Source organism: Callithrix jacchus, chromosome 14 (assembly GCF_049354715.1).
Source record: "Callithrix jacchus isolate 240 chromosome 14, calJac240_pri, whole genome shotgun sequence".
Lineage (NCBI taxonomy): Eukaryota > Metazoa > Chordata > Mammalia > Primates > Cebidae > Callithrix > Callithrix jacchus.
The window spans coordinates 10,355,843-10,427,371 of record NC_133515.1 but is presented as its reverse complement, the minus strand read 5'-3'; the positions used below and the strand labels follow the sequence as shown (position 1 = coordinate 10,427,371).

The window sequence follows — 71,529 nt, the reverse complement described above, 5'->3', positions numbered from 1 at the left end:
TGAAAAAAAAAGACAAATTTAAAAAACATGGTTTTATATGTATACACACACAAGCAAAGCCAGAGGAGAATAAATAGCAAACAAACAAAAATTAGAATACACAAATAAATAGAAAACCAACCCTAAATTTTTCCTACTCAATCTACCCTGAATGCTATTGTGTTAGCCAGGGCCATAGAAAACCCACATAATGAGCATTTTATTCCTAATACAAAATTTGATGTCCTTAAGTCCTCCAATATCACCATACATTCTGTGCAATCAATAAATTTACTTGGCTGGGGTTGGGGTGGGTTCACTTGTGTAATCCCAGCACTTTGGGAGGCCAATGTGGGTGGATCACCAGAGGTCAGGAGTCTGAGACTAGCCTGGTCAACATGGTGAAACCACATTTCTACCAAAAATACAAAACTTAGCCTGGTGTGGTGGTACATTCCTGTAATCCCAGCTACTCAGGAGGCTGAGGCCAGAGAATTGCTTGAACCTGGGAGAGATAGGTTGAAGTGAGCCGAGATTGTGCCATTGCACTCCAGCCTGGGAGACAGAGTGAGACTCCCTCACAAAAAAAAAAAAAAAAAAAAGAAAAAGGAGGGGGTGCCGGGTGTGGTGACTCACACCTATAATCCTAGTAATTTGGGAGGCCTAAGTGGGTGGATCACCTGAGGTTAGGAGTTCAAGACCAGCCTGGCCAACTTGGGGAATCCTAGTTTCTACTAGAAATGCAAAAATGTAGGCTGGGCACGGTGGCTCACACCAACCTGGCCAATATGGTGAAACCCCGACTCTACTAAAAATACAAAAATTAGCTGGGCATGGTGGCACCTGCCTGTAGTCCTAACTACTTGGGAGGCTGAGGCAGAAGAATCACTTGAACTCAGGAAGCAGAGGTTGCAGTGAGCTGAGATTGTGCCACCACACTCCAGACTGGGTGACAGAGGAAGACACCGTCTCCAAAAAAAAAAAAAAAATACAAAAATTAGCTGGGCATCATGGTGTGCACTGAGGCAGGAGAATCACTTGAACCCAGGAGGTTGCAGTGAGCTGAGATCACCCCATTGCACTTCAGCTTGGGCAACAAGAGTAGAACTCCATCTCAATTTAAAAAAAAATTCTGACAGCACAGATATCCACCCCTTGAAGTTCCCATTAAATCTTTTAATCAAATTCATTTCCTCTCACCTAGAGACTATCAAGCTTCAGATGATCATGTGACAAGAAATCCAGCCAGTTCCAGGTGAAGACACCACCTCTGGCCATCAAGATCAAGCAGCCACCCTGCCTCCACTAGACAGAGCAAGGTCCATGATCCCCAGTAGGTAGCATGAAGCAGATACAGAAGAAAAATCATTGGTCCCTACACCTCCCATAAAGATTTATGACAGGCTGGTGAGGTGGCTCACACCTGTAATTCCAGCACTTTGGGAGGCTGAGGTGGGTGGATCACTTGAGGACAGGAATTTGAGACCAGCCTGGCCCACATGATGAATCCCCATCTCTACTAAAAATATAAAATGTAGTCGGGCATGGTGGCAGGTGCCTGTAGTCCCAGCTACAGGTTGGGCAGGAAAATCACTTGAACCCAGAAGGCGGAGGTTGCAGTGAGCCAAGATTGTGCCACTGAACTCCAGCCTGGGCAACAGAGGGAGACTTTATCTCAAAAAAAAAAAAAAAAAAAAAAGATTGATGGGGGATCATGTCTTTCAGGGGGGAAATGAGGCAGGAGAATAGGATTGGGAGGCAGGGAGGCTAAAGACTTTCTAGAACTAATTCAAATGGAAACACTTCAGCTGTACCAGAAAATATCCTCTCCATTTATTGTGGGTAACCCCCGACATGGGCACCAAGGAAGGAGAGCTGTGCAAACTCCAGGCACAATTAGTGCCTGAAGAATATCTTAGCTTATAGTGTTATTACTCAGCTATTTCCTTTATATAATCTTTTATATATAATCATATATTAGTTTATAGAATTAGTGCCTGAAGTATAACTTACTGCTTACATATATCTAGCTTATATAATCATATTTATACTTATGTCTAGCACACTTAGTTCCATATAATCTTGCTATATAATCATATAGGTATTATAGTTGGAACTGTACTGACACATTTAGTGCTGATTTATATAATCCTTCCATATAACCATATAGTAGTTTGTAGTAGGAGGAATGACTAGAGCAGTCACAGAACAGAAGCAGTACATGGGAAAACAGCCTGACCAGGACAAGAACCAAAGACCTAGGCGGTGGTGTCCCTGCCTGAAAAGCCATATGCTGTATGGCAGGCTTGGAGCCAGTGTCTCTCCTCCTGATAAAGGAGTTGTAGTACCTTGTATCCAGTTCCTGTGGAAAGGAGGCCTCAGGCCTGAGATGCTGCAAATAACCCTCTGGTGTGACCAGTCACAGCGGCTGTACACCCTGTTAGTCTTCTCTTGCTTCTGTGCCAGCTCAAATTATCCTCCCACAAATATCATAAGAGAAGAGCATAAGGCTGTTAGCTCCCACTACATTGGCTTATAGTATCCTTCTATTAGAAACCCTCTGAAGTCTCCAGTCCCCAGATAGGAAGTGTTGAGCACAACACCTGTTGCACACAGCCCACCTCCTTGCCTCGGTGACCTAATGGGGGTGGACCCCTTTCCTGTACACGACCCTCTACTATTGCACACGGCATGGCCCCCTACTGCACATGGCCCACCTCTCTACCCAGGTGACATAATTGGGTGGCCCCCTTGCTTGTGACTCACGTGATTATGTATGCCCTATTACTAAGCCTATGGATGATGACCTCACTTATGACCCTTCCCCCTGCTTGTACCTAAATGCAGATGCTTCTGAGCATTCAGGGCCTCTCCTATCTCCACTCACAGGTGGTGTGGCACCTCGAGTCCAGCTGCTCTTCACCAGTTTTTCAGTGTTTTGTCTCTACTTCTCAGATCCTGCACCTCAACACAGCATAAGGGACACCCTATGACCCTGTGGGGCCAACAGCCCTACAATTTATACAGATGTACATCAAGTAACCAATGGAAACCTCTAGAGGACATTTGAACCCCAGAAGATTCTGTAACTGGGCCCTGGAGCCACTTCCTGGGGCCCGCTCCCTCCCTGTGGAGTGTGCTTTCATTTTTAATAAATCTCTGCTGCATCCTTTCCATGCTTTGTTCGTGTGTTTAGTCAATTCTTTGTTCAAAACGCCAAGAACCTGGACACCCTCAAATGGTAACAACTTTTGGGCACATCTGGGGAAACAAGAGTGGCTGAAGGGGTTTTCAGAAGGTGTTTTTTTTTTTTTTTTTTTTTTTGAGACGGAGTTTCGCTCTCGTTACCCAGACTGGAGTGCCATGGCGCGATCTCGGCTCACAGCAACCTCTGCCCCCTGGGTTCAGGCAATTCTCCTGCCTCAGCCTCCCGAGTAGCTGGGATTACAGGCACGCGCCACCATGCCCAGCTAATTTTTTATATTTTTAGTAGAGACGGGGTTTCACCATGTTGACCAGGATGGTCTCGATCTCTTGACCTCGTGATCCACCCGCCTCGGCCTCCCAAAGTGCTGGGATTACAGGCATGAGCCACCGCGCCCGGCCAGGTGTTTTGTTTTTTTAGAAAATGATTTATTTAGAGAGAGAGAGAAAAACAGGAAAAAGAGAGAGAAAGAAACAGAATCCAGTAGAGAAAAGCAGCTTCCACAATGAGTGGAAGGAAATAGAGAGAGATGGAGTTTAGGAGGGGAAGACAGGCTTCCACAAAGGGAGTGTTCGTGGAAGCAGACTCCAGAGGGAGAATCCAGGAGAGAGAAAAACAGCTTCCACAAGCATGAGAGTGTTCGTGGAAGGGGATCCAAACATGGAGTCCCCAGGAGGTTTTGTATTTGCATATTTTCTTTTTTTATCTTGGCTGTGCCACTGCTCCCCAATTCATCACCAGTTTTTGTTGATGTCTCCTCCTGTTTTTTTTTTTCCTTTGGAGATGGGGTCTCACTCTGTGGAGACTCCCAAGCTAGAGTGCGGTGGCACAATCTTGGCTCAGCGCAACCTCTGCCTCCTGGTTTAAGCAATTCTTCTGCCTCAACCTTCCGAGTAGCTGGGACTACAGGCAAGCACCACCATGCCTGGGTAATTTTTGTATTTTTGGTAGAGACAGGGTTTCACCATGTTGGCCAGGCTGGTCTTGAACTCCTGATCTCTGGTGATCCACCCACCTTAGCCTCCCAAAGTGCTGAGATTACAGGTGTGAGCCACCACACCGGGCTTTTTTTTTTTTTTTTTTTTGAGATGGGGTCTCCGTATGTTGCCTGGGTTGGCCCTCAAGCAATCCTCCCACCTCAGCCTCCTGAGTTGCTGAGATTACAGGTATGTGTCACCTTGCCCAGCACCAGAAGCATGATTTTGGCACCACCCCAGACCATACTCATTCCCATTCATTGGAAAGTCACTAAGCACCAGAGAAGCTTGAGCCAAGAACTAGGGAAAAGAATATTTGAACTCAGTTCTTTTGGGTGCCAAACCTCTCTCTTCCCCCATCTATGAAAATTGAAAGTGGCCAGGTGCAGTGGCTCATGCCTGTAATCCCAGCACTTTAGGAGTCCTAGGCGGATCACCTGAGATCAGGAGTTCGAGACCAGCCTGGCCAACTTGGTGAAACCCCATCTCTATTAAAAATACAAAAAATTAGCTGGGTGTGGTGGCGGGCGCCTGTAATCCCAGCTACATGGGAGGCTGAGGCTGAAGAATTGCTTAAACCCAGGAGACAGAGGTTGTAGTGAGCCTAGATCATGCCATTGCACTCCAGCCTGGGCAACAAGACCAAAACTCTGTCAAAAAAAAAAAAAAAGTCAGAGGCTTTGGTCCCTTTGTCTGCCACACTCTGGAGTAACTCTGTCCCTCCTTGAGTGTGATCTCCTCAAAGCAAAGTCTGGGTCTCCTTACTCTTGTGTGCTGGTCCTAACCTATCTGTCCCACACTAGCCGCTTGATGAAGGCTTGCCCAGGTAGAGTATGGGTTTCAGGCATCCAAGACCTGGAGCTGCAGAAGGTGTGAGTGAGAAACCTTGGAATGCTCTGCCCATCAGGAAATGGGTCCATCCCAGAGTTGGGCCAAGAAGCTGGGCTCCCTCCGATGCCAGTGCTCAGAGCTCCCCTGCCCAGGGTGGAACCTTGCAGATGGCCAAGTACATTGGCTCAATATTTGCCTCGAGTAGCTGGGTACAGTGGCTCCAGCCACCACTAGATCTGTAATCCCAGCACTTTGAGAGGCTAAGGCAGGAGAATAGTTTGAGGCCAGGACTTCAAGACCAGCTGGGGCAACATAGTGAGACCTCATGTCTACAAAAAATATATAAAAATTAGCCAGAAGCTGAGGTGGGAAGACTGCTTGAGTCCAGGGTTTGAGGAGGCATTAGCTGGTATCGTGCCACTGCACTCCAGCCTGGGTGGCTGAGCAAGACCCTTTCTCAAAAAACAAAACAAAACAGAAACATATTTTTCTAGAAACTGAAGCCCAAGGAGAATGGGGTGCCCATTTTGACAAATGAGAAAACTGAGCTCAGGATAGAAACAGACCAAGACATTGACTCATGCGAAAAAGGCAAAGCTATTCAGGCAGTGTTTATTCACTCCTTCATTCATTCATCACTTAGTCCCCAGCATGGACTGACTATGCCCTCAGGCCCAGCCCTGTGCTGGGGGAACAGCAGAGAATCAGGCCCAGCTCCTGCCTCAGGGAGCTCACAGTGGGCTGGAGGGACAGGCATGAAAGCACTGAGGGACATGAGGTTGTGCTCAGGGCAGTGGCACTGGGGTGTGGGCGTCCAGAGTGGGTCCTCATGGCCTGAGCCTGGGTACCCCCTGCAACCCTAAAAAGCAGGACTGGGGTCAGGACTTTTGAGCAGGGGGATTCTTTGGGGAAGTGGATCCAGGAGGCTGACTGAGAGACTGGGAGGGTAAAGGAAGAGAGAGAAAAGCAAGAACAGGGGTGTGCCATAGAGATGGCCACACTGAGGACAACCAAGGCGTAACCCAAAGGGACTGTAACTGCCCAACGGGTTCACCTTGCTTGCTGCCTAGACAGAGCCAATTTATCAGGACACGGGAATTGCAATGGAGGAGTAATTCATGCAGAGCCAGTTATGCAGGAGACTGGAGTTGGTTTGTTTGCTTGTTTGTTTGTTTTGAGTGTAAGTTGTACTTTGTCACCCAGGCTAGAGTGCAGTGGTGGGATCTCCGCTCACTGCAACCTCTACCTTTCTCTGGATTCAAGAGTGAATCTTGCCTCAGCCTCCTGAGTAGCTGAGATTACAGATGTGCACCACCATGCCTAGTTAATTTGTAGTTTTTTTTTTTTTTTTTTGAGACAGAGTTTCACTCTTGTTGCCCAGGCTGGAGTGCAATGGCGCAATCTCTACTCACTGCAACCTCTGCCTCCCGGGTTCAAACGATTATCCTGCCTCAGTCTCCTGAGTACCTGGGATTACAGGCATGTGCCACCATACCTGGCTAATTTTGTACTTTTAGTAGAGACAGGGTTTCTCCATGTTGGTCAGGGTAGTTTCGAACTCCTCATATCAGGTGATCCACCCTCTTCAGCCTCCGTAAGTGCTGGGATTACAGGTGTGAGCCACAGGGCCAGCCTGGAATTTTATGATTACTCAAGTCAGTCTCCTAGAGCAGAACATTCAGGGATCAGAGGTTTTTGTTTTGTTTTTTTATATCCAAGTCATCCCCCTCTCCCAGTCCGTGGAAAAATTGTCTTCCATGAAATCAGTCCCTGGTGCCAAAATGGTTGGGGACCATTGTGTTACAGCATCTTGTTTGATTATCATACAAAGTTTCAGAAGTATTTGAGACAGGCACTATTATAGACATTATATTTACAGAAAAGTATGATGTTGAGAGGTCAATTGCCCAAGGTCACACAGAATAAATTAGTCAATATTGGTACCAGATTTTCTGGCTCAAACTCCATAATCTCTTCACTATTCCTTATTTGTGAGAGTAGGAGTTCTTTTTTTTTTTTTTTTTTTTTTTAGAGGGAAAAAGAGAGAAAGAAGGGAAAAAAAGAAAAAGAGGAAAAAAGGAATATCACTTCATTCCTAAAATGGGTTTCAATAATGGCCGATCAATATTTTGAGTGTTTAAAGTGGTTAATGCATATTTTATGTGTTTAAAATGGAGACCTCTATTGTGTTTATTTGTTCTGGCTCTGAGTTCAAGTCATGGAATATCGTTATCAATTTGTTGTCTCATTGAATCTAAATCTCATTATGTGTCTTATGTATCTGGGTGTTAAGATCTCTTATTGTTACATTAATCCTTTTACCCTTGCATCCTTGTAGCTTGGAAATCTATTTTATTAATTGTGAGAATTGCAACTCCTGCTTTTTATTTATTTATTTTTGCTCTCCATTTGGTTGGTGAGTTTTTTTCCATCCCCTTGTTTTGAGTCTTTGTATATCTTTAGATATATCGTTAGATTTTGTGGATAATGTATATTTTGTGTGTTTAAAATGGAGAGCTCTATTGAGTTTATTTGTTCTGGATCTTAGTTCCAGTCCCGGATATTGTTATCAATTTTCTGTCTCGTTGAATCTAAATCTCATTATGGGTCTTATGTATCTGGGTGTTAAGATCTCTTATTATTACATTAATCCTTTTACCCTTGTATCCTTGTAGCTTTGAAATCTATTTTGTCAAATGTGAAAATTGCAACTCGTTTTATTTTTTATTTATTTTTGCTCTCCATTTGGTTGGTACATTTTTTTTTTCCAACCCTTTATTTTGAGTCTATGTATATCTTTGGATATACCGTTAGATTTTGTCTGTATCTTTTGATTGGGAGATTTGGTCGATTTAAATTTAGGGTTGCTGCCATTTGATATTAACTGGCTATTTTGTCCTTTCATTGATAAAAATTCTTCTTTATGTTAATGCTCTTTACTTTTTGGTGTATTTTTAGAAAGGGTCATACTGGTTGTTCCTTTCTGTGTATAATGCTTCTTTTAGAAGTTCTTGTAAAGCAGGCCTGGTGGTAATAAAATCTCTGAGTACTTGCTTGTTCCTAAAAGATTTTATTTTTCCTTCAAATGTAAAGCTTAAATTGGCAGGATATGCAATTCTGGGCTGCAAGTTCTGTTCTTTAAATATATTGAATATTGGCCCCCACTCTCTTCTAGCTTGTAGGGTTTCTGCTGAGAGATCTGCTGTAAGCCTAATAGGCTTACCTTTATGGGTAACTTGATCTTTCTCTCTGGCTGCCCTTAATATTTTCTCCTTCATTTCGATCTTGGTGAATCTAACGATTATGTGCCTTGGGGTTGGTCTTCTTGAGGAATATCTTTGTGGTGTTCTCTGTATTGCCTGGGGTTGAATAGTGTCCTGCTTTGCTAAATTAGGAAAATTTTCCTGGATAATGTCCTGAAAAGTATTTTCCAGCTTGACTTCATTCTCTCCGTCACATTCAGGTACACCAATCAAGCATATATTAGGTCTTTTCACATAGTCCCATATTTCTTGGAGACTTTGCTCATTCCTTTTTATCCTTTTTTCTCTATTCTTGTCTTGTCGTTTTGTTTCATTAAGTTGGTCTTCGACCTCTGATACCCTTCCTTCTGCTTGATCCATTCGGCTGTTTAAGCTTGTACATATTTCACTAAGTTCTCGTGTTGTATTTTTCAACTCCATAAGTTCATTTGTATTCCTCTCTATATTGTCTATTCTTTTCAACATTTCATCTAACCTTTTTTCCAAGTTCTTAGTTTCTTTACATTGGGTTAGAACAAGTTCCTTTAACTCCCAGAAGTTTCTTATCATCCACCTTTTAAAGCCTACTTCAGATAATGGAACACAGTCCTTTTCCATCAGGGCTTGCTCCGTTACTGATGAGTCCTTTTCCATCAGGGCTTGTTCCGTTGCTGATGGGTTCTGATTTCGAGTATACTCGGCCTTCTTAGGCTGTTTTTTTCCCTTCATTGTAGATGAACCACCTTTCTGATTAGGTTTCTGAGTCGACGTCCGACATATTGATTCCCAGTGCTGGGATTCGAGCAACCCACTGTGGCAGCCTAAATAGCAGCAGTAAGACTGATGGTGCTCTTCTGCCTGGGAATCTCTGGTCTGGCTTCCCTCTTGAGTCCGCAACAAGTGGCTCTGACTTCCCGGAGCTCCAAACTCTGGTCAGTAGGGGAAGCGGTCCCGTTGGCTCTGCATGAAGAGCTGCTGTGCCCAGACGCCGGCAAAACTGCTGCAGCGGCCACAAGAGTCGCGCTGGCGACCCATGGGTCTCCTCCACTGGGAATCGGCTAATCGGTGAGTGACGAAAATTCGTCTAAAGATGTGGCTTCGTCTCGTTCTCTGAGCTTTCACTGGGAGCTACAATCCTGAGCTGTTTGTGGTCGGCCATCTTGGATCGATCTCCGGGATCAGAGTTTTTAAGGATGGTTTGGTGACTGGAGGGGCCAGGGAGTCGGGAGTGCTGATTGTTAAGAGGGAGATGAAGTCTTAGGGAATGGAAGCTGTCCTTCTGCGCTGAGTCAGTTCCTGGGTGGGGCCCACAAAATCAGATGCGTCAGTTTATCAATCTAGGTGGTGCCAGCTGATCCATCCAGTGCAGGGTCTGCAAATAAGCACTGATTTTATGTTTTACAATAGTGATGTTATCTGCAGGAACAATTTGGGGAGGGTCAGAATCTTGTAGCCTCCAGCTGTATGACCCCATTAGAAACCACAATTTCTAATCCTTTGGCTAATTTGTTAGTCCTACAAAGGCAGTCTAGTCCCTAGGCAAGAAGGGAGTTTGTTTTGGGAAAGGGTTGTTACCATCTTTGTTGCAAATTATAAACTATTAACTAAGTTCTTCCCAACGTTAGTTCAGCCTGCGCCCAGGAATGAACAAGGACAGCTTGGAGGTTAGAAGACAGATGCGGTCACTTAGGTCAGATCTCTTTCACGGTCTCAGTTACAGTTTTGCAGTGGTGATTTCAGGATTCGCAGGGATCCATTTAGAAATGTATCATAGGCCAGGTGTGGTGGCTCACACCTGTAATCCCAGAACTTTGATAGGCTGTCAGGAGGATCACTTGAGGCCAGAAGTTGGAGACCAGCCTATGCAACCTAGAGACCCCAGCCCTATATTAAAAAAAAAAAGAAAGAAAGAAACAAACAAACAAAAAAAGAAAAAGAAAGAAAGAAAGAAAGAAATTGTATCATAATTGTCTGCCTGAGCAATGAATGGGAGAATCACTTAGACCCAGTTTCCTGTCTCCTATTCATTGAGGGTTTCTCCTAGAGCAGGGCAGGAAGGGAGGGAAGCATGAATTAGGTCAAAGCCTGCCTGTACTGTTTGCCAGGGCTGTGGCTGGAATCCGAGGCTGAGAACATGTGAGGCGGAAGACAGAAACTGGGCAGCCTCTTCCCCAGCCAGGTCAGTGGTGGCAGTGGGGTGAAGGAAAATGCTCCAGACCAGATGTCTCAGCTGAACCTTCTGAAATGGATGGGTGGGGTGTGGTGGCTCAGGCCTTTAATCCCAGCCCTTTGGGAGGCTGAGTTTGGAGGAGCTGAGGTTGAGGTTGCAACCTCAACTCCCTTGAGGTCAGGAGTTTCAGACCAGCCTGGCCAACATGGCAAAACTCTATCTCTACTAAAAATAGAGAAATTAGCTGGGCGTGGTGGTGCACGCCTGTAATCCCAGCTACTTGGGAAGCTGAGGCAGGAGAATTGCTTGAACTGGGGAGGCAAAGACTGCAGTGAACCCAAGATTGCACCACTGCCCTCCAGCCTGGGGGACAGGGGGAGACTCTGTCTCAAAAATAAATAAATAAATAAAATAAAGTAGCCTGGGCAATGTGGCTCATGCTTGTAATCCCAGCACTTTGGGAGGTGGAGGTGGGTGGATCACAAGGTCAGGAGTTCACGACCAGCCTGGTCAAGATGGTGAAAATACAAAAACATTAGCCAGGTGTGGTGGCGGGCACCTGTAAATCCCAGCTACTCTGGAGGCTGATGGAGAGAATTGCTTGAACCCGGGAGATGGAGGTTGCAGTGAGCTGATATTGCGCCACTGCACTCCAGCCTGGGCAACAGAGTGAGACTCTGTCTCAAAATACAATACGATACGATATGATATGATACCATACAATATAATACAATACAGTAGATGGAGAGGCTGGGTGTGTATGGTGGCTCATACCTGTAATCCCAGCACTTGGGGAGGCTTAGATTCAAGGACTGCTGAATCCCAGGAGTTTGAGACCAGCCTGAGCAACATAGGGAGACACTGTCTTTACCACACACACACACACACACACACACACACACAAATGAGAAAAGTAGCCGGGTGTGGTGATGCGTAGGTACCTGGGAGGCTGAGACGGGAGGATTGCTTGAGCCCAGGAATTTGAGACTCACTCAAATTGACCACATCACTGCACTCCAGCCTGGGTGACAAAGGCAGACACTTTCTCAAAAACAAAACAAACAAATAAATAAAGCAGGAGGATAATGGTGAGGCGTGGAGAGAAGGCAGGTTAGGCAGAGAGACCTCCATAGGCAAAGTCCAAAAGACATGAAGGAGCCGGTGTGCAAGAGGAAATTCCTAGAACACCAGGAGATGTCAGAGAGAGCTGGTACAGGGCTTCACCTGGTGGACAATATTGGGATGAATCTCCTACCAAGAAAATAAATGACATTTTCTTTTTGGGCTGTCAGATGAAAGAAAGCATTTACTTCCTTTCCTCCCTTCCTTTCCTTTCCTTTCTTTCTTTCTTTTTTTTTTTTTTTTGAGAAGCAATTTTGCTCTTGTTGCCTAGTCTGGAGTGCAATGGCCAGATCTCAGCTCACTGCAGCCTCCACCTCCCGGGTTCAAGCAATTTTCCTGCCTCAGCCTCCCCAGTAGCTGGGATTACAGGCATGTACCACCACGCCCAGCTAATTTTGTATTTTTAATAGAGACGGGGTTTCTCCTCGTTGGTCTGGCTGGTCTCCAACTCCTGACCTCAGGTGTCCACCCACCTTAGCTTCCCAAAGTGCTGGGATTACGGCGTGAGCCACCATGGCTGGCTCTTTTCTTCTTCTTCTTCCTCCTCCTTCTCCTCCTCCTCCTTCTTTCTTCTTCTTCTTCGAGATGGAGTTTCACTCTTGTTGTCCAGGCTGTAGTGCAATGGCCAGATCTTGGCTCACTGCAACCTCTGCCTCCTTGGTTCAAGCAATTCTCCTGCCTCAGCCTCCCAATTATGTGGGATTACAGGCATGTGCCACCTCGCCTAGCTAATTTTGTATTTGTATTTTTTTACTAGACATGAGGTTTCATCACGTTGGTCAGGCTGGTCTTGAACTCCTGACCAGCAGTGATCCACCTGCTTCAACTTGAGTCACCGCGCCTGACCAGCATTTTAAGGACTCAGATCTCCTTAAATCCAGCACCACATGTTCTCCCACATGAAACCCTCTCCCTAATCTAAACACTTCCATGGCTCCATAGGCCATCACAGGATAATGAGGCCACATAAACTGCATGCATGTTCACGTGTATACATGTGTGTATGTGCGCATGTTTATGCACACATATACGTGTGTGTACATGAGTAATGCGTGCATGTGTGCTGAGCAAAGCATGGGGGTGTGGGGTTGGCAGTGCCTAATGATTTTCTCCATCTTGAACATCATAGGTTCTTTCCTGGGAGAGCCATGCAACCATGGTGTGTCAGCAGGAGGGTCTCAGGACAAGACCTATGAAGTGAAGATGAACAAAGACACAGAGGCCTGCATTGAGCCCAGCCTCCTCTCCACAGAGATGTGAGCTCTGCTGTCCTCTTCCCAGGCTGGCCTCATGTGAGGATGGCTTTGGGGAGGCAGGGATAGGTCCCTGAGATCTCACCTCTGGCTGATTTGCAGGAAGAGAGGGGATCGCAGAGAAAAATCTGTACAACCTCTAATGAGAGCCTTTCTCTCTCTTACACACACACACATATACACAATGCCCTTTCAGCTCAGCCCTTATTCATCAGAACATTTCTAAACATTGCTTCTTAAATCTTTTAGGTTGTAACCAACATAAATCATCTATTTCCTGGTGAGACTCAGTGCACACACACAGATGTTGACAATTAAACCATGTTTATGACAATTAAACAATGTTAATAGACACGACTTAAAATAAAGCTGCCCAGAAGAGGGCACTGGTGGCAAATCTAGGCCTGAGTTTTTGTCTTTGCTGGAATTTTTGGAGTATTTTAGCCGAGACTTAGATTCCTTAGAAAGTTGTGAAATCCACTTGGTCAGTTATAATGAGCTCTTAAAAGAATAGCATAGCATAGCATAGCATAGCATAGCATAGCATAGCATAGCATAGCATAGCATAGCACAGCATAGCAATCACAATAGAAACTATCGGAGTGCATCATATTTCACAAAGGTAAGTAGTATGTTGTGCAGCACTTGCTTAATTGCCAATATCTGTATATATCTACGGGATCTCTTGTGAAAAATCTTTATAACTTTATAGCAGTTTGAGACACACTGTTTCAGAATTTTTTCTGAAAGCACTTTAGAGTGAGGAAGGACTAGCCTTCTAGGCTTTTGAAGACAGGAGAGGTGTGGCTGGAGGTGATGGGAGGGGGCACCAGGCCTTTAACCCCGAGGAGGACTGGGGAGCAGCAGCCAGGCCAACATAGCATGTGGCTTCCAGGGGTCCCAGTGCTTTCTTCTCAGGAACTGGGTGGGAGGATTAGCAGAGATGCCTCCTTTTCCTCTGGCCTAGAAAGAAGAATCTAGTGAGTAAGGAAAAACTTGGAACTAGTCCCAACCAGTGACGCTTGACAGATTATTCAACTGTCCTGTGCCTCTGTGTCCCTGACAGAAAATGGGGCGATGGGAGTGGCAGACTACTTTTTTGACTCAATGAAACATAGCCATTATGAAACCAAGAGAAATATTTGATGTTCCTTATGAGATGATATTCTCTTACTTTTTTTTTTGAGATGATATTCTCTAAATTGATTTTTAGGGAATACAAATTAATACATGACCATCTACCTTAGAAATAAGAAAGCCTATATTTTAACATATTTTAGTCCCTCTAGAGTTCTTGGTACACTCAGGCACTCTACTATGTCATGAAGAAGCTAGTCTCTATCCTCAAAGACATTCTACAAACTAGGAAGCTAAGAGGGACTCAGAAGAGGAAGATAATACAGACAGTTTCTCACTAATCACCCCAGAGTGGTACAACCCTGAGAGGTACAGGCTTCAGAGAAGGTTGAGAGCAGGGTGACTTTGATGGGAACCATGCACAAGATCAAACAAACAGAAGTGTGCTGCAAAAGAAAAAAATATGATAGGGAGGCTTACCTGGCTGAGAATGAGAATAAGGCTTGCAGGCATAAGCATGTGTGGTTTTTGCTCAACCAGAGTTCTTGCACAGCTAAAAGTACTTCAAGTCTCTGTCCTGTGCTTGGAAAAGGTGTGAGGTCACCCTCATGCTTCTGAGGTGTGGGGTGGCCCTATGGACCAGTGAGTCTGTGGTCTTGTCCGGAAAATGGGGTTGGAATGCAACAGTGCTTCTTGGACTGCAGGCTGACCCAGTAGGGATTGTGAATTGATTTTTAAATAAAATACACAGACTAGAGTAGGACTCACCAGGGTGCAATAAATGGCCCTAAGGTGGGTACAGGACATGAGGTTTCATTCCATGGGGTGTGTCTATGCATGATGGCAATGTGGCAAATCTATGTCTCACTGAGTCTTTTTAACCCCTTCAGCTCACTTTGAAGTGAGCACCCCACTTTGGGTGGTGCTCAGAAGAAAGGTGCTCACTTGGGTCAGAGCAGAGAGAGCTTCCCAAAATGAGCCACTCTTGTCTGTGACTACCAATGCACAGAGCCATGCTTTCTCTTCCTCTGCTTCCAGCTCCCCTGCCTTCTCATATCACTCCTGCTTTTCAGCTGTGTCCCCCACTTTCTGAATTCCCCTCTACCCAGTACCCTTTTTTGGCTACAGCCCTTTTAGCACTCTTCGCATGCCTCCAAGCTTCTGATTTTTTTCATATCCCACTCTCCATTCAAAAACTTTTACTACTCAAACTCTCTTCCAAATTTTTCTAACTTAAAAAAAAATTTTCAATGGTTCTATTTTCTTCAGTTTGATTTTCACTCCAACCTCCTCCCAGTCTAGCCCCTTTAAATGCTGCCAGGTTTCAATATCCCCAATGGATTAAATGTCCAATTTCTTTCCTCCTTTGCCCCTACCGATGATCTGGTTACTTCTTTTTTGCTTCAACATTCCCCCAAACCTTCTCAAACACTGATATTTTTCCCTCTTTCCCCACAAATCTCCCTGTCAGGCTTCTGCCCCAAACATCTTCTCACCCCTTCACACCACATCACCCAGGTCCTTTAGATTCCTACGCAGCCAATTTCTCTGTCCCCTCACACCCGCTTGCTTCCCTTGCTCCCACCATGGCAGTGCCCATCTACTCCTCCCCGCTCACTCAGGTCTGTTGCTCAGGACGTCTTTGGCGACGGCGAGGGAGATTCTTGCTGAAGAGGGGCTCCGGGGGCAGCATGGCAATCCGGGGGACCTTTCTTCTCATTGTTTGCCTTGGCCCCAAGTGTCCCCAGGTGCTGATGGAGGGCTTGGGGTGTGTGAGCCCTGCGGCCAGGGCCTGGCTGGGGTTGCGCAAGGAGCTGTCGGTCTTCCTGAAACGATGCCGGCTGAGGCGCTGGCTGTGACTGGGCGAACGAGCGCTGTCCGTGGTGCTGAAGAGGTTCCTGAGCCCCGGCAGTGGCGGCAGCGGTGCCTAGGAGGCCGGCAGCCGGAAGACCACCAGGAATGCTTCTTGGAGGAAGTAACCCTTGAGGTGGGGAGGGTTTTCCAGGAAGGGAGAGGATAGCATGAGCAAAACCTTAGCGATATTAATAATTGTGGACTGATAATCATGGCCTTGTGCGCGTGCCTTGTCACGCCAATCCGTTAAGATTCCGAGCCCTTTGTGCTCGCCTCTCCCTCCAGTACCTAGTGCACGCGCCGCTCCCTACCCCGCCCCCAATCACACGGCCGCCAGTAGCTGCCTTGTGCCCGTACCTTGCCGCGCCAATCCGTTAAGGTCCCAGGTCCTTAGTGCACGAGCCTCTCCCTACGGTACACCGCGAGCGCGCACGCCGCCCCTTCCGTTGCCATCAGGTGCCTTGTGCACGAACCTTGCCGGCCAAACCATTAACATCTGGTGTCCTTTGTGTGCGCGCCTCTCCTTCCAGTACCTATCGGACGCCCCTTCTAACCCGCGCCCTCCCCCGCCACCATTGCTCGCAGGACGCTTAGAGTCCAGCTCTCCAGAGTTCAACGATCGGAAAATACCCCACTGCTCCCAGCAGCGGTTACCTGGGCACTCTGTGCCCTTTATCCCTGTCCCGGTCCCTTCCCAGGGCCGAGGACCCCACCAGTAGGACTCAGTTTCCTTGAGCCTGATGCCCACATCCCTCACTTGATGTTGCTTGTGGGATCTCTCCATTACTCCTGCCCCTGGATGGAGTGGCAAGCCTTCCTACAAGTACCCAGACACTTAAAATCAGCCTGGTGTCGAAACAACTCCAAGGATTTATCCTTCAAGCCCTGTGTTCTGTCCGGGGATCCTACCTTCAAGGTGAGGCACAGGTACCGCAGCAAGCCAGTGCCCTAAGGACTCTCAGAGAGGCCCTGGAGGAGGTAATCACCTTTTTGTGGCCCAGAACACCCAGCCCTACCCCACACTCCCATCCAGAGATCATGGAGAGTGGGGCAGGGATGCCTGAGCAGGGCAAGGACCCCAGAGTCCAAGAGAAACCTGATGATCAGAAAGGGGGCCCTGAGGGCACCAGTGATGCATGGTCTGCATGTACACCCCTGCAGGACAGTGGAGACCTCTCTCCCTTCGTACCCAGGCCCGGGTCCGGGCCCCTGCAGGGAGACCTCCATACCCAGAGGTCAGAAATCCCATCTGACCAGACATCCCAGCCCTCCGGGATCTCCAAACGCAATGCCATCCACAGCTCCTACAGCTCCACGGGAGGCTTCCCGTGGCTAAAGAGGAAGGGGCCAGCCTCATCCCACTGTCAGCTGCCCCTCACTTCTTCAACGACAGTGAGTGAGGTCAGCCCTCAGGCTGTCTCTCAGGGTCAGGCCCAGTGTGAAAAGGCAACAGATTCAGCACCTGGGGAGAAACCGGCCCCCAGGAGTGGCTCCCCGACATCTCAGGCCTCTAGGCCTCATAGACAAAAGTTCCATCTGCTGCCATGCAGGTGAGGGGAGCCTCTGAGGCTGCCATCTCCCTTACAGCTGGGGTTCCGGGTCACCGCTGAAGACCTGGACCTGGAGAAAAAGGCCGAAATCATGTGCCTTAATAGTGTACTGCAGGGTGAGGAAAAGTCCCTCTGGGAGTGCAGAGCCTCACTGCTGTGCCATGCTTTGTCCTCACCGGCAATAGGGACGTCTTCTCTGCATGCTGTCCCTAAAGCATCCAGCACAGAGGCACAGCAGGAGAGATGCAAGTCCCAAGATGGCCTGGACCCTGTGGCCCTCCAAGCATCTGCTGCAGGGTCCCCCTCTAGACCTCCTGTGTCTGGGAGGAAGTGCAGGTCAGCAGGCCCACTGTTCTCCTCCTCAGACACCCTTCCTGCCACCTCTGCACATTCCTGGGACTCAACCCAGGCCTCATCGTCTGCTCCAACACAGCCAGACCAGGGCACCAGAGCACACTCAGCCACAGGGGCTTCCTTACCCACCACTTCCACCTCGAGCCCCCGCACCAAAAGAAAGTCAACCTGGGCTGCAGACCTGGCTGGGAGCCTTCCTGACCCATCTTCTGCCTCTTCCACCACCACTCTGGCCAGACAGAGGGTCAGTGGTCCCACCTCACTGGCGACCTCATGGGTCACTGTGAAACTTCCCATGACCGCTGCAGCCACCACTCAGCCCAAACCTGTGGTCCTTCATGGACAGCAGCAGGGAACCCGCACCTTGAAGCGGGTTCATCCATATTCCCGTCCAGCTGCTTCAGCTGTAGGTCAGGCCTCATCTTCTGCTCCAAAACAGCCAGCCCAGGGCACCACAGCACACTCAGCTGCAGGGGTTTCCTTACCCACCACTTCTACCTGGAGCCTGGCTGGGAGCTGTTCTAACCCATCTTCTGCCTCTCTCATCACCACCTTGGCCAGACTTACGATCAGTGGTCCCACCTCACTACCGAAACTTGCCGTGACCGCTGCAGCCACCACCCAGCCCCAACATGTGGTCCTTCATGGACAACAGCAGGAAACCCGTGGCTTGAAGCGGGCTCGTATTCAGATTCAGCTGCTTTAGCCTTGAGCCCCCCAACCAAAAGAAAGTCAACCTGGGCGGCAGGCCTGGCTGGGACCCGTTCTAACCCATCTTCTGCCTCTCTCATCACCACCCTGGCCAGATTGACAATCAGTGGTCCCACATCAGTACTGAAACTTGCCATGACCGCTGCAGCCACCACCCAACCCAAACCTGTGGTCCTTCATGGACAGCAGCAGGGAACCTGTGGCTTGAAGTGGGCTCATCCGTATTCAGATCCAGCTGCTTTAGCCTTGAGCCCCCCACCAAAAGAAAGTTGACCTGGGCTGCAGGCCTGGCTGGGACCCTTTCTAACCCATTTTCTGCCTCTCTCATCAATGCCCTGGCCAGACCGAGGGTCAGTGGTCGCACCTCACTACGGAAACTTGCCATTATGGCTGCAGCCATCACTCAGCCCAAACCTGTGGTCCTTCATGGACAGCAGCAGGGAACCCGCACCTTGAGGCGGGTTCGTCCATATTCCTGTCCAGCTGCTTCAACTGCAGCCCAGGCCTCATCTTCTGCTCCAATACAGCCAGCCCAGGGCACAACAGCACACTCAGCCGCAGGGGTTTCCTTACCCACCACTTCCACATCAAGCCAGGCTGGAACCCTTTCTAATCCATCTTCTTCCTCTCACCATGATGCACATGCTGCCTCCTCAGACTGTACACCTGCCAAAGTTAGGCAGCTCCACTAAACAAGATCCAGAAGAGCATTCTCTAGGTTTCCTTTTAATATTTTTCTAGTTTCGTATCTTGCTTTCAAGTATTGGATCTATCTGGAGGTCATGTTTGTATACAGTGAGATAAAAAGTGTCCACTTTCATTCTTCTGCATGTGGTTATCCAGCCCTCCCAGTACCATTCACTGAAGACGGTGTCCTTTCCCCAGTGTGTGTTTCTGTCAGCTGTGTCGAAAATCAATTGGCTGTGAATATGTGGCTGTCTTTCTGGGCTCTGTCATGTGTCCCATTGATCTATGTGTCTATTTTCCTGCTAGCACCATGCTGTTTTAGTTACCATGCACTTGTCAAAAACGTTGTCTTTCTAATTTGTAGTGAAATTGGATGCCTCTAGTTTTTTTTTATTTGCTGAGAAAGGCTTTGACTCTTTGAGCTCTTTTTTGGTTCCATATAAATTGTATGATTTTCCAATTCCGTGAGTGATGACACTGGTATTTTGGCAGGGGTTGTATTCAATCTCTAGGCTGCTTTGGGCAGTACAGTCATTTTAATGCTCCGAGTTTATTCCATCCATTAGCATGGGATGGTTGTCCATTTCTTTCTGTCTTATTAAAATTTTTCATCAGTGTTTTGCAGTTTTTCTTGTAGAAATCTTCAAACTCCTTGTGAAATTTATTCCGTGGCATGTCTTTTTTCATTTTGTTGCTACTGTAAATGGGACTGCCTTCTTAATTTCCTTCCCAACTAGACCATTATTGGTGTATAGAAATGCTGCTGATTTTTGTACATTCATTCTGTATCCTGCAATAACTGTTTTTATTTATTGATCAACTCTAGGGGTTTTCTGGTGGAACCTTTACATGTTTCTAAATCCAAGATCATATCTTCATCAGATAAGGATAGTTTGATGTCCTCTTTTCCAATGTGTCTGGCTTTTATTCTTTCCTCTTGCCTGATTGTGTGATGTTGAAGAGCAGTGGTGAGAATGGGCATCCTTGTGTTGTTCCTGTTTACAGAGGAATTGCTTTCAACATTTCCTCATTATGTAGTAGCTTAGGCATGGCTTTGTCATAAACAGCTTTCATTATTTTCAGGTATATTGGTTGTTTTTTTCTTTTTTAGATGAAGTCTTGCTCTTTTCACCCAGGCTGCAGTGCAATGGTGGGATCTCAGCTCACTGCAACCTCCATCTCCAGGATCCAGCAATTCTCCTGCCTCAGAGTCCCGAGTAGCTGGGATTACAGGTGCCCGCCACCATCCCCGGCTAATTTTTTTTACTTTTAGTAGAGATGGGGTTTCACCATGTTGGCCAGGCTGCCCTTGAATTCCTGACATCAGGTGATCCACTCATCTCAGCCTCTCAAAATTCTGGGATTACAGGCGTGAGCCACATGCCCGGCCATTTTCAGGTATGTTTCTTTTATGCCTAGCGTGTTTGTTCCTTTTTCAGGACATGGCCTCACTCTGTCTTTCATGTTGGAGTGCAGCGGCAACATCAGAGCTATAGCTTTGAACTCCTGAGCTCCAGCCACCTCAGCCTCCTGAGTAGCTGGGACTCTGGGTGCATGTCACCAGAGCTGGGTAATTTTTATTTTTATATTGTTGTAGAGATCTATGTTCCTTAGGTTGGTCTTGAACTGCTGGTGTCAAGTAATCCTCCCAGCTCAGCTTCCCAAAAGCACTAAGTTTACAGCATGAGGCAGCGCTTGGCCCAGAGTCACATGGTAACATCACCTCCTCACTACTGGGCTCTGATTTTGGCAGTGACTGAAAACCTTAAAGGAGAGTTTCTGGTCAGGCCATGCCCAGTCTGTGAACAGGGGGGAAATGGAAAGATGGCATGTGGATGGTTCTTTTGGAGAACTGGCCAGACAAGTGCTAGATGCTGTTTCCTGGAATACAGGACCATGAGATGTCCAGTCCAGCTGCCTGGTCCAGGGCCCCTAGCACCATCTAGTTTGGAAGCTCACCCAGAAGGTACCTTGGTTGCCCAAAGCAGCTGATCTTTCTACCAATCTGGTCCCATTTGAGAGACATAACTGGGCCCTGTTCTCCAGGAAACCATTCCTGTGCGTGTCTGTCTTTGTCCTCACCTTGCCTGGCCTCTCTGTACCATTAGAACTTGGATTTGCAAGGCTCTGCCTGTCAGCTGAGCATCACGGAGCAGCTCTCTTCTGTTCCAGTCAGGATGCCGAGGCTCCTACACCCCTGCCCAGATTTGACCGTTCTCCCCTTTACCCACAGGTGACCTCCAACCTGATTCTGCTCACTGTCTTCTGGCAGCTGCTCTGAAAAAGGGCATTTTGGCCTCAAGGGCTGAGCATGTCACTCCCTGTTTTCTGTTGATCTTTCCAGCACTGTTTGGGACAGCCCATGCATTTGTCCATGTACTGCTTCTTTGGAAGGCAATCAGGGCTTTCTTTCAGGGGCAGGTATAAAAGTTCTTGTGAGATTTGTGTATGAAGTCTGCCTTCACTACCTGGATAGGACTAGCACGCTTCTGCTGCATGACTGCAATCTTACTACACATTTTTTTAAATTTTTCATTTAATTAATTTATTTATTTCGAGACGGAGTCTGGCTCTGTTGCCCAGGCTGAAGTGCAGTGGTGTGATCTTGGCTTACTGCAACCTCCACCTCCTGGGTTCAACTAATTCTCCTGTCTCAGCTTCCTGAGCAGCTGAGACTACAGGCACATGCCACAACACCCAGCTAGTATTTATATTTTTGGTAGAGATGGGGTTTCTCTATATTGGCCAGGCTGATCTCGAACTCCTGACTTCAGGTGAACTACCTACTGGAGCCTCCCAAAGTGATAGAATTACAGGCTTACATTTATTTATTTCTTATTTATTTGAGCTGGAGTGTTGAGCAGTCATTCTGGCTAGAGTGCAGTGGCCCGAACTTGGCTCACTGCACCTCCGCCTCCTGGGTTCAAGCGATTCTCCTGCCTCAGTGTCAACAGTACCTGGGTATAAAGGCAAGTGCCACCTCGTCCTGCTAATTTTTGTATTTTCTGCTCCCTGCCTCACCAGATCCACAAGCAGAGAGGAGTGCAAGGCAAGGCAATTCTAGGAAAGGTAACTCCAGGCAAGGCAAGGCAAGGCAAGGCAAGCCAAGGCAATAAAATTCCAGGCAAGGCAAGGAAAGGCAACTCAAGGCAATTCCATGCAAGGCAAGGCAATTCAAAGGCAAGAAAATTCCAGTCACGCAAGACAAAACAAGGTAATCCCAGGCAAGGCAATTCCAGGAAGGGTAAGGCAGGGCAATTCCAGTAAAGACCATTCCAGGCAAGGCAAAGCAAGGCAAGGCAAGGCAATTCCAGGCAAGGCAAGGCAATTCCAGGCAAGCCAATTCAAGGCAAGGCAAGTCAAGGAAAGGCAATTTCAGGAAAGGCAATTCCAAGCAAGGCAAGGCAAGGCAAAGCAAGGCAATTGTAGGCAAGGAAAGGGAAGGCAAGGAAAGGCAAGGCAAGAAAATTTTTGGCAAGGCAAGTGAATGCAAGGCAATTCCAGGCAAGTAAATTTCAGGCAAAGCTAGGCAAGGCATTTGCAAACAAGGCAAATCTAGGCATGGCAGGCAAGGAAAGGCAATTATAGGCATGGCAATTCCAAGCAAGGCAAGGCAAGCCAAGGCAAGGCAATTCCAGACAGGAAAATTCCAGGCTAGGCAAGGCAAGGCAATGCAAGAAAATCCCTGGTAGTGCAAGAATATTTCAGGCAAGGCAAGTCATGGCAATTCCAGGCAAGGCAAAACAAGGCAAGGCAGGCCAATTCCAAGCAAGGTATTTTGAGGTTAGAAAAGGCAAGGCAAAGCAGGGTAATTCCAGGCAAGGCAATTTGAGGCAAGGCAAGGCAGGGAAATTCCAAGCAAGGCAATTCAAGGCAAGGTGAGGCAAGGCAAAAAAGGACAATTTGGGAGGACTCAAGATGGCGCTGTGAGAACAACCCAGGATTGGAGCTCTCGTTGAATCCGCAAAGAGGTGAGTCCGAGCTGCATTTCCAGACTGATCTTTGTTGCCCACAGAACAGGGAAACTCCCAAGTATAAAAAAGACACGGGACGCCAGGCAGCCGGGGCGGCGGCGGCCGGCCCTACCCAGCAATCCCCACAGGGCGTGCTTGTCCGGGTGCCCTGTTGAACCCACAACCTGAGACTTGAGAGGGCTGGACTTGAGACTGAACGAGACTTGGACAGTAGGCCAGCCCAGGGGATTGCAGGGACAGAGCGTTCGGGGTACCCAGTGGGACGAACAAAACCGCGATTTCAAACTATCCCGAGCAGACGGTCTGAGACGCTCTGTGGGGGAGGGGCGTCCACCACTACCGAGGCAACCCGCCCCAACTGAGATACACGCCCACTGCAGATGCAGCCTCCCGTTGCCGAGGCAACCCATCCCTACTGAGATACACGCCCACTGCTGATGCAGCCTGCCGTTGCCGAGGCAACACGCTACAACGAAGAGACTCCGCCACAGGGTGTGGCGGAGACCACAGCAGAGCCTGCAGGAACAGGGCAAATCACATAACAGCAGGGCGGAGACTCGGCAGGCAAACAGTGGCTAGTCTGCCTCCTAGCTGGGCAGGACACCTCAAAGGACATCGAAAAATAAAGCCCGAACCCCCCAACACAGAGCATTTGAGAAAAAAAGGTTTTTTTTAATGAACTCTGTTGCAGCAGAATCAAACATAGCAGCCTAACAGCCCTGAATGAACAACAGAGCTCACAGCTCAGAAATTGAGCTCCTAAAAAGAACAGACTGTCTCCTCAAGCAGCTCCCCGACCCCTCTATATCCAAAAGACTGACATTTGGCAGGCATCATCCTGGGACAAAGATAGGAGAAAAAGAAACGGGTAGCATCCCTCGCTGTACCACAGCTGCTAGAGGTGCACCCCAGACAAGCAGGGCCTGGAGTGGACCTCAGCAGTTGTACAGCGAAGGGGCGAGGCTGGTAGAAGGAAAACCAAGTAACAGAAATACTTCATCATCAACAATCTGGGTGTCCACTCAGAGACCCAATCGAAAAGTCAGCAACTACGCAGACGACAAGCGGATAAACCCACAAAGATGGGAAGAAACCAGTGAAAAAAGGAGGAAAACACCCGAAACCAGAACACCTTGCCTCCTAGAAAGGACCAAAACTCCTCACCAGCAAGGGAACAAAGCTGGACGGAGAATGACTGTGACGAAATGATGGAATTAGACTTCAGAAGGTGGATAATGAGAAACTTTTGTGAGCTAAAAGAACATGTATTAAATCAATGCAAAGAAACTAAGGAACTTAAAAAAGATATGAGGAAATGATAACAAGAATGGATAACTTAGAGAGGAATATGAATGAATTAAAGGAGCTGAAAAACACAATACGAGAACGTTGCGAAGCATGCACAAGTTTCAATAGCCGAATTGACCAAGCAGAAGAAAGAATATCTGAAGTCGAAGACCTACTCAATGAAATTAAATGAGAAACCAAGATTAGAGAAAAAAGCGCAAAAAGGAATGAACAAAATCTCCAAGAAATGTGGGACTATGTGAAAAGACCTAACCTATGTTTGATAGGTGTACCAGAAGGGGATGAAGAGAATGAATCCAAGCTGGAAAATACTCTTCAGGACATCATCCAGGAAAACTTCCCCCACCTAGCAAGACAGGCCAACACTCAAATGCAGGAAATACAGAGAACACCACAAAGATATTCTGCAAGAAGAGCAACCCCAAGGCACATAATCGTCAGATTCAACAAGGATGAAATAAAGGAGAAAATACTAAGGGCAGCCAGAGAGAAAGGTCGAGTTGCCCACAAAGGGAAGCCCATCAGACTCACAGCAGATCTCTCGGCAGAAACACTACAAGCCAGAAGAGAGTGGGGGCCAATATTCAACATTCTTAAAGAAAAGAACTTTCAACCCAGAATTTCATATCCAGCCAAGCTGAGCTTCAGAAGTGAAGAAAAAATAAAATCCTTTGCGAACAAGCAAGTACTCAGAGATTTTGTCACCACCAGGCCTGCTTTACAAGAGCTCCTGAAAGAGGCACTACACATAGAAAGGATCAACCAGTACCAGCCATTCCAAAATCACACTAAATGCTAAAGAGCATCGACATAATGAAGAATCTACAACAACTAACAGGCAAAACAGCCACTTAGCATCAAAATGGCAGTATCAAATTCACACATAACAATATTAACCCTAAATGTAAATGGACTAAATGCACCAATCAAAAGACACAGACTGGCAAATTGGATAAAAATCCAAAACCCATCAGTGTGCTGTATCCAGGAAACCCATCTCACATGCAAGGGTACACAAAGGCTCAAAATAAAGGGATGGAGGAAGATTTACCAAGCAAATGGAGAGCAAAAAAAAGCAGGAGTTGCAATTCTCATCTCTGATAAAATAGACTTTAAAGCAACAAAGATCAAAAGAGACAAAGAAGGCCATTACATAATGGTAAAAGGATTGATAAAACAAGAAGAGCTAACGATCCTAAACATATATGGACCCAATGCAGGAGCACCCAGATACATAAGGCAAGTTCTTAATGACTTACAAAGAGACTTAGACTCCCACACAATAATAGTGGGAGACTTTAACACTCCACTGTCAATATTAGACAGATCAACCAGACAGAAAATCAACAAGGATATCCAGGGCTTGAACTCAGACCTGGAGCAAGCAAACCTGATAGACATTTACAGAACTCTCCACCCCAAATCCACAGAATATACATTCTTCTCAGCAACACATCACACCTACTCTAAAATTGACCACATAATTGGAAGTAAAGCACTGCTCAACAAATGCAAAACAACTGAAATCATAACAAACAGCCTCTCAGACCATAGTGCAATCAAGTTAGAACTCAGAATACAGAAACCAACCCAGAACCACACAGCTTTATGGAAACTGAACAACTGGCTCTTGAATGTTGACTGGGTAAACAATGAAATGAAGTCAGAAATAAAGAAGTTCTTCGAAACCAATAAGAACAAAGACACAACATACCAGAACCTCTGGGACACATTTAAAGCAGTCTCTAGAGGAAAGTATATAGCAATAAGTGCCCATATGAGGAGAATGGAGAGATCCAAAATTGACACCCTATCATCAAAATTGAAAGAGCTAGAGGAGGAAGATCAAAAAAACTCAAAACCCAGCAGAAGACAAGAAATAACTAAGATCAGAGCTGAACTGAAGGAGACTGAGACCCGAAAAACCCTTCAAAAAATCAATAAATCCAAGAGCTGGTTTTTTGAAAAGATCAACAAAATAGACAGACCACTAGCCAGATTGATTAAAAAGAAAAGAGAGAACAACCAAATAGATGCAATAAAAAATGATAAAGGGGAAATCACCACAGATTCCACAGAAATTCAAACCATCATCAGAGAATATTACAAACAACTCTATGCACATAAACTAGTAAACATGGAAGAAATGGATAAATTCCTGGACTCCTGCATCCTCCCAAGCCTAAACCAGGAGGAAGCTGAAACTATGAATAGACCAATAACAAGGTCAGAAGTCAAGGCAGCAATTAAGAGCCTACCACACAAAAAAAGCCCAGGTCCAGACGGGTTCACAGCCGAATTCTACCAGACACACAAAGAGGAGCTGGTACCATTCCTTCTAAAACTATTTCAAACAATCCAAAAAGAGGGAATCCTTCCCAAATCATTTTATGAGACCAACATCATTCTGATACCAAAACCCGGCAGAGACCCAACAAGAAAAGAAAACTTCAGACCAATATCCATGATGAACATAGATGCAAAAATTTTCAATAAAATATTGGCAAGCCGAATGCAACAGCAAATCAAAAAACTTATTCACCATGATCAAGTAGGATTCATCCCGGGGATGCAAGGCTGGTTCAACACACGCAAGTCTATAAACGTAATTCACCACATAAACAGAACCAAAAACAAAAACCACATGATTATCTCAATTGACGCAGAGAAGGCATTTGACAAAATTCAACAGCCCTTTATGCTAAAAATCCTCAATAAACTCGGTATCGATGGAACTTATCTCAAAGTAATAAAAGCTATTTATGACAAACCAACAGCCAATATCATACTGAATGGGCAAAAACTGGAAGCATTCCCTTTGAAATCTGGCACTAGACAAGGATGCCCTCTTTCACCACTTGTATTCAATATAGTTCTGGAAGTTCTAGCCAGAGCAATCAGGCAAGAAAAAGAAATAAAGGGTATTCAAATAGGAAAGGTGGAAGCCAAATTGTCTCTATTTGCAGATGACATGATAGTATACCTAGAAGACCCCATCACCTCAGCCCAAAAACTCCTGAAACTGATAAGCAACTTCAGCAAAGTCTCAGGATATAAAATCAATGTGCCAAAATCACAAGCATTCGTCTACACCAATAACAGACTTAAAGAAAGCCAAATCAAGAATGAACTGCCATTCACAATTGCTACAAAAAGAATAAAATACCTTGGAATACAACTCACAAGGAATGTAAGGGACCTCTTCAAGGAGAACTACAAACCATTGCTCAACGAAATCAGAGAGGACAGAAACAGATGGAGAAACATTCCATGTTCATGGTTAGGAAGAATTAACATCGTGAAAATGGCTATACTGCCCAAAGTAATTTACAGAATCAACGCTATCCCCATCAAGCTACCATTGACTTTCTTCACAGAACTGGAAAAAACCACCATGAACTTCATATGGAACCAAAAGAGAGCCCGCATAGCCAAGTCAATTCTAAGCAAAAAGAACACAGCGGGAGGCATCACACTACCGGATTTCAAACTATACTACAAGGCTACAGTAATCAAAACAGCATGGTACTGGTACCAAAACAGAGATACAGACCAATGGAACAAAACAGAGGCACCGGAGGCAACACAACATATCTACAACTATACAATCTTTGATCAACCTGACAAAAACAAGCAAGGGGGAAAGGATTCCCTGTTTAACAAATGGTGTTGGGAAAACTGGCTAGCCATGTGCAGAAAGCAGAAACTGGACCCCTTCCTGACATCTTACACTAAAATTAACTCCAGATGGATTAAAGACTTAAACATAAGACCTGGCACGATAAAAACCCTAGAAGGAAATCTAGGCAAAACCATCCAGGACATAGGAGTAGGCAAGGACTTCATGAACAAAACACCAAAAGCATTGGCAACAAAAGCCAAAATAGACAAATGGGACCCAATGAAACTCCACAGCTTCTGCATGGCAAAAGAAACAGTCACTAGAGTGGATTGGCAACCAACAGAATGGGAGAAAATTTTTGCAGTTTACCCATCTGACAAAGGGCTGATATCCAGAATTTACAAAGAACTCAAACGGATTTACAGGAAAAAAACAAACAAGCCCATTCAAAAGTGGGCAAAGGATATGAACAGACACTTTATGAAAGAAGACATATATGAGGCCAACAATCATATGAAAAAATGCTCATCGTCACTGGTCATCAGAGAGATGCAAATCAAAACCACACTGAGATACCATCTCATGCCAGTTAGAATGGCGATCATTAAAAAATCTGGAGACAACAGATGCTGGAGAGGATGTGGAGAAAAAGGAACACTTTTACACTGTTGGTGGGAGTGTAAATTAGTTCAACCATTGTGGAAGACAGTGTGGCGGTTCCTCAAGGCCTTAGAAATAGAAATTCCATTTGACCCAGCAATCCCATTACTGGGTATATATCCAAAAGACTATAAATCGTTCTACTATAAGGACACATGTACACGAATGTTCATTGCAGCACTGTTTACAATAGCAAAGACCTGGAATCAACCCAAATGCCCATTGATAATAGACTGGATTGGAAAAATGTGGCATATACACCATGGAATATTATGCAGCAATCAGAAATGATGAGTTTGTGTCGTTTGTAGGGACATGGATGAATCTGGAGAACATCATCCTCAGCAAACTGACACAAGAACAGAAAATGAAACACCGCATATTCTCACTCATAGGCGGGTGATGAAAAATGAGAACACATGGACACAGAAAGGGGAGTACTAAACACTGGGGTCTATTGGGGGGAAAAGGGGAGGGCCAGTGGGAGGGGGAGGAGGGGAGGGATAGCCTGGGGAGAAATGCCAAATGTGGGTGAAGGGGAGAAGGAAAGAAAAGCACACTGCCATGTGTGTTCCTACGCAACTGTCTTGCATGCTCTGCTCATGTACCCCAAAACCTAAAATCCAATAAAAAATTAAAAAAGAAAAAAGAAAAAAAAGGGCAATTCGAGTAAAGGCATTTTCAAGCAAGGCAAGGCAAGGCAATTCCAGGCAAGGCAAGGCAACACAAGGCAAGGCAATTTCAGACAAGGCAATCCCAGGAAAGACAAGGAAAAACAATTCCAGGCAAGGCAATCCAGGCAAGGCAAAGTAAGGCAAGGCAATGCAATTCCAGGCAAGGCAAGGCAATGCAAGGCAATGCAATTCCAGGCAATGCAAGGCAAGGCAATTCCAGGCAATGCAAGGCAAGGCGTTTTCAGGCAAAGCAATTGCCCAAAAGGCAATTCCAGGCCAGGCAAGGCAAGACAAGGCAGGGAAAGGCAATTCCAGGCAAGGCAATTCTAGCTAAAACAAGGCAAGGCAATTCCAGCAAGGCAATTCCAGTCAAGGCAAGGCAAGGCAATGCAAGGCAAGGAAATTCTAGGCAAAGCAATTCCAGGTGAGGAAAGGCAAGGCAAGGCAATTTGAAACAAGGCAATTCCAGTCAAGGAAAGGCAAGACAAGGCAATTCCAGGCAAGGCTATTCCAGGGAAGGCAAGTCAGGGCAATTCCAGGCAAAAAGAAGCAAAGTAATGCAATGCAATGTCAAGCAAGGCAATTCCAGGCATGTCAATTCCAGGCAAGGCAATTTTAGGCAAGGCAATGCAAGTCAAAGCAATTCCAGGCAAGGCAACAGAAGGCAAGGCAAGGCAATTTCAGGCTAGGCAATTGCAGGAAAGACAATTCCAGGCAAGGCAAAGCAATTCCAGGGAAGGCAACTTCAGGCAAGGCAAGGCAAGGCAATATCAGGCAAGACAATTTCAGGCAAAACATGGTAACACAGGGTAAGGCAATTCCAGGCAAGGGAAGGCAAGACTATTCCAGGCAATGCAAGACAAGGCAAGGCAAACAAATTCCAGCAAGGAAATTCCAGACAAGGCAAGGAAAGGCAAGGAGAGGCAAGGAGAGGCAAGGTCATTCCAGGCAAGGCAATTTCAGGTAAGGCAAGGCAATGCAATGCAACACAGTTCCAAGCAAGGAAATTCTAGGCAAGACAAGGCAAGGCAATTTGAGACAAGGTAATTTCAGACAAGGAAAGGAAAGGCTATTCCAAGCAAGGCAAGGCAAGGCACAAAAGTGCAATTTCAGGCAAGGTGATTTCAGGCAAGGCAAGGCAAGGCAATTCCAGGCAAGGCAAGGCAAAACAAGGCAAGACAATTCCAGACACGTTAATTTGAGGAAAGGCAAAAATAGGCAATTCCAGGCAAGGCAAGGCAATGCAATTCTAGGCCAGGCAATTCCAGGCAAGGCAAGGCAATTCCAGGCAAGGAAATTTCAGGCAAGACAATTCCAGGCAACGCTATTCCACGCAGGGCAATTCCAGGCAATGCAAGGCAAGAAAAGGCAAAAAATTCCAGGCAAGGAAATTTCAGGAAAGGCAAAACAAGGCAGGGCAGGGCAGGGAAGGGAAGGGCATGACAGGACAGGGCAGGGCAGGACAGGGAAGGGAAGGGCAGGGAAAGGCAAGGCAAGGCAAGGCAACACAATTCCAGGCAAGGCAACTCCAGGCAAGACAAGAAAAGGCAATTCCAGGCTAGGCAATTCCAGGCAACTCAAGGCAAGGCAAGGCAAGGCAATTCCAGACAAGGCAAGACAAAACAATCTAAGGCAAGGCAATTCTGGGAAAGGCAATTCCAGGCAAGGCAAGGCAATTCCAGGCAAGGCAAGACAAGGCAAGGCAAGGCAAGACAAGGCAAGGCAAGGGAAAGCAAGGAAAGGCAAGGCAAGAAAATTCCTGGCAAGGCAAGTCAATGCAAGGCAACTCCAGGCAAGTAAATTTCAGGCAAAGCTAGGCAAGGCAATTGCAAGCAAGGCAAATCCAGGCATGGCAGGCAAGGCAAGGCAATTCTAGGCATGGCAATTCCAGGCAAGGCAAGGCAAGCCAAGGGAAGGCAATTCCAAACAGGGCAATTCTAGGCTAGGCAAAGCAAGGTAATGCAAGAAAATTCCCAGAAAGGCAAGAAAATTTCAGGCAAGGCAATTTCAGGCAAGGTAAGGCGTGGCAATTCCAGGCAAGGCAATTCCAGGCAAGGCAAAACAAGGCAAGGCAGTCAAATTCCAGGCAAGGTAATTCGAAGTAAGAAAAGGCAAGGCAAAGCCGGGTAATTCCAGGCAAGGCAAGATGAGGCAAGGCAAGGCAGGGAATTCCAAGCAAGGCAATTCGAGGCAAGGCGAGGCAAGACAAAGAAGGGCAATTCCAGGCAAGGTGATTTCAGGCAAGACGATTTCAGGCAAGGCAATTCCAGGCAAGGCAAGGCAAGACAAGGCAAGGCAATTCCAGACAAGGCAATCCCAGGAAAGGCAAGGAAAAATAATTCCAGGCAAGGCAATCCAGGCAAGGCAAAGTAAGGCAAGGCAATGCAGTTCTAGGCCAGGCAATTCCAGGCAAGTCAAGGCAATGCAAGGCAAGGCAATTCCAGGCAAAGCAATTCCAGGCAATGCAAGGTAAGGCAATTGCCAGAAAGGCAATTCCAGGCCAGGCAAGGCAAGAAAATGCAGGGAAAGGCAATTCCAGGCAAGGCAATTGCCATTAAGGCAAGGCAAGGCAATTCCAGGCAAGGCAATTCCAGTCAAGGCAAAGCAACACAATGCAAGGCAAGGAAATTTTAGGCGAGGCAATTCCAGGTGAGGAAAGGCAAGGCAAGGCAACTTGAAACAAGGCAATTCCAGTAGGAGAGGCAAGATAAGGCAATTCCAGGCAAGGCTATTCCAGGGAAGTCAAGGCGGGGCAATTCCAGGCAAGGAGAAGCAAGGTAATGCAATGCAATTCCAGGCAAGGCAATTCCAGGCAAGGCAATTGCTGGAATGGCATTCCAGGCCAGGCAAGGCAAGAAAAGGTAGGGAAAGGAAATTCCAGGCAAGGCAATTCCCACTAAGGCAGGTCAAGGCAATTTCAGGCAACCCAATTCCAGTCAAGGCAAGGCAAGGCAATTCTAGGCAAGGCAATTCCAGGCGAATTGCCTTGCCTTTCCTGGAATTACCTTGTCTGGAATTGCCTTGCCTTGTCTTGCCTTGCCTTGCCTTGCCTGGCCTTGCCTGGATTTGCCTTCCCTGGAATTGCCTTGCCTTGCCTTACCTGGAATTTCCTTGCCTGGAATTCCCTTTCCCTGCCTTGTCTTGCCTTGCCTTGCCTGGAATTGCCTTTTTTGGAATTGCCTTGCTTGCCTTCCCTTGCCTTGCCTTGTCTGGAATTGCCTTGCATTGCCTTGCCTTGCCTGGAATTCCATTGCCTGGAATTTCCTAGCCTGAAATTGCCTTGCCTTGCCTTGCCTTGCCTTGCCTTGCCTGGAATTGCCTTGCCTGGAATCGTCTTTACTGGAATTGCCCTGCCTTGCCTTGTCTGGAATTGCCTTGCATGGTATTACATTGCCTTGCCTTGCTTGACTGGAATTTTCTTGCCTGGAATGGCCTTGCCTTGCATGGAATTGCTAGGCCTTGCCTTGACTTGGCTTGCCTTGCCTGGAATTGCCTTGAATTGCCTTTCCTTGCCTTGCCTCAAATTGCCTTGCTTTACCATCCCTTGCCTGGAATTGCCTTGTCTTGCCTTGCCTGGAGTTGCCTTGCATGGAATTGCATTCCATTGCCTTGCCTTGAATTGCCTTCCCTGGAATTGCCTTGCCTTCCCTGAAATTGACTTGCCTGGATTGGCCTTGCCTTTGCCTTTGTCTTGCCTTGCCTTGCCTGGAATTTCCTTGTCTGGAATTTTTTGCCTTGCCTTACCTTGCATTGACTGGAATTTCCTTGCCTGGAATAGCCTTGCCTTGCCTTGCCTTGCCTGGAATTGCCTTGCCTCGAATTTCCTTCCCTGGAATTGCCTTTCCTGGAATTGCCTTGCTTGCCTTCCCCTGGAATTGCCTTGCATTGCCTTGCCTTGCCTTGCATTGCCTGGAATTCCATTGCCTGGAATTTCCTAGCCTGAAATTGCCTTGCCTTGCCTTGCCTTGCCTGGAATTGCCTTGCCTTGCCTTGCCTGGAATCATCTTTACTGGAATTGCCCTGCCTTGCCTTGCCTGGAATTGCCTTGCCTGGAATTACGCTGCCTTGCCTTGCTTGACTGGAATTTTCCTGCCTGGAATTGCCTTTCTTTGCCTTACCTTTTCTTGCCTTGCCTGGAATTGCTAGGCCTTGGCTTGGCTTGGCTTGCCTTGCCTGGAATTGCCTTGCCTTGCCTTGCTTAGAATTGCCTTGAGTTGCCTTTCCTTGAATTGCCTTGGTTTGCCTTCCCTTGCCTGGAATTGCGTTTCCTTGCCTTGCCTTGAATTGCCTTCCCTTGCCTTGCCTTGAATTGCCTTCCCTGAATTGCCTTGCCTTGCCTTGCCTTGCCTGAAGTTGACTTGCCTGGATTGGTCTTGCCTTGCCTTGCCTTGCCTGGAATTTTTTGCCTTGCCTTACCTTGCATTGCCTGGAATTACCTTGCCTGGAATAGCCTTGCCTTGCCTGGAATTGCCTTGCCCTCCATTGCCTTGCCTTGCCTGGAATTTCCTTGCCTTGCCTTGCCTGGAGTTACCTTCCCTGGAATTACCTTGCCTTGCCTTACCTGCAATTGCCTTGCCTCGAATTTGCCCTTCCCTGCCCTGCCCTGCCTTTCCCTGCCCTGCCCTGCCCTGCCTTGCGTTGCCTTGCCTTGCCTGGCATTGCCTTGTCCGGGATTGCCTTGCCTGGAATTGTTTTGTCTTGCCTTGCCTTGCCTTCCCTGGAATTGCCTGGAGTGGAGGAGAATGGCTCCAGTGTCAGACTCCCCAACATGCTGTGTGCTCAGCAGGATCTGCCCATGGACATCCAGGGAACACTCACCTTCCCCACCTTGGGAGAGGTCACTAGACAGAACTGCACTGGGTGTTGGTGTCATCCAGGATCCCACACACTTTCCTGAGTGTGATCCTGCTTCCCTCCTCTGGGCAGCTGCATCCTTTTCTCCTGCAGGATTTTCTGGAAAATCAACTCTGGGTTTCATCTCCCTTCTCCACTCTCCTTGCCCCAACCTCCTTTTTCCAAAAAAGTGAGGGAATTGTTTATGGGTTAATTTGTTGAAAATAAGTGGCAGCCTCCACGCTTCTGTTTTCTTTCAGCCTGCTGGTGATGCAGGGTTACATAGGATGCCTGGGCTCCCACACAGGTGCTGGCAGCAGGGGTGTCAGGTGGTGCTGTGCCTCTGCCTGCTCGAGTAAGGAGGCCGTCCCCATGCCCCTCGTCCCTAGGCCGGGCTTCTTCCTGACCTTCTAAATATCCTGTAGTCCAGAGACCTCAGAACCCACTCCTGAGAGAGCAGAGCCAGGCACTTAGAGAAAGACAACATGGTGCCATTCTAGGATCTTATTGGGTATCTGAAACTGTTAGGAAAAAAATTAGGAACTATGTATAAAACTTAAAATATTCAAGTATTAAAAGGTTATTTGAATCAAAGTTTTAAAACATGTCATCAGCAAGCTTCTATCACTAAGTGGGGACTTTTACAGAAGTTGAGCAAATTCTCTGAGTTGAGAGAAAAATGAAGCCACCTGTGCTGGGGACACTTGAGGCAGGGAGAGTGTGGGCAGAGGGAAGCCAGGGAAGTCCCAGCCTGTGGAAGCCAAACAGAAGAGCGTGAGTCAGGAGGGTGGTCAGGATCGGGGATGAGGTTGCTCTCCCTGGAGGAGGAATCCTAAAGTGCACAGCCTGAGACTCCCTCCCCTGGGGTCCAGTCCCCTAACATTTCACAGGCCTCCTGGAGCTGCCTTCCAATAAGGACAAACACAGCAAGAAAAGATCCATTTCTGCACAAAAGTCCTTCTGGAGAGAAGAAAAGAAAAACCCCGTGAATGGAGTCAAAACGTTACCGTGCTTGCTTAGCCTCTCGATTCTTTTCTAAATGGAGTGTGGTTTCCTAGTCAGAGAATGGAAGAGGCCCCTCCCACACAGGGACAGGGCCATGACCCCAGAGGATGAAGCAGCAGCATTTATTCAAGATACAACAGTGAGGGGATCCCGTCACATTCCTGTCTCCCCCGAAAGGGCACATCTCAAGAAGTGATCCAGGAGACATGCAAGTTCCTAAATCCACTCCCTTCACTCTGTCCCCCAGGACCTGGCCCAGACTCTGAGATGCACTGGCTTGGGGTGCCCTTGGGTGGCTGTGTGAAAAACCACAGCTTAGGGCCAGTCTGGAGCTTCCAGACCTGGCCATGATGTCCCCAGGCCACCTGTCCTTCTGCTTTGTCTCACTGTCCCTTGGCAGATGGCCTGATGCTCGGGGCTGGCCCAAGGACACCTCAGGAAGGTTTTGTTTCCACTCCACAATGGTCCGATTATCCAGAGGTTTTAGGGACGTCTATCTGCCTTCTGGAGATGGGCAGGGGCCTTAAGACTTTGGTTGAGAACAGGATGCTCTGTCTCTTACTGTCTGGGGCAGGGATGGCCTCCAGCTGCAGGAAGTACAGCAGCACCTTGACCTGCCAGAAAGAGTGGGAAAGAGGAGAGAGGCTCAGAGGGTGCTCACAGCTGGTGATCTTTAGCCCCCAAGTCAAGCTCAGGTGCTGGGTCCTCTGCTGCTGCCATGAAGCCTTTACAGTGAGACAGGAGGTGGGGGTGTGGATGCGGACAAGGCATGACTTGGGGGGTTATTTAAGAGGTGCACAGGGCCTTGCTCTGTCACCCAGGCTGGAGTACAGTGGCTCCGTCATGGATCACTGCAGCCTCTAACTGCTAGGCTCAAGCCATCCTCCTGTGTCAGCCTCCCCAGTAGCTAAAACTACAGGTGTGTGCCACAATGCCTGACTAATTTTTCCTTTTCTCTTTTCTAGAGATGGGGCTTGCTGCATTGTCCAGACTGGTCTCAAACACCTGGGATCAGTTATCCTGCCGCGGTCTCTCAAAGTGCTGGGATTACAGGCATGAACCTCCACACCCAAACACTTGGGGTGGTTTTAAGCCCCCAGTAAGGTGCACCAGCAGGACCAAGAGGTGGCCTGGGCCTCCCCAACACTCTCATCCATGCAGACCTAGGCAAGTTTCTCTCTCTGAATCTCAGGCACCACCACAGACAATGCAAGTAGGAAGCTGGGCAGGGCAGGACTGGGGGTGTAGCAGGCAGAGGCCACCTCTGTCAGGTCAGGGTGGCATGGGCTGGCTGGAGCCTGTCTTCCCACATGTAGGTCATGACCTCCAAGGACCAGCTGTCGGTCATGGTGATGGGCTGCTGAGATTGGCAGAAAGCTTGCTCTCGTTCTCTGAGGCTGAAGTGGTGTGGGGCCAAAGACCATGGTGAGGTTGTGCAGGGACTTTTATTGACTGCCTTTTTCTTACCACCCTGTGCAAGACCAAAGCAGAGGGTGCTATTTCTATGCCACCACCAGGAAAGAGGCAGAGGGGCTGGACCATGCTGGAGTCCTCTGGGAGGGAGTGACCTCAACCCTGGCTGTGCTGCAAGCTGATTCCAGCCCTGGTACTTGTGGGTCTCAGCGGCTCAGGATGAGGGGTTAGCTCTGGGCTGGTGGGGAGGTCTCCTCCACGGTCAGGGAGTGAGGGAGTTGGGGGATTCAAGTGCACTGCTGGCCATGGCCAAAGCTCTGAGCTCTTTGTGAAGCCACAGTGCAGAGGGGAGAGCAGGGCAAAGAGGAGAGGCTGGGGTGGGGGTGGCAGTGGTGCTGGTCCCCAGAGGCAGTGAGGGACTGTAGATGGGTTGGGGGGAAAGGTCCTCAGTGCTGGGGGTCTGATGTGAGCAGAGCGGCACCCTGGGGCCTGGGTTTTTGTAGCCCTCCCTGGGCAGCCATGAGAGAGCTGGGCTACCTTTTCAGATGGTCCAGAAGGAAAAGGAAGGTGAGCAGGTTGGCCTCCAGCCACGATAAGGACAGGTTAAGCTTGGAGTTCTCCTTTGCAGCGAGGTCTGAAATTACTGCAGAAGGCAGTGGGTTACTCCTCATGGTCACAACGAGCTGGAGACCTCTCCCGAGTTGGTGACATGGAGCACCCGGGACACGTGTTCCTGAACAACCTAGGCTCATCATCATACTCACTCCCACAGCACTAGACCCCAATGAGGACCCTGTTAAGGGTGCCAGTGTGGGGTATGAGCCACCTGAATCCCTTTTCTCTGCCCCACCTGGGTCAGCAGCACCTGGAGAACAGCAGCAGGAGGTGGCGTGAGAGCAGTGGCTCATGGGTGGAGCTGCCTATTGAAAACTGCGGCTACCACCCCCTCCCGAGGGCAGCCCAGAGTAGTGGAGGCTCAGCATAAAATGAAAAAGGGGAGTGAGAGACACAAGAAGGTGGGAGGTGGGTGGCCCCAGCCCCACAAACTAAGCAGAGACCCTCTCTTCACCCTAGACTCCGCAGGGGCACCTCAGCCTGGTAAACCAGGTGCTCTGGGCGTGGGCCCGGGAGGCAGGCCTGCCCTAAGGGTCATGCAGAGGATACAGGGCCACACACACCAGTGCCCTGCTTAGACATCAGCCTCCAGGTTGACTCAGGGTCAGGCCAGGTTTGATCCTGTGCTTGACTGGGCCAGGACCCGTGGCTAGAGCACCTGGGGACCCTCGTTCAGCCCTGGTCTGCTGGAAGGGGGACAGCAGACTTTAGGAAAGCAGTGCTGAGCATTTTACTCTCTTGGTCTCCTTGAGGAATAGGACAAGGGGTCCTCTGGGGACAGATGAGGACTTACACAATAGCTTTGGTTGTGGCCCCTGCTTTCTGAGCTTTGTTAAAACACTGACCATGGCAGAAAGGACACAGCTTGGGGTCCCACACCTCACTTTCCACAGCCCCTAATGGCAGCAGTGCACATGGAGGAGATGCCTCCTATGACGCCAGGGCTTCCAGTGCTCACCGATGCCCTCATCAAAGTTGGGTAGAACTTGTCAGTGAAGAGGGGCTCAGGCAGCTCACAGAAGTAGAGCTTCAGCCTGTCTGCGATGGCATGTATGTCCATCTCACTCATCATCATTGACAATCCCTGTCATCCAGAAAGAGCATGGAAATGCTGTGGCCTCCTTGAGGATCCCAAGTGGGTCTTCCGCCATCCCTGCCTTGGCTAAAACATCGTCCCTGCCATGCTGGCCACTGTGCGGGTCCCTCCCTGGCTTTGAGCAGCCCATCTTCCTCCTCCTAAGAGCTGTGCGTGGTTCTGTGTCTGTGTAGAGATGACGGAGGGGTGTGTGCATCCCCATATTTCTCCCCTGCTTGGCCCAATGTGATGTCCAGGAGGAGGCCAGGGCAGCAGGACTCAGAGCCTGCATGGGAATCAGGTATCTCTGCCCTGTTCATAGCAACAGCGCTGTACCAGTCTTCGGACAGCAGGAAGGCTGTGGGAGATTCCGATGGGTTTCAGTGTTTGAACCAGTGTCTTCCTTTTGATCCAGTTGTCCACTGGAGCTGACCTCCCCACCACAGGCCAGGTCCATCCTGGGCCTCCAGAGGGAACTGAAACTACCTCATGGCCCACCCAGGGGTGCTGGGCATTCTAGGGGGTCCTGGTCTGGGTGGGTGGTGTGTGCCCCAAAGAAAGGTCACAGGCACAAAGTCCCATTGCTTTGAAGTTGCTGGACAAGGACACTCTGGGTTCTCAGTGCCCTCCCCTGGCATTTGGGGCAGGTCCAGGTCCTTAATAATCCATGAGGGGTAGTGAGATGGAGGTGGAGGTGGTGCAGCCTTAGCCTGAGCTGGGTCCCATCAGTGCCCTCTGCCCGCCACATCCTCACACAGGGCAGTGGACAGAACACACTGAGTCCCAGGCTTCCACACCTCATGTCCACCCTCAAGGCAGGAAGTCCAAGGCCCCCTGGCAGCCCCAGGTCCACCCAGCAAGTGGCATGGGTGGGTAGGATGGTTCAAGAACTGGCTTCTACAGAAGCACCTTCTACAACTCTTGTCTTCTCTTTTTTAAAAATAATAAAACAGTAAATGAAGAAAAGACACAGTGAAGAATGTGACGTGACCCGACCATGGAGCGCTGTGAGATCTCATTGTGGACATTGACACCCACACCTCCATCATGACATGATCCAGCTGATGACAAAGGCTGCCTTCAGTGCCTGGATGTCCGTGGCCACTCCAGACCCGCAGTAGATGCCCACCCCCTTCATGCCATGATGCTTGATCCGCTCCACACATTGGTGCAAGATAAAGGGCACCTTGGACCTCTGTATCCTGTGGGAAAAGGAAATGTACTCAGTGTCCTGACAGCCCTGCTTGGGCTACAGCACAGGAGACCTGCCCCTTATCTGCACACCTGGAGCAGGGCTGAAGAGGGTGACGAAGGTGCCCAGGTCTGGGGCTGCACGCAGAGCCTTGTGCATGCCTGCCCTCCCTCTGCAAGCTCAGTCCTCATTGCATGTACTTTCTCAGGACTTTTCTAAAAGGCTGAAGCATCCAGACCCCTGTGAGTCACACATGATCATTGGGGGAGGCTCAGGAAACCTGTGTAAGTCAAGTCAGCACAGGAAGGGCATCTGAAAGCCAGGGGCACTGATCCAGCACTCAGTACAGAAAGGATGGACTGGGATTTTTCACTGATGCCCTCAGGGGTCTGAGAATAGAGCTGGTGGGGCATGCAGGGTCTATAGGAAGTAAGACAGGGAGGTACTGAGCTGAGCACAGATGGGGAAAGAAGAGCACATGGCACAGAGCTAAAGAAGACATGGCCCCATGACCAGAGAACTCTGTCCCAATAGGAAAGGCACATCTCAGTGTGGAAGGGTCTGGAGCTCAGGAGGGATTCAGACTCAGCAAGGACTCAGGCTCACTAACCTTTGCTCAGGAGAGCAAAATCATCTAGGTGAGGTTTCCCCTCTGTGTCTTTACTCCAGGAAGCAGGTATCAGAATCAAGGGTGCTCTCATCTGTGCTTTATTTGTGACTCACAAAAGGCAGAGGGTCCTGCTCATACAAACAATGCACCTGGGATGTCCAAAGCTGCCGGGACAGTTGGGACCCTCTGTCAGATGGTTCTTAGGAGCCATCAACCTTATTAGGGGTGTCTGAAAGAACTGTGTCATTCCAAAGGAAGATAAGAACCACGCAGCTCACCTTGAATCTCAGAATGTAGCTTTCCTGTTGTTCTCATGAGGAACATTATACAGTTTCTGTATCTTTCGCCTCAATAGTCAAATGTAGTAGCTGAGTTGGACATATCTGAAAGGCAGGGCTAATTTTTTTTAATGAAAACAGTTGTGTTTTTCTAATTTTAAAGCAACACATTCTTGCCATATAAAAAATTTTAAATGTACGAAGAAAGTAAATGTTAGTCTAAATGCAGCCACCCACAGATAAAGCACTACTCACATTTGGGTGAGCCTCCTTTCAAACTACAATCTCTATGCGGATTTATAGATGGTGCTTTTTTGTTGCTGTTGTCAAAGCTCAGCAAGATATTCTGAACCAGTTTTTTATTATAATAAATGTAATGTCACGTTACTATGTCTAATGACTATCTGTATTCCATAGGATCAGCCTACCAGAATTTATTAGTTATAACATGATCAACCAAGTATAATTTTGGCTCATATTAAAAATTATTATTTTACTCTAATGAATGACAAATTATTTAAAGTACATATATATAAATGTGTTCAGATATGTGTATATATGTATATACACATATACACACACACAAGGCTTTGATGAAATTATATCTGAATGCACTTGGCAATTTATTTTCTTAGACTATATTTCTAGACTATTTCTAGAAATGGAATTGCTGGGTAAAAGACTACGCATTTACTTTTTTTTTTTTTTTTTTTTGAGACAGAGTCTCATTCTATTGCCAGGCTGGAGTGCAGAGGCGCGATCTCAGCTCACTGCAACCTCTGGCTCCCTGATTCAAACTATTCTCCTGCCCTTCAGCCTCCCAAGCAGCTGAGACGATAGGCATGTACCATCACACTCAGCTAATTTTTGAATTTTTTAAGTAGAGACAGGGTTTCACCATGTTGGCCAGAATGGTCTCAATCTCTTGACCTTGTGATTTGCCCACCTTTGCCTCCCAGAGTGCTGGGATTACAGGCATAAGCCACCGCACCCAGCTTTTTTTTTTTTTTTTTTTGAGATGGAGTCTCACTCTGTCATCCAGCATGGAGTGTAGTAGCACGATCTCGGCTCACACCAATCTCCACCCCCTGGGTTCAAGTGATTCTCCTGCCTCAGCCTGCTGAGTAGCTAAGATTACAGGTGCCCATTACCACGCCTGGCTAATTTTTGTATTTTTAGTAAAGACAGGGTTTCACCATGTTGGCAAGGCTGGTCTTGAACTCCTGACCTCAGGTGATCCTCTCTCTGTGACCTCCCAAAGTGCCGGGATTGCAGGTGTGAGCCTCTGCACACAGCCTGCATTGGCTATTTTGATATCTATTACCAAATTTCCCTCTGGAGATGTGCCACTTTACACTCTTACGAATGCTTTTGTCAGCATTAGTTATTACATGCTTTCAAATCCTTATTAATCCAGCAAACAATTTTATTTTAATTTTCATATAACTATGCGAATGACCCTTGTTACCTGTTCTTTATCCACTTTTATTGTGATACTTATTTTTTATTGACTTGTAACTATTCACTGCATCTCAGAAATAGCAGCACTTCGTTGCATGTTTACTGTTGTTTTTCCTCATCTTGTCTTGGTTTGAAACCAGTTTATTTTTGTTTTGTTTTTCCATATAGAAGGGTTACAAAGTTAAATGTTTCCATGTTTTCCTTTATAGCTTCTGGTAGTAACTAGAATTTACCTAAGCCCAGAAGAAAATAACGCCTATGTCTTATTCTGGCTTTATACTGTTTTCATTTGCTCTATTATAATTTTAGTATAAGAAATCCAGGAATCTATTTTGCTTCACAAATAGCTGGCCAATTAGAATTTATTTTATTTATTTATGTTTTTTGAGATGGAGTTGCCCAGCCTGGAGTGCAGTGGCACAATCTCGGCTCACCGCAATCTCCACCTCCCGGGTTCAAGTGATTCTCCTGCTTCAGCCTCCCAAGTAGCTGGGATTATAGGCATGTGCCACCACGCCCAGCTAATTTTGTATTTTTAGTAGAGATGGGGTTTATCCATGTTGGTCAGGCTGGTTTCAAACTCCCAACTTCAGGTGATCCACCTGCCTGGGCCTCCCAAAGTGCTGGGATTCAGGCATGAGCCATCGCGCCTGGCAGGATTTACTCTTTAACATTTGGTTGAAGAGGTAGGGAAGGAGACTGGAAGAAATCGAAGCTGAAGACAGGGCTGGGTTTCCTGGATGCATCTCCCTCCCCAGCCTCCTTTCTCTGAAGAGGTGGAGGAGTCAGGGAAGCCATCGTGGCTTTAGGTGTTGACTTTTGTCAATGTTTGGTGAAGCCAGGAATGAAATTGAGACAATATTCAGGTTCCTGGAACCCAAGTTAGCGTGAAAGGAGATGACAAACGGGCTATTGTTAGGAGGTAGTTCCATGGAGAAGGAAGAGCTTCCACCTCCCTCAGATGCTGCCTTTCTCTTTTCTCCAGTGATTTCATGATTGGCCTAAGTTTCCTTTACTTCTCCCTACGATGGTGTAACATTAACTCAAATGTGATGCTATGTGGTGGTGTGAGGCAGTGGGTGCATGTTGGCCCATAAACCCCTGGAGGACAGGGGCCCACCACCTCACCCAAGGGTCCTCTGCATGCACATGGTCCCTGCACATGGCAAGTAGTTGGTGCTCAGAAGGCCTTTGCTGGAACAAAGGGAAGCACAAGCACCCACAGCAGTGATGATTTTGTCGGGTCTGCAATAGAGACCAGTCACCACTAGGTGTCACGGTGAGTCAAGTAAAATTTTGGCTCATGGTTCCGAACTGTGCTTTTACTGTACTCATCTTCATGCATGCACACATGCAATGTTTTAACAAGCATCTGTTGAGTATCTCCTGCATGACACACACCGTGCTGGTGCTGGGGATCCTGTCCTGGCTGAGCTTCTGGATATGGTGGGGACAAGTCCACAATGGGTACTGAGACAAGGGGCAAAAGCCTGGTTTAGGAGGAGTGCCTGCTTATGCTGCAGGAGTCCAGAGCAGCTTCCTGAGTGAGGGACCTTTTGAAATGTAAGGATAGGTAAAAGCAAACAAACCCAGGTTATACTTTCTCCCAGGAAATTCAGCCCCCTGCAGGCCCAGGGGACCAGGACAATCTTCCCTCCTGCAGGGGTTGAGGACAGAGGCTCAGAAAGGTACAGTGGCTTACCCAAGGTTGCACAGGGTCACCAGTGCTGGAAACCAAGTGTCCTCACCACCTTCCCAGCCATTCCCCTTTCTACACCAGCTCCATGCCCACTGCTCCAACCCTGCCCCCTTTCCCACCCTCCTCATGCCCTGTGGCCCTTGTGGGTACTGAGCTGGGAGCCCAGCACTTTCTAGCCTGGGGTCTGATGGCTGCAGGGCAGGCAGTGGGTGTGGGGGCTGAGGCCTGAGGTGCTGGGTGACAAGAGTTCAAGTGATTCTCCTGCCTCAGCTTCTCGAGTATCTGGGACTACAGACATGAGCCATCACATCCGGCTAATTGTTGTATTTTTAGTAGAGATGGGGTTTCACCACATTGGCCAGGATGGTCTGAATCTCTTGACCTCGTGATCTGCCCACCTGGGCCTCCCGAAGTGCTGGGATTACAGGTGTCAGCCACTGTGACTGGCCTACTGCTGGTTTTCTAATTGCCTTACTGCCTCCAGTTTTGTCACCTTGCAATAGATTCTCAGGAGGCCACACAGTGATGGCTCTAAAGTGCCAGCCCAGCTGCATCACTCTCATGCTCCCACACTTCACCTTTTCACCCTGGGCCCCAGGGCTGTTCTCTGGAAAGTTCCTGCCTCTGCACTTAGTGCTCCTGGCCTGCACAGGTTGTGTGCATCACAGGGCTTGGTCCTGGCCTTCATGCTGCTTGTTCCGACCCAGCAGAGAGGCCCTGGAGGGCAGGGATCCTTCTCATCAAATGCAGAGTCGGTGCTCAGTGATGTTACCCAGCGGAGGGCAGGGTGAGCCTGAGGACTGGGGCAAGTTCGTCCGTGCAGTCCCAGCCTGGTCCAGGTGTCCTGGGCTTCTGTGAGGCCGGGGGCTCCTATGGTGTTCCACAGGCTTCTCTGACCATTTAATGTGGGGTCCATGCCTCTTCTCCCGAATGGGCCCTCAGGGGAGCAGGCTGACCTGCCACTGTCTCAAGTACACATTGTGTCCTTGGGCATATGAGAGGGAGTGAGGAGGGAACAAAGTACTTCCACGCTCTGGCTTTCCAGTCCCTGAGGATTTCCTGTTGGAAATTTTCAATAAATTCATTTTTAATAAATCTCTGCTGCATCCTTTCCATGCTTTGTTTGTGTGTTTAGTCCAATTCCTTGTTCAAAACACCAAGAACCTGGACACCCTCAACTGGTAACAACTTTAGGGCACATCTGGGGAAACAAGAGTGGCTGAAGGAGTTTTCAGAAGGCTTTTTTTTTTTTTTTTAAAGAAAGTGATTTATTTAGAGAGAGAGAGAGAGAGAAACATGAGGATAGAGAAAGAAAGAATCCAGGAGAGAAGAGCAGCTTCCACAATGAGTGGAAGGGAATAGAGAGAGATGGAGTTTAGGAGGGGAAGACAGGATTCCACAAAGAGGGTGTTCGTGGAAAAGGCCTCCAGAGGGAGAATCCAGGATAGAGAAAAACAGCTTCCATGAGCATGAGAGTGTTCGTGGAAGGGGATCCAAACATGGAGTCCCCAGGAGGTTTTGTATTTGTATACTATTTTGCTAGCCAGGCAGTGCCACTGCTACCCCATTCATCACCAGTTTTTGTTGACGTCTCTTCCTATTTCTTTTTTCTTTGGAGATGGAGACTCGCTCTGTCGAGAAGCCCAGGCTGAGTGCAGTGGCACCATCTCAGCTCACCACAACCTCCACCTCCTGGGTTTAAGTGATTCTTCTGCCTCAACCTCCCGAATAGCTGGGACTACAGGTGAGCACCACCATGTCTGGGTAATTTTTGTATTTTTAGTAGAGACAGGGTTTCACCATGTTGTCCAGGCTGGTCTCAAACTCCTGACCTCTGGTGATCCACCCAACTTAGCCTCCCAAAGTGCTGAGATTACAGGCGTGAACCACCATGCCTGGTCTTTTTTTTTTTTTTTGAGATAGGATCTCCCTATATTGCCCAGGTTGGCCCTCAAGCAATCCTTGCACCTCAGCCTCCTGAGTTGCTTTTTTTTGGGGGGGGAGGGGGAGAAAGAGAAAGAAAAAGAGGGAAAAAGAAATATTACTTCATTCCTAAAATGGGTTTCAATAATGGCCGATCAATATTTTGTGTGTTTAAAGTGGATAATGTATATTTTGTATGTTTAAAATGGAGAGCTCTATTGAGTTTATTTGTTCTGGTTCTGAGTTCAAGTCCTGGATATCATTATCAATTTTCTGTCTCGTTGAATCTAAATCTCATTATGTGTCTTATGTATCTGGGTGTTTAGATCTCTTATTATTACATTAATCCTTTTACCCTTGTATCCTTGTAGCTTTGAAATCTATTTTATTAATTGTGAGAATTGCAACTCCTGCTCTTTATTTGTTTTTGCTCTCCATTTGGTTGGTAAGTTTTTTTCCAACCCTTTATTTTGAGTCTTTGTATATCTTTAGATATACCGTTAGATTTTGTCTGTATCTTTTGATTGGGGGATTTAGTCGATTTAAATTTAGGGTTACTGCCATTTGATATTAACTGGCTATTTTATCCTTTCGTTGATGTAAATTCTTCTTTATGTTAATGCTCTTTACTTCTTGGTATATTTTTAGAAAGGCTCATACTGGTTGTTCCTTTCTATGTATAATACTTCTTTTAGAAGTTCTTGTAAAGCAGGCCTGGTGGTAGTAAAATCTCTAAGTACTTGCTTGTTCCTGAAAGATTTTAATTTTCCTTCAATTGTAAAGCTTAAATTGGCAGGATATGAAATTCTGGGCTGAAAGTTCTGTTCTTTAAGTATATTGAATATTGGCCCCCACTCTCTTCTAGCTTGTAGGGTTTCTGCTGAGAGATCTGCTGTAAGCCTAATAGGCTTCCCTTTATGGGTAACCTGATCTTTCCCTCTGGCTGCCCTTAATATTTTCTCCTTCATTTCGATCCTGGTGAATCTAATGATTATGTGCCTTGGGGTTGGTCTTCTTGAGGAATATCTTTGTGGTGTTCTCTGTATTGCCTGGGGTTGAATAGTGTCCTGCTTTGCTAAGTTGGGAAAATTTTCCTGGATAATGTCCTGAAAAGTATTTTCCAGCTTGAATTCATTCTCTCCGTCACATTCAGGTACACCGATCAAACGTATATTAGGTCTTTTCACATAGTCCCATATTTCTTGGAGACTTTGCTCATTCCTTTTTATCCTTTTTTCTCTATTCTTGTCTTGTCGTTTTATTTCATTAAGTTGGTCTTCGACCTCTGATATCCTTTCTTCTGCTTGATCCATTCGGCTGTTTAAGCTTGTACATATTTCACTAAGTTCTCGTGTTGTATTTTTCAACTCCATAAGTTCATTTGTATGCCTCTCTATATTGTCTATTCTTTTCATCATTTCATCGAACCTTTTTTCAAAGTGCTTAGTTTCTTTACATTGGGTTAGAACAAGTACCTTTAACTCCCAGAAGTTTCTTATCATCCACCTTTTAAAGCCTACTTCAGATAATGGAACACAGTCCTTTTCCATCAGGACTTGTTCTGTTGCTGATGAGTCCTTTTCCATCAGGGCTTGTTCCGTTGCTGATGAGTTTTTTTCCATCAGGGCTTGTTCCGTTGCTGATGGGTTCTGATTTCGAGTATACTCGGCCTTCTTAGGCTGTTTTTTTCCCTTCATTGTAGATGAACCGCCTTTCTAATTAGGTTTCTGAGTCGACGTCCGACTTATTGATTCCCAATGCTGGGATCTGAGCAACCCACTGTGGCGGCCTAAATAGCAGCGATAAGACTGATGGTGCTCTTCTGCCCGGGAATCTCTAGTCTGGTTTCCCTCTTGAGTCCGCAACAAGTGGCTCTGACTTCCTGGAGCTCCGAACTCCGGTCAGTAGGGGAAGCAGTCCCGTTTGCTCTGCATGAAGAGCTGCTACACCAAGACGCCGGCAAAACCGCTGCGGTGGCCACAAGAGTCGCGCTGGTGACCCGTGGGGCTCCTCCACTGGGAATCAGCTGACCCATGAGTGACGAAAATTCATCTAAAAGTGTGGCATCGTCTCGTTCTCTGAGCTTTCACCGGGAGCAACAATCCCGAGCTGTTAGTGATCGGCCATCTTGGATCGGTCTCCCTGAGTTGCTGAGATTACAGGTGCACCTCACCTTGCCCAGCACAAGCAGCATGATTTTGTCACCACCCCAGACCCCTCTCATTCCCTTTCATAGGAAGTCACTGAGCACCAGTGAAACTTGAGCCAAGAACTAGGGAAAACAATATTTGAACTCATTTCTTTTGGGTGCCAAACCTCTCTGCCCCCTTCTATGAAAATTGGAGGCAGCCAGGTGCAGCGACTCATGCCTGTAATCCCAGCACTTTGGGAGGCCTAGGCAGGTGGATCACCTGAGGTCAGGATTTAGAGACCAGCCTGGCCAACATGGTGAAACCCCATCTCTATTAAAAATACAAAAAAATTAGCTGGGTGTGGTGGTTGGTGCCTGTAATCTCAGCTACATGAAAGGCGGAGGCTGGAGAATTGCTTGAACCTGAAAGGCAGAGGTTGCAGTGAGCCAAGATCATGCCATTGCACTCCAGCCTGGACAAAGCCAAATCTCCATCAATTAAAAAAAAAAAAAAAAAAAAGAAGAAGAAGAAAAAAAGAAAATTGGAGGCTTTGGTCCCTTTGTCTGCTACACTCTAGAATAACTCTGTCCCTGCTTGAGTGTGATCTCCTCGAGGCAAAGTCTGGGTCTCCTTCCTCTTGTGTGCTGGCCCTGGCCTGTCTGTCCCACACTAGCTGCTCAATGAAGGCTTGCCCAGGTAGAGTATGGGTTTCAGGCATCCCAAGACTTGCAGCTGCAGAGGATGTGAGTGAGAAACCTTGGAATGCTCTGCCTATCAGGAAATGGGTCTATCCCAGAGTTGGGCCAAGAAGCTGGGCTCCCTCTGATGCCAGTGCTCAGAGCTCCCCTGCCCAGGGTGGAACCTTGCAGATGGCCAAGTACATTGGCTCAATATTTGCCTCGAGTAGCTGGGTGCAGTGGCTCTAGCCACTGCTGGATCTATAATCCCAGCACTTTGAGAGGCTGAGGCAGGAGAATAGTTTCAGGTCAGGTGTTCAAGACCAGCTGGGGCAATGTAGTAAGACTCCATCTCTACAAAAAATATATAAAAAGTAGCCAGAAGCTGGGGTGGGAGGATTGCTTGAGTCCAGGAGTTCAAGGCTGCATAGCTGGTATTGTGCCACTGCACTTTAGCCTGGGTAGCAGAGCAAGACCCTGTCTGAAAAAATATCTATATATATTTGCCTAGAAACTGAAGCCTAAGGAGGAGAATGGGGTACCCATTTTGACAAATGAGAAAACTGAGCTCAGGATAGAAACAGACCAAGACATTGACTCATGCGAAAAAGGCAAAGCTATTCAGGCAGTGTTTATTCACTCCTTCATTCATTCGTCACTTAGTCCCCAGCATGGACTGACTATGCCCACAGGCCCAGCCCTGTGCTGGGGGAACAGCAGAGAATCAGGCCCAGCTCCTGCCTCAGGGAGCTCACAGTGGGCTGGAGGGACAGGCATGAAAGCACTGAGGGACATGAGGTTGTGCTCAGGGCAGTGGCACTGGGGTGTGGGCGTCCAGAGTGGGTCCTCATGGCCTGAGCCTGGGTACCCCCTGCAACCCTAAAAAGCAGGACTGGGGTCAGGACTTTTGAGCAGGGGGATTCTTTGGGGAAGTGGATCCAGGAGGCTGACTGAGAGACTGGGAGGGTAAAGGAGGAGAGAGAAAAGCAAGAACAGGGGTGTGCCATAGAGATGGCCACACTGAGGACAACCAAGGCGTAACCCAAAGGGACTGTAACTGCCCAACGGGTTCACCTTGCTTACTGCCTAGACAGAGCCAATTTATCAGGACACGGGAATTGCAATGGAGGAGTAATTCATGCAGAGCCGGTTATGCAGGAGACTGGAGTTGGTTTGTTTGCTTGTTTGTTTGTTTTGAGTATAAGTTGTACTTTGTCACCCAGGCTAGAGTGCAGTGGTGGGATCTCCGCTCACTGCAACCTCTACCTTTCTCTGGATTCAAGAGTGAATCCTGCCTCAGCCTCCTGAGTAGCTGAGATTATAGATGTGCACCACCATGCCTAGTTAATTTGTAGTTTTTTTTTTTTTTGATTCAGAGTTTCACTCTTGTTGCCCAGGCTGGAGTGCAATGGCGCAATCTCTACACACTGCAACCTCTGCCTCCCGGGTTCAAGCAATTATCCTGCCTCAGTCTCCTGGCATTACAGGCATGTGTCACCATACCTGGCTAATTTTGTACTTTTAGTAGAGACAGGGTTTCTCCATGTTGGTCAGGGTAGTTTCGAACTCCTCATATCAGGTGATCCACCCTCTTCAGCCTCCGTAAGTGCTGGGATTACAGGTGTGAGCCACAGGGCCAGCCTGGAATTTTATGATTACTCAAGTCAGTCTCCTAGAGCAGAAGATTCAGGGATCAGAGTTTTTAAGGATGGTTCGGTGACTGGAGGGGCCAGGGAGTCGGGAGTGCTGATTGTTAGGAGGGAGATGAAGTCTTAGGGAATGGAAGCTGTCCTTCTGCGCTGAGTCAGTTCCTGGGTGGGGCCCACAAAATCAGATGCGTCAGTTTATCAATCTAGGTGGTGCCAGCTGATCCATCCAGTGCAGGGTCTGCAAATAAGCACTGATTTTATGTTTTACAATAGTGATGTTATCTGCAGGAACAATTTGGGGAGGGTCAGAATCTTGTAGCCTCCAGCTGTATGACCCCATTAGAAACCACAATTTCTAATCTTTTCACTAATTTGTTAGTCTTACAAAGGCAGTCTAGTCCCTAGGCAAGAAGGGGGTTTGTTTTGGAAAAGGATTGTTACCATCTTTGTTGCAAATTATAAACTATTAACTAAGTTCTTCCCAACGTTAGTTCGGCCTGCGCCCAGGAATGAACAAGGACAGCTTGGAGGTTAGAAGACAGATGGGGTCAGTTAGGTCAGATCTCTTTCACGGTCTCAGTTATAGTTTTGCAGTGGTGATTTCAGGATTCGCAGGGATTCATCTAGAAATGTATCATAGGCCAGGTGTGGTGGCTCACACCTGTAATCCCAGAACTTTGATAGGCTGTCAGGAGGATCACTTGAGGCCAGAAGTTGGAGACCAGCCTATGCAACATAGAGACCCCAGCCCTATATAAAAAAGAAAGAAAGAAATTGTATCATAATTGTCTGCCTGAGCAATGAATGGGAGAATCACTTAGACCCAGTTTCCTGTCTCCTATTCACTGAGGGTTTCTCCTGGAGCAGGGCAGGAAGGGAGGGAAGCATGAATTAGGTCAAAGCCTGCATGGACTGTTTGCCAGGCTGAGAACATGTAAGGCAGAAGATAGAAACTGGCCAGCCTCTTCCCCAGCCAGGTCAGTGGTAGCAGTGGGGTCAAGGAAAATGCTCCAGACCAGATGTCTCAGCTGAACCTTCTGAAACGAATGGGTGGGGCGTGGTGGCTCAGGCCTGTAATCCCAGCCCTTTGGGAGGCTAAGGTTGGTACATCCCTTGAGGTCAGGAGTTTCAAACCAGCCTGGCCAACATGGCAAAACTCTATCTCTACTAAAAATAGAGAAATTAGCTGGGCGTGGTGGTGCACACCTGTAATCCCAGCTACTTGGGAAGCTGAGGCAGGAGAATTGCTTGAACTGGGGAGGCAAAGACTGCAGTGAACCCAAGATTGCACCACTGCCCTCCAGCCTGGGGGACAGGGGGAGACTCTGTCTCAAAAATAAATAAATAAATAAAATAAAGTAGCCTGGGCAATGTGGCTCATGCTTGTAATCCCAGCACTTTGGGAGGTGGAGGTGGGTGGATCACAAGGTCAGGAGTTCACGGCCAGCCTGGTCAAGATGGTGAAACTCCATATCTAACAAAAATACAAAAACGTTAGCCAGGCGTGGTGGCGGGCACCTGTAAATCCCAGCTACTCTGGAGGCTGATGGAGAGAATTGCTTGAACCCAGGAGATGGAGGTTGCAGTGAGCTGATATTGCGCCACTGCACTCCAGCCTGGGCAATAGAGTGAGACTCTGTCTCAAAATACAACACGATACAATATGACACAATACGATAAGATATAAGACAATACAGTAGATGGAGAGGCTGGGTGTGTATGGTGGCTCATACCTGTAATCCCAGCACTTGGGGAGGCTTAGATTCGAGGATTGCTGGAGCCCAGGAGTTTGGGACCAGCCTGGGCAACATAGGGAGACACTTTCTCTACCACAAACACACACAGACACACACACACACACACACACAAATGAAAAAAGTAGCCGGGTGTGGTGATGCATAGGTACCTGGGAGGCTGAGACGGGAGGATTGCTTGAGCCCAGGAATTTGAGACTCACTCAAATTGACCACATCGCTGCACTCCAGCCTGGGTGAAAAAGGCAGACACTTTCTCAAACAACAAAACAAATAAATAAATAAAGCCGGAGGATAACGGTGAGGCATGGAGAGCAGGCAGGTAAGGCAGAGACCTCCACAGGCAAAGTCCAAGAGACATGAAGGAGCCAGTGTGCAAGAGGAAATTCCTGGAACAGCAGCAGATGTCAGAGAGAGCTGGTACAGGGCTCCACCTGGTGGACAATATTGGGATGAATCTCCTACCAAGAAAATAAATGACATTTTCTTTTTGGGCTGTCAGATGGAAGAAAACATTTACTTTTCCCTTCCCCTTCTTTCCCCTTCCCTTTCCCCTTCCCCTTCCCCTTCCCCTTCCCCTTCCCCTTCCCCTTCCCCTTCCCCTTCCCCTTCCCCTTCCCCTTCCCCTTCCCCTTCCCCTTCCCCTTCCCCTTCCCCTTCCCCTTCCCCTTCCCCTTCCCCTTCCCCTTTCCCTTTCCCTTTCCCTTTCCCTTTCCTTCTTTCCTTTCTTTCTTTTTTTTTGAGAAGCAATTTTGCTCTTGTTGCCTAGTCTGGAGTGCAATGGCCAGATCTCAGCTCACTGCAGCCTCCACCTCCCGGGTTCAAGCAATTCTCCTGCCTCAGCCTCCCCAGTAGCTGGGATTACAGGCATGTACCACCACGCCCAGCTAATTTTGTATTTTTAATAGAGACAGGGTTTCTCCTCATTGGTCTGGCTGGTCTCCGACTCCCGACCTCAGGTGATCCACCCACCTTAGCTTCCCAAAGTGCTGGGATTATGGCGTGAGCCACCATGCCTGGCTCTTTTCTTCTTCTTTTCTTCTTCCTCTTCCTCCTCTTTCTGCTTCTTCTTCTTCCTTCTTCTTCTCCGAGATGGAGTTTCACTCTTGTTGTCCAGGCTGTAGTGCAATGGCCAGATCTTGGCTCACTGCAACCTCCGCCTCCTTGGTTCAAGCAATTCTCCTGCCTCAGCCTCCCAATTATGTGGGATTACAGGCATGTGCCACCTCGCCTTGCTAATTCTGTATTTGTATTTTTTTACTAGACATGGGGTTTCATCACGTTGGTCAGGCTGGTCTTGAACTCCTGACCGGCAGTGATCCACCTGCTTCAACTTGAGTCACTGCACCTGACCAGCATTTTCTTATAGTAAAGAAAGTGAAACCATGGACTGGTTATTGAAAGAGAGAAGAAAGGTGGAGAGTGAATCTTAGTGGGAAACAGAAGAAAAGCAAAAGGAAAGAAAAACTTTCAGCTGTCTGGCTTGTATTGGCATTGACGATATTTGCTGATGTCTTGCTTAGATCAGCAAAATGTGGCTGGGAGGAATCTGTGTCACTTTTTGTTGTTGTTGTTTGAGACAAGGTCTCATTCTGTTGCTCAGGCTGGAGTGCAATGGCATGCTCTCAGCTCACCTCAACCCCTGCCTCCCAGATTTCAGCGATTCTCCTGCCTCAGCCTCCTGAGCTGGGATTACAGGCATGTGCCACCACACTTGGCTAATTTTTGTATTTTTAGTAGAGATGGAGTTTCACCATGTTCTCCAGGATTGAACTCCTGACCTCAGGTGATCTGCAGGCGTCAGCCTCTAAAAGTGCTGGGATTACAGGTGTGAGCCACTGTGCCCGGCCACCTGTGTCACTTTTTAGCAGAAACTTTCTGTCAGCAAGTGGCAGGGTGTGTCTCTTTTCTTTTTGCCATAGGACTTTTGATGTTACAATGCAGACGCATCCATTAGGCTGCTGTGGATGTGTCCTGTGGGACAGAAATCAAGCTTTGTTGTTGTAAACTAGAGAATGGGGGTTGCACCAGGTGCAGTGGCTCATGCCTGTAATCCCAGCACTTTGGGAGGCCAAGGCTGGTGGATCACTTGAGGCTGGGAGTTCAAGATCAGCCTGGCTAAAATGGTGAAACCCTGTCTCTACTAAAAATACGAAAATTAGCCGGATGTGGTGGGGTGTGCTTGTAATCCCAGCTACTTAGGAGGCTGAGGCAGGAAAATTGCTTGAACCAGGAGGTGGAGGTTACAGTGAGCCAATGTTGGGCCACTGCACTCCAGCCTGGATGACAGAAACAAAAAAAAAAAGAGAGACAGAGAGAATGGAGGTTGCATGTTACTGCATTATAATCTTGTTTATCCTGACTGATGCATTAGAGGAACAATTTCCTGAGACACATTTTACTGACCATGAATTTCCTCAAAACCTGAGAGCAGGCTTCTCAGGAGGAGGCTCAGTGTGGAATCTGTTTCTGAGGTAGACCCTGGTTCAATTTTCAGCTACAAACACCACCTGTGAGACCTTGGGCAGTTCACATCCCCTCTCTGTGGCTTAGTCTGCTTAATTGTCAAATAGGTTAAATCCTGGCTGGGTGAGATGGTTCACGCCTGTAATCCCAGCACTTCGGGAGGCCTAGTCGGGTGGGTTACGAGGTCAGGAGTTCAAGACCAGCCTGGCCAAGTTAGTGAATTCCTGTCTCTACTAAATATACAAAAATTAGCTGGGCATGGCTCCTATAATCCCAGCTACTGGGAGGCAGAGACAGAAGAATTGCTTGAACCCGGGAGGCAGAGGTTGCTGTGAGCCGAGATTGCACCACTGCACTCCAGCTTGGGTGACAAGAGCAAGACTCCATCTCAAAAAAAAAAAAAAGATTAAATCCAGAAAGATCAAAATATCTCACATCTAAAATCTCAAAACTCACAATTCCCCCCCAAAAATCTAAATCCGAAGTGTTGAAATCCTGAGGGATGAATTCTGCGGAAGGGATGAGTGTGTTTTCGGTTGTACGCTGCACAGTTGCATTATATTAGTTGAATCATGACAGGTGAATAATCACCTTGTTATTTCTTTATACATTAACTATGATTTAGGGAGATAGAAATGGGTCCCTTGGTGACAACAGATGGGCTTGGGGACTTAATTTTAGGTGTCAGTCAGGCAAGGTGGCTCACGCCTGAAATCACAGAAATTTGGGAAGCCGAGGTAGGCAGATTGCTTGAGCCCAAAAGTTCAAGACCTGCCTGGCCAACATGGTGAAACCCCATCTCTACAAAAATTAGCTGGGTGTGGTGGTGCATGCCTGTAGTCCCAGCCACTCAGGAGGTTGAGGCAGGAGGATTGCTTGACCCTGGGTGGTTGAGGCTGCAGTGAGCAGTGTTCAAGCCACTGCACTCCAGCCTGGGTAACAAAGAGAGACTCTGTCTCAAAAAACAAAATTGTAGGTGTCATCTTGACTGAATGAAAGAACACGTGGAAACCTGGTAAAAGATTATTTTGGGGTATGTCTGGGAGGATGTTTCCCAAGGAGATTACTATGTGAATTTGAGTAGACTAGGGAGGCAAGATGTACCCTCAAGTTGGCAGGCACTATCCATCAGCCAGGGACACAGGCAGAACAAATGCAGAAGGCAGACCGGTCTCTCCTAGAGCTGAGGCACACATTCCCTCCTCTGCCTTGAACACCAGAAACGTGACTCCACAAAGTGTATTATCACAGTGTTAACTTTGTTTGTTTTTTGAGACGGAGTCTCACTCTTCCACACAGGCTGGAGTATAGTGGCAGGACCTTGGCTCACTGCAACCTCCACCTGCTGGGCTCAAGTGATTCTCCTGCCTTAGCCTCTGGAGTAGCTGGGATTACAGGCACCTGCTGCCATGCCCAGCTGATTTTTGTATATTTAGTAGAGATGGGGTTTCACCATGTTGGCCAGGGCTGGTCTCCAACTTCTGAACTTAAGTGATCAGCCTGCCTTGGCCTCCCAAAGTGCTGGGATTACAGGCATGAGCCACTGCACCCGGCAAATTTTCATTTCTTAGAATAAATGATTAATAAACTATGACATGAGGCTGGGTGCAGTGGCTCATGCCTGTAATCCCAGTACTTTGGGAGACTGAGGCAGGTGGATCACTTGAGCAGAGGAGTTTGAGACCAGCCTGGCCAACATGGCAAAACCCCAACACTACTAAAAATAGAAAAATTACGCTGTTATGATGGTATATGCCTGTAATCCCAGTTACCTGAAAGGCTGAGGCATGAGAATCACTTGAACCCGAGAGGTAGAGGTTGTAGTGAGCCAACATCATGCTACTGCACTCCCCCCTGGGTCACAGAGCAAGATTCTGTCTTTAAATAAATAGACAATAAAACAAAACAAAATAAAATAAACTATGACTTGGCACATTCCTATAATCACATCTTATAAAGCAATTTAAACTGACAAAAAGGCCGTAGCGTACCATGCTTAAGAATGGTTCTAACCAGACTAAGTTGGAATTCAAACTCTGCCTCTCATACTGTGCGTAACCGTGAATAATTTAATTTTCCTCCCTGTACACCTCAGTTTCCTCATCTATAAAAAGGAGACACTAATGGTACCCATTCATAGGGTTACTGATGATTACAGGAATTAATGCATATAAAGCACTTATGACAATGCTTTTCAGAATAGTAGGTGTTCAATAAACGTTATTATGTAATGAGATAGGAAAAATCTATCTTCTTCAAAAAAGTCCAAGTGCAGGAGCAGTTCTCTTAACTGAACCTGACCTAACAAACATTTACCTTCTATTTCCCTGTAAAACATATGAGTGATGCTAACAGCCTATTGACTACTATGTCCAGCAGGTTACTATCGGGAAACCATTTGAATTAACTAACCAACTTCCGCTTCTATTAATACAAGATTTTTAAAAAGGGACTCTGCTGTAGCAAGTAAAGATCCTATTTCTTTTTTCATTATAAATGTATACACATGGAATTAAAAAATTCTGGGCTGAGCTTGGTTTTTCATGCCTATAATCCTAGCATTTTGGGAGGCTGAGGTAGGTGAATCACCTGAGGTCAGGAGTTTAAGATCAGCCTTGCCGCCAGGTCTGGTGGCTTACACCTATAATACCAGCACTCTGGGAGGCCAAGGCAGCAGATCACGAGCTCAGGAGTTCGAGACAACCCTGGCCAACATGGTGAAACCCCATCTCCACTAAAAATACAAAAATTAGCTAGGCATGGGGCAGGTGCCTGTAATCCCAGCTACTCATGAGGCTGAGGTAGGAGAATCACTTGAACCCAGGAGGCTGAGGTTACAGTGAGCTGAGACTGCCCCACTGCACTCCAAGCTGGGCTACAGAACAAGACTCTGCCTCACACACACACACACAAAAAGACCATCCTGGCCAACATGGTGAAACCCTGTTTCTACTAAAATATAAAAATTGGTTAGGCATAATGGCAGGTGCCTGTAATCCCAGCTACTAGGGAGGCTGAGACTAGAGAATCACTTGAACCCAGGAAACGGTGGTTGTAGTGAGCTGAGATCATGTCACTGCACTCCAGCCTAGGTGGCTGAATGAGACTGTCTCAAAAAAAAAGAAAAACTTCTGGAAGGATACTTATACGCAATTATATCGCCTTTTCAAAACTCTTAAATTAAATATATAAAATTAAAAAGTCTTAAATTGGCCAGGCCTGTTGGCCCATGCTTATAATCCCAGCATTTTGGGAGGCTGATGCAGGAAGATCACTTGAGGCCAGAAGTTCCAGACCAGCCTGGCTAACAAATAGAGACCCTCATCTCTACAATTTTTTTTTAAATCATTCAGGCATGGTGGTATACGTTTAGACTCCTAGCTATTCAGAAGGCTGAGGCAGGAGGATTGCTTGAGCCTTGGAGTTTGAGGCTGCAGTGAGACATCATTGCACCATTGCACTCCAGCCTAGGCAACAGAACAAGATCCTATCTCTAAAAAAAAAAAAAAAAAATCTCAGGACAGGCGCAGTGGCTCACGTCTGTAATCCCAGCACTTTGGGAGGCTCAGGCAGGTGGTCACTTGATATCAGGAGTTCGAGACCAGCCTGGCCAGCATGGTGAAACCCCATCTCTACTAAAAATACAAAAAAAAAAAAAATTAGCCAGCATGGTGGTGCATGCCTGTAGTCCCAGTTGCCTGGGAGGCTGAGGTGGTAGAATGGCTTGAACCTGGGAGGTAGAGGTTGCAGTGAGCTGAGATTGTACCACTGCACTCCAGCCTGGGTGACAGAGAAAGATTCTGTCTCACACACACACACAAAATCTTAAAAGCACCTGAGACCGAAATGTTCATCAACTGATGAAAAGATTTTTATTTTATTTTATGAGACGAGGTCTCACTTGGTCACCCAGGCTGGAGTACAGTGGTGTGATCTTGGCTCACTGCAGCCTCTTCATCCTGGGCTAAAGTGATCCTCCTGCCATGGCCTTCCAAAATACTAGGATTACAAGCGTGAGCCACCACACCAGGCCCCAGAGTTTTAAAATGTGGCATATCCATGCAGTAAAATATTATTCACAATAAAAACAAAGGACTGTTATATGCTATAGCATGCATGACCTGAAAAAATGTTACACTAAGTGCAGTCACAAAAGACCACATATTATACAATTCTATTTAAGTAAAATGACTTGAATATGCAAATCTGTAGATTAATGATTGCCTCGGTCTGGGGAGGATGGAGGGATTGAGTAGTGTTAACTAACAGGTATGAATTTCTTTTTGGGGTGGTGAAAATGATCTAAAATTGATTATGGTGATGGTTGCACAACTCTGTGAATATCCCAAAACCACTGGATTGCACACTTTAAATAGAAAGATTGTAAGGTATATGAGTTATATCTCCATTTTTCAAAAGCCATGAGAGCTGTTTACACGCTGCTATACCAGCAACTGGCATTTGAGATCAATACTGTTACCAAACTAGCAGCAGGTGAAGGCTTCAGAGCTCCTATTTGAAAAGCAATGTTATTATAATATGGATTTACTTAGGCCTAATACAATATGCCCAGAGAGTTACCTACTCTAGCATGGATTCTCAAAAGCGTCTGCATTTTGGTGAGTGTTTTGTTTTCTTTCCTTTGGAGTACAATGGCGAGATCTTGTCTCACTGCAACCTCTGCCTCCTGGGCTCACGTGATCCTCCCACCACAGCCTCCTCAATAGCTGGGACCACAGGTGCTTCCCATCCAATACAAACACCGCCTGGCTAATGTTTGTATTTTTTTGTAGAGACAGAGTTTCACCATGTTGCCCAGGCTGGTCTCGAACTCCTGGCCTCAAGCGATCCTCCTCCTACTTTGGCCTCCCAAAGTGCTGGGATTACAAGTGTGAGCCATCGTGCCCAGCCAGAGAGTTTTAAAAATTACCAATGCATGGGTTTCACTCCCAGTCATTCTCAATGAGTTGGTCTCGGATGGGGCCGGGTATCAATAGGTCTTTAAATGCCACAGATGATTCTACTTTTAGTTTTATTTTTTTTAAGCCAGTCAAATATAGCCATGCAGATGATTCTAGTAGGCACCCAAAATTTACCTCTATTGCTGCAGATTCACATAACTTGGAGCCCTGTTGGTTATATATTTTTTTGTTGTTGTTTTTCAGTTTTTGAGACAGGGTGTCAGCCTAAAGCCCAGCCTATAGTGCAATGGTGCAATCTCAGCTCACTGCAACCTCCGCCTCCCAGGTACAAGCAATTCTCCTGCCTCAGCTCCCCAAGTAGCTGGGACTACAAGCTTGCACCACCACACCTGACTAATTTTGTATTTTTAGTAGAGATGGGATTTCACCATGTTGTCCAGGCTGGTTGAGAATTCCTGACCTCAGGTGATCCACCTACCTTGGCCTCTGACGGGCTGGGATTACAGGCGTGAGCCTCATGCCCAGCCTATTGATTGAATTAAGAAAAACCCAAATTTGTGGTGTAAAAATGGTACCCTCCAGAATCCAGGCTACTCTCATTATCTAATAAAGACAGTACCTATTCCTTTTAAGGGCTCCTAGGATAAGTGCAATACTTTTCTTGTAGGTATCTAGCTGATTTCTTGAAGTTGCTTCTGTACTAAGGTAATACCATGTAAGTGAAAATGGAATTAAAAACTAAATGTAGCCAGGCATGGTGGCTCATGCCTGTAATCCTAGCACTTTGGGAGGCCAAGGTGAGAGGATCACAAAGTCAGGAGATCGAGACCATCCTATCACGGTGCAACCCCATCTCTACAAAAAATTAGCTGGGTGTGGTGGCATGTACCTGTAATCTCAGCTACTTGGGAGTCTGAGGCAGGAGAATCTTTTGAACTTAGGAGGCAGAGGTTGCAATCAGCAGAGATCGCTCCACTGCACTCTAGCCTGGGTGACAGAAAAAAAAAAATAGAGCTGGGCATGGTGGCTCATGCCTGTAATCTCAGCACTTTGGGAGCTGAGGCAGGTGCATCACCTAAGGTCAGGGGTTTGAGACCAGCCTGATGAACATGGGGAAATCCCATCTCTACTAAAAATAGGCAGGCATGGTGGTGCATGCCTGTAATCCCAGCTACTCGGGAGGTTGAGGCAAGAGAATCGCTTGAACCCAGGAGGTGGAGGTTGCACTCCAGCCTGGGAAGCAAGAGCAACAAGAGCAAAACTCCATCTCAAAAAAAACCAAAAATTAAAAATAAAATATGAAATAAAATGAATTAATTGAGACAGGGTCTTACTATGTTGCTCAGGCTGGTCTCAAACTCCTGAACTCAAGTGATCCTCTTATCTTGGCCACTGAAAAGTGGGGAGGCGTGAGCCACTGCACCCAGCCCAAACCCAAATATGGTGGGGTTTTTATTGTTGTTGTTTTTAAGATGGAGTCTCATTCTTTTCACCCAGCCTGGAGTGCAATGGCGGGATCTGGGCTCACTGCACCTCTGCCTCCTGGGTTCAGGTGATTCTCCTGCCCCAGCCTCCTGAGTATCTGGAATTACAGGTGGCCATCACTATGCCCAGCTAATTTTTGTATTTTTAGTAGAGACAGGGTTTCACCCTGTTGGCCAGGCTAATCTCAAACTCCTGACCTTAGTTGATCCACCCGCCTTGGTCTTCCAAAGTGCTGGGATTACAGGCATGAGCCACTGCACCTGGTACAAATATTTCTTTTAACCTCCTTTACTGACTATGATTCTCAATTTTTGTAGCCTAAGCACTTAAGTTATTGGACTAATTTGAGAAGAGAAACCTTAATATGACATGTAAAAGCAAATTCCTTCTAAGGAGCCATGTTATTATCCAATCAATTTATTTAAAAGAAAGAGAGGCTAGGTGTGGTGGCTCATGCCAGTAATCCCAGCACTTGAGGTCAGGAGTTGGAGACTAGTCTGGCCAACATGATGAAACCTCCTCTCTCCTAAAATTACAAAAGTTAGCTGAGCCTGGTGGTGTACACCTGTAATCCCAGCTACTCAGGAGGCTGAGGCTAGAGAATGGCTTGAACCTGGGAGGCGGAGGCTGCAGTGAATCCAGCCTGGGTAATAGAGTGAGACCTTGTCTCAAAAAACAAAAAAGAAAAACCTTCCTTTTGAGCTTTAAGTATCCTTGCTTACAAAAGTATGGTCTAAAGACCAGTAGCACTGGCATCACCAGGGAGCTTGTTAGAATTACTGAATCAGGCCGGGCACAGTGGCTTGTGCCTGTAATCCCAGGAGGCTTTGGGATTACTTTGGGAGGCTGAGGTGGGCAGATCATCTGAGGTCAGGAGTTTGAGACCAGCCTGGCCAACATGGTGAAACGCTGTCTCTACTAAAAATAGAAAAATTAGCTGGGCGTGGTGGTGAGTATCTGTAATCCCAGCTACTTGGGAGGCTGAGGCAGGAGAATCACTTGAACCTGGGATGGGGTGGTTGCAGTGAGCAGATATCGAGAGAAACTCCATCTAAAAAGAAGAAATACTGAATCACAGACTGAATCAGAACCCACCGCATCTTAACAAGAATTCCCCAGGTGATTTCTGTGAATGTTAAAGTTTGAAAACACTTCTGGTCTAGTTGGCCTTTGTAACCTTAGTGTCTTATTCTTTTTGTTTTTGTTTGTTTGTTTTGTGAGATAGAGCCTCACTCTGTTGCCCATGCTAAAGTGCAGTGGTGTGATCTCGGCTCACTGCAACCTCCACCTCCCTGGTTCAAGTGATTCTCCTGTCTCAGCCTCACAAGTAGCTGGGACTACAAGCACCTGCCACCAGGCCTGGCTAATTTTTGTGTTTTTAGTAGAGACAAGCTTTCACCATGTTGGCCAGGTGGTCTTAAATTCCTGACCTCAGGTGATCCACCCACCTCAGCCTCCCAAAATAGTGGGATTACAGTTGTGAGTCATCACACCTGGCCTGAAGCCTTATTTGAAACTCTCTTTTCCCTACCCATCTTCCTTCACACACTGGCAATAATGCACTACAGTTTCTTGGGATTTCAGAAAGAAAAATTAAAAGGAGTCTGGTTGCGGTGGCTCATGCCTGTAATCCCAGCACTTTGGGAGGCCGAGATGGGCAGATCACCTGAGGTCAGGAGTTCAAGGCCAGCCTGGCTAACATGGTAAAACCCTGTTTCTACTGAAAATACAAAAAATTAGCCAGGCATGGTGGCCTGTGCCTGTAATCCCAGCTACTAGGGAGGCTGCCGCAGGAGAATCCCTTGTACCCTGGAAGCGGAGGTTTCAGTGAGCCGAGATTATACCACTGTACTCCAGACTCCAGCCTGGGCAATAGAGCAAGACTTCATCTCAAAAAAAAAAAAAAAAAAAAGAGAAGAACACAACAAAAGAACTCCTAGAATGTGGCCCATAAACATATTCCTATGCTGCTAGGATTATGAATCCTATTATTCTAGTAGCTCTTACAACTCAAGAAATACCCTCTGCAGCCTTTGTTGATAATAGCTGCTGTATTTTTGCAATGTGAATTGAATTTGAAGATGACATGGCAACAACAGAGAGACTGACTTGAAGGCAAGCAACAGTTTCAAGTCAAAATGTACAGAATGTCTACTTTTGTTGCTGGTGATTGCTGATGTTTAAGAAAAGGGCTGTGGGTGGGAGGGCTGAGCCCAGCTCCCCAGGCTGTTCCCCTAGTCCTGCTTCTGCAGCCTCTGAGTGATGATTAGCTGTTGGCACTCCACTGCCTGATGACAAGGCTCTCAGAGTCCCTGTCCAGCAGCGCTGAGTCCTTGGACTGCCCTGGGTGGCTGGGGTGCACTGTGCCCTGGGGCCGTCCCTCCAATCAGTAAATCTTCAGCGGGTTCTCAACCAAGCCAACTTCATTCTGGACAGCCAGCTCCGCAGCCTTGACTGTGGCAAACTCCACCACGGCTATTCCTGCTTTCTTGCTGGAAAGCACCAGGTTGTGAACCTCCCTGTACTTCTGCAGGAGGACACCTTGGGAGTAGCTGCCTTTTGAGGCATCCTCCATCTTACACTTCCATTTGAGCTTCAGTTTGGGGCTTCCTCTGCCTTCAGTGCTTTCGGCCTTTTCTCTCCACCTCTGGTCATGTTCTTGGAGGATCTGCTCCCGGATCGGCCTCTGCTGTTCCTCCAGCTGCTACGTGCCCTCTTCTTGAAGGCACCTGATCTCTTGCTCCAGCGTCTTGGGTCTCCAGCTGCCCTGGGCTTCCTCGCTCCCCAGAGCCTGGGCCTGCCACTCCTGAGCCCCCAGTTCAAGCCTCATTCTCTTCCGTCTGTCTTCAAGTTTCTGGGTCCTCTCTGCTGCCTGCTTCCCGGCTTTCCTGACCTTGTCATGCAGCCCTGGCTGCAGCATCGGTCAGTACCTCTAAGGTCCGGGAAAGCTGGTGGAAGAATTCAGCGGCTCTGGGATTATCGGGATTTTTGTCTGGGTGGCAGGAGAGGGCCTTCTGCCTGTAGGCCTTCTTCACCTCTTTGTCTGTCGCTATCTCCTGGATGCCTAGAAGGGTGTTCAGGTCCATCTGCAAGAGCTTCTTGGTCACCACTGTGGCTCCAGCCCTGACTGGAGTCAAAACACCAACTACCAAGGATCTAAGCTACAACAATTCCCTGGAGTCTGAGGGAGAACTCCCAGGAGTCCAAGCGAGACAGTGTGGGAGCTGCCAGATCCCAATGGCACTTAGCCTCCTGGGAATTGCCTCCTGAATTAATAACCTAGCTTCCAATCCAATCTCCCAAACCTGCCTGTGAGCCCCGTGTATATCTCCAGCTCTCAACTTGTTTTTAATCTTGGATGTTGATGTTCACAACATTGGATGATATTTATCTTTTTGAAACTGGGAGGAATGATTCCTTTTATTCCCATTGATTGATGAATTGATTGATGGGTCTTGCTATGCTGCCCAGGCTGACCTCCAACTCCTGGGCTAAAGGGATCCTCCCAGCTCAGCCTTTGGAGTAGCTGGGACTACCAGAGTATCACCATGGTTTTATCATCTTTTTGTCATTTTACTGTACTTAACGGGGGAGGGCAAGATGTCCTCTTAACAATCCGAAGTTCTAACCCCTACATAGCATAACACACTTCATAAAATTGATGAAAGGGAAGGGAGGATAAAGGAAAAGTTGAACAAATTAAATCATAGGTTAATTTATTGTTATTCTGAGTTCTGTGAAATCAGTTCAGATTTCAGTAGGCAGTAACCCTCTTGACAAAAAAGAAAAGAAGAAAACAAATGAAATCATTCTGAATTTGGATGGTTGATGATAAAGCACAACTATTTGCTTTTACCTTGTCCACAAAGAAATGAAACCATTTGGGAAGACATCCTGAGATTCAGAAAAAACAAGGCAAAGTAAGTGCTGTGGTTTGAATGCCCCCTCCAAAACTCATGGTATTAGGAGGTGAGGCCCGGCCAGGCATGGTGGCTCATGCCTGTAATCCCAGCAGTTTGGAAGGCCGAGGTGAGTAGTAGATCACATGAGGTCAGGAGTTTTACAACAGGCTGGCACATGGTGAACACTGTCTCTACTAGAAACACAAAAAGTAGCCAGAACTCTTGGCAGGTGCCTGTGATCCCAGCTACCCGGGTGGCTGAAGCAGGAGAATCTCTTGAATCCTGGAGGTGGATGCTGCAGTGAGCTGAAATCGCACCGTCGCACTCCAGCCTGGGTGACAAGAACAAAACTCCATCTCAAGAAAAGAAAGGAAAACAAAAGAAAAGAGAAGAAGGAAGGAAGGAAGGAAGGAAGGAAGGAAGGAAGGAAGGAAGGAAGGAAGGAAAGAAGGAAGGACAGAAGAAAGAAAATGAAAGAGAGAGAAAGAAAAGAAAGAATGAGAGGTGGGGCCTTTAAGAGTTGATTAGGTCATGAGGCTTCTGCCCTCATGAATGGATGAATGCTGGTATCTGGAGGGAAGATGGGATTACCCAGGGAGTGGGCTTCTGATAAAAGGGTAAATTCAGCTTCCATCCACTCCCTGTGTCCTGTGCACGCTTGCCCCTCTGCTATGGTATGGCACTGCAAGGAGGCCATCACAAGTTGTGGCCCCTTGATCTTAGATTCCTCAGCCTCCAGAATTATGAGCCAAATACATTTGTTTGTTTGTTTGTTTGTTTGTTTTTTGGAGACCGGCTCTTGCTCTGTCACCCAGGCTGGAGTGCAGTGGCTCAATCTCAGCTTACTGCAACCTCCACTTCTCAGGTTCAAGTGATTCTCTTGCCTCAGCCTCCTGAATAGGCGGGATTACAGGCATGCAACACCATGCCCGGCTAATTGTTGTATTTTTGTTTTGTTTTGTTTTGTTTTTGTTTTTTTGAGACGGAGTTTCGCTCTTGTTACCGAGGCTGGAGTGCAATGGCGCGATCTCGGCTCACCGCAACCTCCGCCTCCTGGGTTCAGGCAATTCTCCTGCCTCAGCCTCCTGAGTAGCTGGGATTACAGGCACGCGCCGCCATGCCCAGCTAATTTTTTGTATTTGTAGTAGAGACGGGGTTTCACCATGTTGACCAGAATGGTCACAATCTGTTGATCTCGTGATCCACCCGCCCTCGGCCCCCCAAAGTGCTGGGATTACAGGCGTGAGCCACCACACCCGGCCCAATTGTTGTATTTTTAATAGAGACAAGGTTTCACCATTTTGGTCAGGTTGATCTCGAACTTCTAATCTTGTGATCCACCCACTTCGGCCTCTTAAAGGCTGGGATTGCAGACCTTAAGCTTCTATTCTTTATAAATCACTCAGTGTATGGTATTCTGTTATAGCAGCAGAAAGCAATAAAGAGTTTAGCTATTTTAATCTTATTTAATAAAGATGTACTGAGTCACATGTAGAACACATTCTTACTTCTCAGGATCTTACAACTGCCCTATAATCAATAGAAAAGGAGATGCCCAAGATTTTTGTTTCCACCTTTATTCAGGCTCAACTGAAAGATCTTCAGAGGTGCTGGGGTCAAACAGAAACACACTCTGGCTCCTCCTATGCTCTGTTGGGCCTAGCAAGGGGGTTAGGAAAGACGGTTCCAAGAGTGAGTATGTCAAGCAACAAAAGTATGTTCTGGCTGGGCATGGTGGCTCAAGCCTGTAATCCCAGCACTCTGGAAGGCCGAGGTGGGTGGATCACCTGAGGTCAGGAGTTCGAGACCAGCCTGGCCTACATGGTGAAACTCCATTTCTACTAAAATACAAAAATTAGCCGGGCATGGTAGCATGCACCTGTAATCCTAGCTACTCTGGAATATGACACAGAAGACTGGCTTGAACCCAGGAGACAGAGGTTGCAGTGAGCCGAGATTGTATCACTGTATACCACTCCAGCCTGGGCAACAGAGTGAGACTCCATATCAAAAAAAAAAAAAGAATGCCCAGCTAATTTTTGTATTTTTGGTAGAGACAGGGTTTCACCATGTTGATCAGGCTGGTCTCAAATTCCTGACCTCAAGCAATCCACCCGTCCGGCCCCACAAAGTGCTGAGATTACAGACACGAGCCACTGCACGCAGCTCACACTGCTTTTTCAGTGAATAGTATTCCTTTTTTAAAAAATTTAAATCAACTTAGTTATCTTTTTCAGATTTTCTTTGTGAAATGACTTGTATAAAGAAACATGCAGGCCAGGCACAGTGGCTCATGACTGTAATCCTAGTACTTTGGGAGGCAGAAAGGGATGGATCATTAGAGGTCAGGAGTTTGAGACTAGCCTGGCTAACATGGTGAAACCCTGTCTCTACTAAAAATACAAAAAAATTAGCCAGCCATGGTGGTGCATGCCTGTAATCCCAGCTACTCCAGAGGCTGAGGCAGGAGAATCACTTGAACCCGGGAGGCAGAGGTTGCAGTGAGCTGAGATTGTGCCACTGCACTCCAGCCTGGGCAACAGAGAATCTGTCTCAAAAAAAAAAAAAAAAAAAAAACAGCTTATTATTATGGGAATTTCTGATCAATCTCCCTCACTCCCTTTCTTTCCTCCTGCCTTGGGTAAATCAAGAGTTGACAAGCAACACATTTTGCAAAGGAAATGACAATAATCACTTACCTCCTGGTCATATGTGATCACCCCATTAAAAGCATTCTACAGAATATAGCCATTTATTTTGGTACTTGATGGACTTTTGAGGATTCCCATCAAACTGGATGAACAGGGAATCCCCAGGGCAGCCTCCAAGAGCAGAAGAAAAGGGATGACTCAGATGTGGTTAAACATCAACAAACCGAAATGACAGAGTGCAAAGGACATTTCAGTTTTCAACAGACTAGTGCTAAAACCAATGATTAAGCACCAATGTTCTCGGGGCTATCAATTTTTCACAAATATACATAATGTATTTATCAAGTAATGAGCTTCACATTCGTTGAACTGCAAACTTGCAGAACTTAAAACAAGATCTTGCAGAAGGCTTCCAAGAATGCCTATGACTCTTGTTAAGTAAGAGTTCCTTCAGCCAGGTGTGGTGGCTCATACCTGTAATCCCAGTACTTTGCAAGGCCGAGGCAGGCAGATCGAGAGGTCAGAAGCTCGAGACTGTCCTGGCTAACATGGTGAATCCCCTTCTCTACTAAAAATACAAAAATTAGCAGGGAATGGTGGCACAAACCTGTAGTTCCAACTACTTGGGAGGCTGAGACAGGAGAATCGCTTGAACCCAGGAGGCTGAGGTGCAGTGAGCCAAGATCATGCCACTGCACTCCAGCCTGGGTGACAGCAAGACTCTGTCTGGGAAAGAAAAAAAAAATAACAGAAGAAACTCTTTTTTTTTTTTTTTGAGATAGTGTGTCGCTCTATCCAAGCCGCCCAGCTTGGACATAAGGAACTTGTTTTTTTTTTTTAATTGTTGTATTTTTAGTAGAGATGGAGTTTCACCTTGTTAGCCAGGATGGTCTCTATCTCCTGACCTCATGATCTGCCTGTCTCAGCCTCCCAAAGTCCTGGGATTACAGGTGTGTGCCATCATGCTCCACCCCCTATGTTTTTAAAAACTTTATTGAAATAGAGTTCACATAGCATACAACTTCTCCATTTAAGGCATCAATTCAATGGCTTTTAGTATATTCACAAATCCTTTCTTTTTGTGTGTATGTACCACACTTTCTTTTTTTCTTTTTTGGGATGGAGTTTCGCTCTTGTTACCCAGGCTGGAGTGCAATGGGGTGATCTCAGCTCACCATCCGCCTCCTGGGTTCAAGCAATTCTCCTGCCTCAGCTTCCCGAGTAGCTGGGATTACAGGCATGCACCACCATGCCCAGCTAATTTTTGTATTTTTAGTAGAGACGGGGTTTCACCATGTTGACGAGGATGGTCTCGATCTCTTGACCTTGTGATCCACCCGCCTCGGCCTCCCAGAGTGCTGGGATTATAGGCGCGAGCCACCGCGCCCGGCCAGTACCACACTTTCTTTGTCCATTTATCTGTTGGTGGATGCTTAGGTTGATTTTGTATTTCAGCTGTTGTGAATAGTGCTGCAATAAACAAGGGAGTGCAGATGTGTATTTGATATGCCGAGTTTCTTGTGGGCATGTACACAGCAGTGTGACTGCTGAATCTATTTGCAGTTTATTGAGGAACCTCCATGCAGTTTTATGTAGTGGATAAACTATTTTGCATTCCCACCAAGAGTGTTTGAGTGCTCCTGTTTCTCTGTATCCTTGTCAGCATTTGTTGTTTTCTGACTCTTTGATAATCGGCATGTTAACGGAGGTTAGATGATATTTTATTGTGGTTTTGACGTGGATTTCTATGATGATTAGTGATGCTAAACATGTTTGCATATACCTGTTGCCCATTTGTATGTCTTCTCTTGGAAAATATCTTTTGAGATCTTTTTCCTTTTTAAATTTTTTGCCCATGCTGTCGTTTATTGAGTGGCATAGGGGTGTAGGGGTCAGTGGGGCATGGGGGCCACGGTGGGGGCACTGCTGCCTCCGCTGGTCAGTTCATTCATTGGCAGGGGAACCCCAGCCTCGCCCCGGCGCCCTGCGCAGCCCGGACAGCCGGCCTCTCAGTGAGGGTGCTGCAAGGAGCCTAGGTGCTGCTCCCGGAGGTCACCGCGGGACATGTGTGGATGGGGGCTGGGCCGATTATTGCTTGAGCACGATGGGGACACTGGGGGACAAGTATTGCACTTAGAAAACCATCCTCAGACCGGGCGAGGTGGCTCACGCCTGTAATCCCAGCAGTTTGGGAGGCTGAGGAGGGCGGATCACGAGGTCAAGAGATGGAGACCATCCTGGCCATGGTGAAACCCTGTCTCAAAAAATAAAGAAAGAAATGAAATAAAATAAAGAAAACCAGCCTCATCAGACCTCCGGCCACCTAGAGGGCCAGGGGCGGGAGGGGGCGTGGGGGCAGGAGGGAGCAGGGGAGTAGGGGGTGGCCAGGGGGGTGGGGGGCGAGCAGGGAGTGGGTGGGGCTCCACAGGTGGCTCCTCTTGGCCACTGGGCTGCTCTGTCCGTTTTATAGCTGGGGAAACTGAGGCACCGAGGTGAAGGCAGCCCCCTCGCACATGAGGCCACCTCTGGGGGCAGGGGCGATGGGGGTGGGCGCAGGGTGATGAGGGGGAACCGCCGGAGACTTGGAGGGGCAGTCCCACACCCCCGGCCCGTCAGTCCATCGTCAGACTATGGCTGCCTACCTCAAGTCTGTGACTTCTGAGGGGGCTGGCGACTAGGGCAGCACGATGTCATGGCTTTGGTCTGGATGACGGCCGGGTCCCCGGCCCGCCTGGGCCCGCAGGGTGTTTGATGAGGGTCACAAGTTGGACGAGAGGCACCAGCTTGAGGAGTCCCAGGGGTCCAGGCCGCCGGTGGCGCCGGGCGAGGCCTAGTCCCTGCAGGCTGGGCTGGGCGCAGGGTGGAGCTGCTGGCAGGGTGCGGAGACCGCAGGGCCAGGCATGTCATGGCTTTTGCCTATTTTTTAATAGTATTATTTAGGATGTTTGATTTTGAGTTATTAGATATTCTGGCTATTAATCCTTTGTTGGATGAATAGTGTGCAAACATGTTCTCCCATTCTGTGGGTCATCGCTTCACTCTGTTTGTTTGTGTCTTTGTTTTTGATGGAGTCATCTCACTCTGTCACCCAGGCTGGAGTGCAGTGGCCCGATCTTGACTCACTGCAACCTCCGCCTCCCAGGTTCAAGGGATTCTCCTGCCTCAGCCTCCCTAGTAGCTGGGGATTACAGGCACCCGCCACCATCCCTGGCTTATTATTTGTATTTTAGTAGAGACAGGGTTTCACTATATTGGCCAGGCTGGTCTAGAACTCCTGGCCTCAGGAAATCTGCCTGCCTCGGCCCTCCCAAAGCGCTGGGATTACAGGCATTAACTACAGCACCTGGTCCACTTTATTTTTTATTTAAATTTTAAAAAAGTTTTGTTCTGTGCAGAAGCTTTTTAGCTTGATGTGACCCTATGTTTCAATTTTAGCTTTGGTTGCCTGTGCTTTTGGTGTCTTACTCAAAAAATATTTGCCTAGACCAGTATTCTGAAGCATTTCTTCGGTGTTTTCTTTTTCTTCTTCTTCTTCTTTTTTTTTTTTTTTTTTAGATGGAGTCTCACTCTGTTGCCCAGGCTGGAGTGCAGTGGCGTGATATCAGCTCACTGCAACCTCCATCCCCCGGGTTCAAGCAATTCTCCTGCCTCACTCATCCTCCCTAGTAGCTGGAATTATAGGTGTGCACTACCATACCTGGATAATTTTTGCATTTTTAGCAGAGACGGGGTTTTGCTATGTTGGCTGGGATAGTCTCGAATGCCTGAGCTCAGGCAATCTGTCCACCTAGGCCTGGGCTGGGATTATAGGCCTGAGCCACTTTGCCTGGCCTGTAGTTTCTTACATGTGAGTTTTTACTTAATTTTAATTTGATTTTATATACAGTGAAGCATAGGGGTCTAGTTTTGTTCTTCACACAGAGATAGCTCTCATTTTCCCAGCACCACTTATCGAAGACACTGTCTGTTCCCTAAGGTATGTTCTTGGTGCCTTGGTGAAAAAATATCCATGGCTATAAATGCATGGATTATTTCTGGGTTCTCTATTGTGTTCCATTGGCCCATGACATCCTTTCTTTTTGATATTATAAAGTCAATATTTCCATCTTGTCAACCTTGCTGTGCTTCAACCAACCAGGGCCTGTAGGACCCAGATTTTAGTGTGGACTGGTGAGGCCAGAGCTTCTCTAGGCTGCTCAAGAAATCTGTGCTCAAGAAGTCCTTGGTCTGCAGGGAGGACCAAATCCCCATGCATGACCCCACAAAAACACTGTTAGGTAAACCACAGTGTGAAACAGCTTGAGAAGTAGAATCTGTGTCATATCCAACATTTCCTCACACTCATGATTGTGTGATTGGGACACCTGAGCAGGAGGAACCAGAAGAGCACCCTCTCCACCTGCGTGTCCAGGTCCCCTTTGGGTCACCAAGGGCATGAGATGGAAGCAGGGGCGTCTGGGATGGGGCAGGTTATGGTCAGGGGCGGTGGGGCTGATGGGCGCTGGGCAGTGGGGGTGGTGGTGTTAGTGAAAGGTCT

At 47.3% G+C, this 71,529-nt stretch overlaps 1 long non-coding RNA gene and 2 pseudogenes across 1 annotated transcript; all 3 read right to left on the bottom strand.

Moving 5' to 3' along the window:
* Window positions 1-12,964: 12,964 nt before the first annotated feature.
* On the bottom strand, window positions 12,965-16,093 carry LOC144579226 (uncharacterized). Its single transcript, XR_013526335.1, has 3 exons — window positions 15,475-16,093; window positions 14,337-14,433; window positions 12,965-13,742 (listed from the first exon to the last, which is right to left on the bottom strand). It is a non-coding gene; the product is annotated as an uncharacterized LOC144579226 (long non-coding RNA).
* Window positions 16,094-35,558: 19,465 nt separating this feature from the next.
* LOC100393099 (breakpoint cluster region protein-like) lies at window positions 35,559-39,542 on the bottom strand (annotated as a pseudogene).
* A 23,163-nt stretch (window positions 39,543-62,705) lies between these two features.
* Window positions 62,706-65,038, bottom strand: LOC100392940 (dnaJ homolog subfamily C member 17 pseudogene; annotated as a pseudogene).
* Between the last annotated feature and the right edge of the window lie 6,491 nt (window positions 65,039-71,529).